At 34.3% G+C, this 72,089-nt stretch overlaps 3 protein-coding genes across 4 annotated transcripts in view; all 3 read right to left on the bottom strand.

Annotated features, from left to right (window-relative positions):
• Positions 1 to 14,399: 14,399 nt before the first annotated feature.
• Positions 14,400 to 28,773, bottom strand: LOC134255312 (hemicentin-1-like). Of its 2 annotated transcripts, XM_062737836.1 has the most exons (11): positions 28,597 to 28,773; positions 27,885 to 28,017; positions 27,456 to 27,667; positions 25,724 to 25,903; positions 25,275 to 25,457; positions 23,417 to 23,573; positions 18,499 to 18,710; positions 16,890 to 17,069; positions 16,541 to 16,711; positions 16,165 to 16,347; positions 14,400 to 14,762 (listed from the first exon to the last, which is right to left on the bottom strand). In XM_062737836.1, exons 1-11 carry the CDS (start codon positions 28,661 to 28,663, stop codon positions 14,500 to 14,502), a joined length of 1,941 nt encoding a protein of 646 aa, XP_062593820.1. In that variant the 5' UTR covers positions 28,664 to 28,773; the 3' UTR covers positions 14,400 to 14,499. The 2 variants fall into 2 exon arrangements, with proteins under 2 accessions (XP_062593820.1, XP_062593821.1); XM_062737837.1 differs by lacking the exon at positions 16,541 to 16,711.
• A 15,463-nt stretch (positions 28,774 to 44,236) lies between these two features.
• Positions 44,237 to 59,452, bottom strand: LOC134255311 (protein inturned-like). The gene is made up of 18 exons (XM_062737835.1): positions 59,011 to 59,452; positions 55,141 to 55,631; positions 54,192 to 54,277; positions 52,099 to 52,302; positions 51,831 to 51,937; positions 51,526 to 51,615; positions 51,014 to 51,266; positions 50,635 to 50,688; positions 50,496 to 50,558; positions 49,978 to 50,202; positions 48,489 to 48,538; positions 48,050 to 48,151; positions 47,208 to 47,308; positions 46,089 to 46,198; positions 45,717 to 45,805; positions 45,448 to 45,616; positions 45,015 to 45,154; positions 44,237 to 44,576 (listed from the first exon to the last, which is right to left on the bottom strand). Exons 1-18 carry the CDS (start codon positions 59,088 to 59,090, stop codon positions 44,474 to 44,476), a joined length of 2,517 nt encoding a protein of 838 aa, XP_062593819.1. The 5' UTR covers positions 59,091 to 59,452; the 3' UTR covers positions 44,237 to 44,473.
• Positions 59,453 to 67,777: 8,325 nt separating this feature from the next.
• Positions 67,778 to 72,089, bottom strand: part of LOC134255310 (uncharacterized) — a gene marked incomplete at its 5' end in the record, with an annotated part of 24,294 nt that continues 19,982 nt past the window's right edge. The window contains 6 exons of the mRNA XM_062737834.1: positions 67,778 to 69,227; positions 70,308 to 70,348; positions 70,775 to 70,946; positions 71,230 to 71,309; positions 71,717 to 71,819; positions 72,043 to 72,074. Coding sequence (XP_062593818.1) covers positions 68,325 to 69,227; positions 70,308 to 70,348; positions 70,775 to 70,946; positions 71,230 to 71,309; positions 71,717 to 71,819; positions 72,043 to 72,074 — 1,331 coding nt within the window. The remainder of the gene's footprint in view (positions 69,228 to 70,307; positions 70,349 to 70,774; positions 70,947 to 71,229; positions 71,310 to 71,716; positions 71,820 to 72,042; positions 72,075 to 72,089) is intronic.

Raw genomic sequence — 72,089 nt, 5'->3', positions numbered from 1 at the left:
AAAAAAAAGCTGAACAAAATAAAAAAAAATAATAACTTAAAAAAAAGATATCTTTGCACGAAACCTAAAATTATCTAAAGAAATATTCAAACAATTTTATACCTTGATCAGCCATATTGTTCTGTAGTGTCATGTTTATGTAATAAAAATCACAACTCTATTTATATACTGACTTAAAATTCAGTCACTTACATACACGGTTTAAAGTGCTTAACCCTCGTGTGATTTTGAATAGGACAACTCTCGTGTGTCAGTCATTTCTTTAGGACAACTCTCGTGTATCAGTCATTTCTTTACCAGTGTCGTCTCTAAATGACTTTTTTCTATTAAGTATTTCTGCCTGGCCTATTTTCTATTTCTGTGTCATTTGTTTGATCAAAACAAAGCATTTTAAATCTTTCTTTTAACATTCTTAAATACAATTCAGCTAATGTGACAGTCGCTTCAACGGAAAGAGTAATTTAATTTTCTGGTTCTGAAAATCAACAGTCAAGTTACTGGTAATGCACAAAAATGTTTTTGGATTCACAAGGTAATGTGTTTTTACCCATGGTATTCTAAAATTCCATTTTGTGTTTAATCAATATTTTGATAGCCATTACTACTACATAAGTAAGGAAAGTGGATGATTGAAAAGCATTTCATTTGTGTATCAATTTAGATGAAAGTTGCCCTTTGTTGTCTATAGTCAGTAAAGTATCCATATATGAAACAGTTGTGGAGTATTTTTTTATTTGAAATTCACTCGAATAAAACGAGTTGACATACTATTGTTTATTGATGAAATATCGTCGATATACTAGTATCTGGATGTCAAGTTGAAGGCCACTAACAAGTTTTTTTTCTTCTAATTGTCAAAAAAAATTCACACGCATATTTTAGGTATTTTGTAATTATTTGTTAATCTTACTGGGAAAAGACTCTGAAAAATTCTGTCAGGAACAGATTATAATAAATGGAAATAAGAAGAGTCCTGCCGAACCTCTCAGTGGAAGTTGGACAGGACAGCGTGACAAACAAGATATTAATGCAAAAAAATCTAGAAAGACGGCCTCATTAACGGAATCTCAATGATAACAAAAGGGCGTCCTGGAAACAGAGGTTTCCACTGCCCATGAATCTTGCATTTAGAGCTTTCTTAAATAACAATTTATTGAAGAAGAATTTTTAAAAAATAATTTTACTAGCATCTAATCGATGACATATCTCACCGTAGATCAAAATCCGGAGAGAAAGTACTAATTTATAATGATAATCCTAACTACGATAGAAACTCACAACTGCCGGTCTGGAAAGATCACAATAGAAGCTACATGTAAGACTTAAGTTTAATGAAATATTTCTAATATCAAACTGAAAATACTGAAAGCATTTTAATGAATTTCTTATGTATATTTTTTCCAAGCCCAGACAATCAAAGATGAACAATCGACAAATATTATTATTCCGAAGAAGCAGCTGATGAATATAACGCCCACATATCCGATGTACATCGATGTGGACCTTGGGTCCTCTGCGCATGCTCTTTTCCGCTTTTGTGATGATAGACTTGTTTTGTTTACTTTCAATAAGTTTGATATTTCCGTTAATTTTTCTTCTAATGCCGATGATGTTATTTCGTTGTCCAGAAACTCTGTGCACATTAAGTCTACAAAAAACATGACAAATTTGAAAAATTTACACTACATTTTTAATCGCACTTTTTCCTTAACACTAACACATTTATGTATATTCTAAACAAAAAATACAAGCAAAGAATAATTGTTTTTAATTTTTTCTAACGTTTTTCTTAAAATTATGAGGAGGGGGCATAAAAGCCATGTGACTTAATTTCTTTGCTTTTCACCTTAGGAGGGAGGGTCAAATATCACGTGACTTACGTTCCCCTGTTGGACAGATTTCATTTTCACAGCTTTCCGATTCCTGTCCTTCCCCCTCACAGTTACGTCCGCCATATTTAGGTGACGGGGAGTCACATGACCTGGAGCGTGTTCGATTTGTCGCACTGCAGAGACTCAGTGTACATATTGACCAATCTCCCCACTGGGACCAAGAACCGTCAACTGACAGAAATAACACATTCAGGACACTGACTGATTATGAAGAAAGGAATTAAAATGATGTAAACATTTTTTTTCTGAATTAATACCTGGACAAAATCCTAAATTACATGAAATCTCCTCATATTCTTCTCCTGTACAATACGCCCCTCCAGTAGAAGGGCGGGGAGAATCACAGGAGCGGGTGCGGATCTGGGTTCCATTACCACAGGTGGCGTTACAAACAGACCACGTGCTCCAAGACGACCATCCTCCTTGGATGTCTGGATCTGAAAATGTTCAGGTGTTATTTATAATTGAAAGACGAATAATTCTAGGAATGTTACACACACACAGAGAGAGAGAGAGAGAGAGAGAGAGAGAGAGAGGAGACAAAAAGGCAGACAGCCACACACACACAGCTAAACCTTCACAAAGAAAATGTCTCTTTTTAGCACACTCTAGGGTCCCAAACTCCAGGTTATATTGAAAAAGTCTGATACACTGGGAAGTATTTTGATAATTCGGTTCACCCCAACCCCATTTAAAGTAAACAGCTTCTTCTCCGTCCATCCATCTATACACAAAGGGGTCCTCTGTAGACAGCGTAATGAGTCCTATCCACACACCCTGATTCAAGCTGCAACATATAAAAACTGAAGTTACTGAATTCTTTAGAAGTGTTCCACTGTAATCACGCTTCTCTATTGTTGTTTTTTTTTTCTTGCTTTGATGGAAGGTCACTGGGTTTTATTTCTCTTTGCTATTTTCTAATTAAATTTAGGATCAAAATGCAAGGTTGTTGAGAATTGCAATAGGCCACTTGAAAAAGCATCAGTTCTTTATATTTTATTATACGACAGTGATGGATACAAACATGGATACAACCGTAGACAAACAATCAAAAATTACTTGTTTTAATTTTTTCAAACCAAAGAAAATTCCTACTCTTCCATTCCATCTGATTCCATCTCTGATATTCCTAGAGGTCTGCGTTCGCTATACTCCGAATGCGGATTGTTATCTCAATATTTATCCAGAAACTTTGAAAAATTTACTTATTTGATAATATTTATGACTTTGAAAAAAAAATCAAAGATGTAGTGTAAGTCACTCTAAGGTGAGCTGATCCTCCAGTAAAAGAGATAAATTCTGAAGAAAAAATGATGTACTTAGGACGCCATAGTTTACTCAATTTAAAACCTATGTAAAACACAAACATTGACGTGTATTTTATTTTGCCGGCAATTTTTGAAATAATGAAATTTGTATTAAAACATTTGCATCTTCTTCTTTTATGGTAGTTAGACCCTCAGGTTCTGAAAATCACAAACTGGGTAACTGAAAATGCTCACGAAAATATCTTTGACTTTTCAATGTGCTATCATTGCAAGACATCTCAGATATCACTTTCAATTTCAATAAATACAGGACCTCTCATAGAGTTTGGTTTGGTATGAATTTTTTTGATCTAGAGAGTTATCTGTTTTTCCCTTGAATAACGAATCAAATAAAAATAAAATCAAATCACAAACCATGACGATTTCTTTTTATCACATGCTCTTCATATGCCGATCAAATGTAGTTCTTTATATATGTAGATTCAGAATCTTTGGCAATCAAATACAATTAAAATATTGTGAAAATGATATCCATTGTGTAATATGCACTGGGTATGTGACATGTGAAACGTGTGATAAACATTCATATCTAAGACTAGATTTAAGAAATTGGATTCTTCTAAAATGATTTATTCTTGTACTGTTTTTGGGGTACGAATGTTGACTTATTACAAGTCAAACGGCGGGTGTGACCGATCGGCAGGGTATGCTCACTCCTCAAAGGCACCTGATCCCACTTCTGATGTTTAAGAGGTCCGTGTTTGCTCTGCTCCTGATTTGTATTGTTTTATGGACTTTTCAGCTTGACTACTGTTCGTTATCTCAATATATTTCAATCTAAGACCTCGGTTAACTCAAAATAATTTTACTTTGATGCAATGAAAATTATTGTACAAAAGATATTAAAAGACTTATTCTAGGATTTTTTAATGAAATATCTATATTTTTAAGTAGTTGTTTCAGGTTGAGTTTTGGACTGCTTAATATGGGTAATTTTGAATATTTCTATCTCTTTCTCAACGAATTAAAAGCTACTACTTGTAGAACAAAAATATTTCAAAAACAGATAACTTGGGCTGATGAATGCATTTTTTGGTACAAACGCAGGTAAAAATTCTGATATTCCAACTTAAAAAGCAGTTTTTCATTATGTTTGCTTAATGAAAGAAAATTTAAAAAAAAAGTGATCAACCTAATAAAAAAACTTCGAACAATGCATATCTATTAACAGGGCTTAAAACATGTATTCCAGGAAATTTCAGAGTTGAGAACAAGTGCCTAGGCGAAGTAAGCATCCCCTGTTGATGGGTCACATCCTCCGTGACCCCCATAGGCGTCAGAAGTTAGAGGGCTTAGCCCCTCCACTTTTTTTTCAAAGACAAACATAATAGAAGTATTGAAAAATGGGGCTTACTTTTTTCGTTGGTTTAGCCCCTCCCCTTTCAATTAGCCACCCCACTTTTAATTTGCCTCCTACGCCCATGACCCCTACGTATTGATCAAATGAACAGAACAATTCGTAGTCAAATTTAGTACTCGGAGCATGCTATTGAGTAGCGAATAAGTTTGGAATAAGTTGGGAGATATAAATTAACGAGCGAATTGTTACTACATAAAGTTAGGGATGGAAAAGCTTAAGTTAGCTGGTTTATCATACAACTTAGTTACTAGTATTAGCTGGTTGTTGTCCTCTATAGTCAGCACATCCACGTATTAAGCGTAGCAGACTCTGTGTTAATTATCTTTTATTTCAAGTTCGCTGGGATAAATTGAGTCGACGTATAAATATTGGAGTTTTATGAAGAGACTTACTTTTACAATAGACGACTCACTTTTACAATTTATACGGAAGACCAACTCCAGTTACTAAAATGTAAAAGTCAGCTGTCGAATGTAAAAGTGAGTCTCTTCATAAAACTCCATTATTAACTATTGTTAATTTGTAATACCTCGTCAATATATCTGAATCTCGAATTGAAGGCCACAGAGAGTGTTTTCTTCTTCTTCTCATGTGGAAGATGTTGAAGAATGAAAACTGCTTGATAGGAATATGAAAACTGGTCGGCTGATGAAGAAGCTCAAAAAGTGACATCGGGGTTCCAACAGTTGTTGGAAGACTTAGTCTCCAATGACTACATAATTTTTCAGGGAAGTGATTTTAATCAAATTAATTTTGTGATTGGTCTCAAGAATTTATGAGCTCCGTTTGAAAAAGCAGTTTTTTGTGATATCAAATGTTTTTAATATATCATGAAATATGAAGTTTCGAAAAATCGTACTTCTTGATCTCAAAAAACGTTTTTAAATGTGATTTAAATTTTTTGAAAAACTTATTTAGAGTTTATGCGGATCCACATTTTCACCATTTCTTGTGCATGCTATAGAGCAGTACGTCTGAAGTTTCTCTTTATCAGAAAAAAAAAATGTTTTGGTAAGCGAATGAATTAAATATATATTATAATAACAGTAACTTGATCCGAAGGGTCGTATCACGTCGAGTTGACAGGCGAGGATCATCAGATCTAACGAGACGCGAAGCGTCGAGTTTGATCTGATGATCCGCGCCTGTCAACGAGACGTGATACGACTCTTCGGATCAAGTTACTGTTATAATGATAAATTTATTATATACCCCCTTATAACTAGCTAAATATAGCAGAATAAAACTTTAGAGATCAATTGTGTAATATTTATCCATAAAACAAAGCATAATAACAAGGGACTTTTTAACGCGCAAGAAAAATAACGTCATGTTTTTGCGTACTACGTCATCAGTTTCAGAGAGTGGCGATATGGATTCAGAAAACCACAGTGTGGTGATCCGGAAAATCGGATCAAACTCTGTAAAATTAACAGTAACAAAAACAAGGAAATTGATGGGTATATAATAAATACGAATATCACCAAGTATCATTTCCATTTGCTATGCTTACTGTCCGCGTACATCTAATCAATATCCCATTATTTCCACATTTCGACTCTTGAATTTTGAGTACATTTTGACTACTATTTAGGGATAGTTCTCATATTATTTTTTGTGATAACACATTAATACTCCTTCTATATACGCTGTCAAAATTTCTCAATTTTATGCTCTGACATCATTTTCTTTAAAGTAAGGCTTGGTTCATACCTCTTAGTCTACAATTGTCCAATTGAATCTAACGTTATTTTTGTTGATGAAAATTAATGTTAATTTTTTAACTTGTGAAATTTAGAACAGGGGGCCATTACAACTTAAAAGATGAAATTATAAACATTATGCCCTCACCCTTTGGTTTCTAAGTAGGCCTTAGCTGCCAAATATTGGGATTCATTCTTCAAAGACACAAGCTGCATTCCTCTCGTCTCACATTTGGTTTTTGCGTCATCCCAGTTTGTTTCAGAAGAACCAAAATAATAACCTAAAATATTTAAATTAATTACTCCGTAGAACCAATGAAATCTACCGAAAACAACGTAAAATTATGACATCATTCAATGATTGATTGTATGTTGTATTGTATCGTTGATTGTATACCCTATTGGAGAATTTTTCACTCATATAGAGACCTCACCATATACCAGAGAAGAGCTTTCGATTTTGACCTTTACTCGGCACTCAGGGCTATTGAGTGGTGAGGAATCTTTATCGTGCCAACGCCTACCGTGACACCGGGTCTAGGTTTTTAAGGTCTCATCCGAAGGGCTCACAACTTTCACTTCAAAGTGCGGTGTGGCAACGCACTTTGAAAAAATTACGCACTTTGAAAAAAATTTTCAAAGTGCGTTAAAATTGGGACAAAATCAATGCACTTTGAAAATTTTTTTCAAAGTACGTTAAATTTGGGACCAATGCAACTCAACGCACTTTGAAAAAAATTTTCAAAGTGCGTTAAGAGTCTACATCAATATATTTTACCATGGAGACACTTGACGCAATTTGAAAAAAAAATCATATTTTAGTCATGGAAAGAGTTTATTTGTTATTTATGTTTCAAAAAAACTAAGCCTAACCCTAACCTCAAAAATGAATTGATTTACTCCCGTCGAAAAGAGGTGAAGACGGGTATAAGATCCCTCAGTCCAAATCTATATCTTTCCAATACATAGGTGTCGGTAACAAACGGGGGAGGGGAGCAATAAACCTAAAAAGGGTACGCTGCATTTTCAATGCTTATACGATGTATATATCTTTCTAAAATAAGTGTGGGGTTTAGCCCCCCATCCCCTCCCCTGGACCTTCGCCCAGTCTTGATGTCTATGCTTTATGCCTACGTCACATTTAAGCCGATGGTCGGGCGACTAAATTTTTCTTGTCTTGTCGGCTGTAAGAACATGATCGGCCGACACAAGTTCGGGCAACACGGAGCAGTCACATTAATTCCCAGGAACACCGATGACTTGGATAAATAACACAAAAAACTTTTTTCCTCAGAAATCAACAACATTTTTTATAGATCTAAATTCAGATATGTGACAAGAGGAATGTTTGCAAGGCAAAGTGTCAGAATTTTGTAAGATTGTGACTCAGTGTTGGAAATGTGTGCAAAATATAAAAAAAAAACGACAAATGGCGCATATCTAGGCAGCAAAGAATGCTTAAGATTTTTTTAATATCTCACGGATTAATTATTTATGTTATTTCTGTTCCAAAAATATTTATCAATCCATGCATCAAAATTTTGTTTGTGTTATGTATCCTAAATAGGTTAAATATTCACGTCGGCCAATCGTCGCCCGATCATCGAGCTTTGAGCTACAGTTTGATTTTAACCGTCGGCCGAAATTTGGGGCACCCTTGTTGTCGAACGAAGGACGACCGACTTAATAAACTGACCGCCGATGGTCGGACGATGATCGAAGGTTGGTCGACGGATAACTTCAATTGATGAATTCGGCCACCGACACAGAAAAAATTATAACTTGGACCGATGGACACAAAAATGGTTGGCCGACAAAAAAAGAGGTCAAAATAAGGCGAGACAACGGAAGATGAACTGCCGACTGTCATCCGAAGAATCCCTTTTTTGCTTCAAAATCCGTCGGCCGTTGGTCGTTTTTGGAAATGTGACTGGGGTTATACTCAAAGCATTCATATAATTATGTATTTACCTAACTGGTATGACGTTGAAAACTTTCAATAATAAATGAGTTAATTAAAACAGATGAAAACAAGAAATTTTTAAGTACAGTAAAACGTATGAGAGAGAAAGAATTTTCATAGTTTTGAACAATCAAATTGACCCCTTTTTATTATGATAAATGCTAAGTTGCTTGAAGATGTCCTCTGTTAGTGCCCACTATATACCTTTACATTTACTTATCAAAGACTAGAATTTAAAAAAGGGGGAAACGAATTAATGGACTTAAACAAACGTCACTCTTTTTTTCAAGACCCTTTAATTTTCCCTTTTATTTTATCAAAACCTTTAATATTTAAAACGTCAATATCTCAGGTCCTACAGTGATATCATAAAAAAAGTTATCAAACCAGAATCTGTTATTTATCATACCGATTATTTGAAGGAATATTGATCAATCTTTACATTTTTTTCAAAGTGCGTGAATATGGTCGATATTAACGCACTTTGAAATAAAATTATTTTTTTTCAAAGTGCGTTAGCTTGGTCCCAATTTTTAACGCACTTTGAAATTTTTTTTCGAAATGCGTAATTTTTCAAAGTGTGTTGTAATAGTGCTGAGCGCATTGCGCAGGAACATTTGCTACCTATTTTGTATGATTTCTACGAAAAACAAGCGTATTCAAAGAGTCTTTGTCCCACGTTTAAGGAAAAATGCGCGAATCTACAGGGGGTCGGGGAGATTGAAGAAAGACGTGCGGGGCCATAGGGATACATGTATTTGGCATAAAATTTCATTTCAAAAGCCTCTTAAAATATCGCCAGAAATGAAAGTTTTACGCACAGAAAGAATCAATGAATTTACGAACTTGACCTTTTGATCTTTTGATTTCTAGATATATAGGACTCTTTCGTGGGCAACAGGTTTGTTTGTATGTTGTTTAACGTCCCTTTCGAGGTCTTTTACTCATATGGAGACACCACCACTTGCAGGTGGAGAGCTACAAATTTTGACCTATACTCGGCACTAACGGCCATTGAACAGGGAAGGATATTTTCCCTGCCAGCACCTACTGCGACACAGGACCTCGGTTTCTACAGTCTCATCCGAAGGACCGGTCTCCACGTCCCACAGTGGGATTCAAACCCACTAAATAAGGATCAACTCGTTACTTCGCGATTCCAGATCAAACACTCTAACCACTGCGCCACGCGTGAGACCTTTGGTTATAGGATTTGTGGTATAAAATTTCTCTGTAAAAGCTCAAAGGCTTCTTAAGATATTACGCGGAGACAAACATGGTTTAACAGACTGAATTTATGACCTTGAACTTGAACTTTTTGATCTTAAAATCTATAGGGGTCTTCTTTATGCAATAGGGGGTTGTAATGTAAAATTTCATTGCAAAAGCTCAAAGGTTAATTGAGATATCGTGCTGAAACAAAAGTGTTACAGACAGATAGAAGTTCAGACGGACGAACAGACGGACAGACAGACCCAAATTGACATCCCCTACTTTCAGTGAAAGCGGGGGACAACAATAACTCACTAAATTCAAAGATATTCCTTGAAGCTAAAACATGTTAACAACTAAGTGGACTAACAACTAACAACTAAGTGCTCCTTGTCTCTATCTCTCATCAAAGGCCCTGGGTGCCGATTTAAGATCTCCATTTTCAGCTCTCCACCGGCAAGTGGTGGTGTCTCAATATTAGCGAAAAATTCTTGAAAAATAAAAATGATAAAACAAAAATAATGTGTCTATGTAATATGTTAATATCTTCTCACTTACCAGAATGAACTGATTCTAGACATCTTATAATGAAGATCAGAATCTGGATGATACTGATGTCCATGCTTAAACACGGCGAGGAAAAGAGAGATACGCTCTACTTCAAACTAATAGAAAAGACAATCAGAGTGTTAATGCTTTAAAACAGTGTGTCAATAAAATTATGTTAAAATATTTAAGCGACATTGTCCCCTCTAATAGAATCAATATACACATCAATTGATGTTCAATCTAACTCTTTGAAAGCGTTCTGGTCAATAATGAAATGTCAAATGAAAAGGTTAATATAGAATGTTAATCTCATTGTACTTTAAGCTAAAGTACGAAACATCCACCTTTTATTTAAGAACCAAGCTCTATGATAAACATGATGACTTTTACTTTTCTATCGTCAGCTTCCCTTACTTATGCAGCAAAATACCTTCTTCACCTGCATGTGGAGTTTATATACTGTAAATACCTTTTTAATTTCATCATTTATCATTTTTTCTTAAACCAGCATGTGAAATGCTTATACGTTTATATATCCATCGCAATTGGTACTTTTTAAGATTTCGTGAAATTTTAACACCGTGGAATTAAAACGATTTACAGTATCTCAGTTGATTCGATACGCAAGATCATGACCTATGTATGCACAATTTCTTAAACGAGGTAAATTATTGACAAAAAAGTTGATGAAATAAGAACATCAGCAATCTCGTTTGTACTCAGTAGTCATCATTTTGAAAGTTTTATGGTAGATACAATGACCTTGTCAGCAAATACAATTCATCACTGAGTCAAATGCTGACATTTTTCATAGTAATTGTTAGTCCATTATTTATACACTGAATTGAGTTCCATTATTTCCCGATCATAATAAGGATCACACAACGGGTGTGACCGGTCGGCAGGGGATGCTCACCCCTCCATGGCGCCTGATCCCACCTCTGATGTTTTAAAGGTCTGTGTTTGCTCTGCTCCTATTTTGTATCGTTTTAATATGAACTTTGATATTGAATATTGTTCGTTATCTCCATATCCTGCATTACTTTTCTTGAGAAGTGGCAAAACATTTCTTTCTTAGAGTCCAATATGGTTTACTTGTTATTATAAGTATATCTGGCACAGATTGAGAAGAAATAGAGAGTTGCTCTTTAAAGCTCTCAAATAAAAATTTTCCTTTCTAATATCAATATTTTGTATTGTTCATATTATTTTAATGGACTTTTGAGATTGAATACTGTTTATTATCTTCATATAAATCAAATCATAGATAACTTTCATCAACATATCCTATGTAGATCCCCTTGATTTTTATTTCGGAATCATTGGAAATATACCCTAACAAAAATACCGTAGTAAACTATAGTTAATTTATAGTTTACTATAGTAAATCAAAGTTCCTAAGTTTTCACCATAGTAAATCAAAGTTTTAACTTTTGTACTATAGTTAACTATAGTAAATTATAGTTAAGTATAATTTACTATAGTATTTTTTTCTTAGGGTATTCTACATGGAACCTCATCCTTAACCGCAACTTAAAAGAATATAACTGCAAAAACACTTTTGAGTGTTAAACTGATTTTATTAATTCTTTTCGTTCGAGAATTTTTCAGTAAAATAGAAATACCATCATATACCGGTAAAAGGCTTTATATCTTGGTCTTTAGTGGGAAAATATAAGGCTGTTCTACTGACTGTAGACAATAATGGCCATACAACAACTTATATGCATGATATGACATTTCATGGTCCCGGTTTTTCCATCCCCAACTTTCCTTATTTACATACATCAAAATTATGGAGATAATGAATATCATTTAAGATCAAAAGTCCCATAAACAATATAAAATAGAAACAGAGCAAACACAGACCTCCAAAATATCGGAGGTTGGATCAGGCAGGTGACATGGTGAAGTAAGCATCCCCTGTCGACCGGTCACACCATCCGTGTGCTCCTTGTCATGATCGGAAAATAACGGGAAAATCCGTCGTTCCTAAGTAAATACTTTAAACAGCCCCTCATCACTTACTCCGATAAACATGTAAATGACAATAATTCAAAAGGGGAATAGAAAAGGAAACTAGCATTGACATACAGAACTTTGGTTGTGCAACATTTCGAAAACCTTTAAATGGATTTTAATTGCAAATTAATATATGCTGGTTACAGATTTCTAACTTAATTCTCTTCTTTAGAGTGTTGGAACGGCGCCAAACACAGTCGTCAGAATAGAACAGTGTAGAAAGTCTTGAATAATGCTGCTTTCAGGGTGTAAACTTTAAATATTGACATCTCATGTATGGCCATTCAGAATTAGAATCTATCATTGAGAATCTGTAACTCATGTAAATAGTTACATTTATTTTTACTTTCAGGGGATGATTTATTTGATTTTCATATTTCAAAAAAAAAAAAAACATTATGGAAAATTTACCCATCAGAAGCTTTCATAATTGTAATGGTAAATCAATGTTTCAGAGATCCAAATTTTTTTTTCAAAGTATACCTATAATGTATCTTTAAAATCGTATTTCAGTTATAAAAACTTTTAATATTTCATATATTTATATTGGAAAATTGATTAACAGTACATATATTGGATTTCAAAAAATTAATAAAATCCCTACAAACACAGATACATAATGCAGGGTCCATTAAGCCTGCAACAATGGTGTACTTAGTATTCATGAAGTGGTGAAAAAACGACGATTTTAATATAAACTTTAAAGAACTTTTAGAAAAGTTAAAATCAAGAATTTTTTACCATCAACAGTATCAAAATATATAATTTTCAACAGTTTAGTTAGTTAATCCTTACTATTGTTAACAAGGAGGCTTTTTGATATTATAGACAACTATCCTCTCTAAAAAAAAAAGTTTAGTTTCATATTACATAAAATAATTCTTAGAAGTAAATATAAAAAAAATTACGTAGTTTCTCTTTTTCAATATCTATATAGTCTTCGGAGACTAGATCTTCACATAATCTGTTGGAATTCTTTAGTTACTGATTATTTCATGTTCATATAAAGCAGAATTTATTTATAAAAACTAGGTAATAAGAAAATATATCCTTGTTGTGGCCTTTAACTTGACATTAAGAATTATTGACGACGTTTTATCTATTAATATTTCCATTTCTAAATTTTTTCTCTATGATAACCCTTTGAAAGTTTTTCCTGATAATTCTGCCGGATGTAAATTAGGCAGGTCGATAGGTCAGGAGCTATGGAGGCCTAATATGAAAATCTCGTGCGCATACTGAGTCTGACGCTAAGGAGGCCAAATTGTTGAAAATTCCGGCTGTTGTGTTCCTTTAATCTTGTAATTTAAATCTATGTCTTTTTTAAAGTCTAAATCAACAATTTTATTTCACAATGAAATGGAAATATAAGGAATCACTGTTTTATCTATTAACAATAGTTATTTCATTTTTAGATTATATTTTAAAAATAGTACATGCCAGTGAAGAAAACTACAGAGACTGCTTCATCTGTTTTATAGTCGAATGTTTTACTAACTATGGACATAAAAGTAATAGCATTCCTGCGTCGTCTGCATGTGGTGTTATCAATTTTTAAACAAGAAAGCCACAGGGTATAATTTAAACCTACAAGGATATCATAACACCGCTTAAAGCCAGTTTTTCGTTGAATCTATTATCATAATAATGTCCTTTTGTTTGTAAGTACAGTTTAATGTTAGGTCGTGTTTTGTCTGACTTGACTGATGTCATTTGTTAGGTCATTGCTTTTATACTAAAATTGACTACGGCATACACTGTACATCAGATCGATTTACATAGGAGTCAAGCTGGGATCAAATGATCAACAGGGAAAGCTCTCTTCTCCTAGGGCACCTGATCCAACCTTCGATGTGTCCAGGATGCATGTTTTATGTCCTGTTGCCGATTCGTTTTTGTTTTCTTGATTTATAAGAACGATCTTTCTTCTTAAACTTCACCCATTACAATGAAACAAGCATTAGTAGTTTTGTAAAGCATTCCAATTTAAGTGTACATGTAAGTGCAAAACGAGAATTAGAGAACAGTATAATAAAATAAACAGAAAATCAAAAGAAAATTGAATGTCAAGAACCGATGAATATGAACATTTCGCCATTTTATGACAAAACAGGAATGTGGAACATATTATAATTTTTACAAACTAAAATAAAAACGTTTTCAATAATAATGATAAGCTTTTTGTCGTGCTGGTATTTTAGGCAAACACAGTGAGTGGGTTCGAAATAATAAAAAAAAAAAACAAGAAATTATAAGTTTCTCCATTTATTTCGAAAGTGGTGACATACTGCTTGCTTACAATGATTATAAGGTAGAATTCTTTTTTATTATTCAACATTAAGGCAGACAAATTGATACGTCCCCTGTCAAGTGGTTCAACCTAAATCTGTGATTCCCCATTTCAAATCTTTTTAATCAGTAAAAGGTATTAAATATGAAAAAAAACGTAGAATATTTGCAACAAAAATCATTAGATATATTTTGAATACATCCATCCGAAAAAGGAAGAGCAGTCAACTATCATCAATAGTCCAAAGTAAACCCCAATGGTTACCGCCCCTCCATAGCCCAGGTATCTCGATATTGTTCTTGGATCCTCTGCGCATGATTTTTTGCGTATCTGGGACGACAAATTTGTTTTGTTTATTTTCAAAGTTCTTGACATTTCCTCGATCTTTTCTTGTAGTGCAAGCGAAGAAATAAAGTTGTCAGGGAATTGCGTGCAGATATATCCTAAAAGGGAATGAACAAAAAAGGCAAGTACTATTTCTATTCTTTTCTTTTTACGTGAAGATTTATTTGTTCAACCTTCCATGGAATCATCATTGTTCTTCGTGGAGGATAAATGTTCTTGAATTTCGTGGGTAACGTCTCCACGATCATTGACATATATACATCTATTTGATTTTTTAATGGTAAAATATGCAAGTTACCCACGAAATTACGTCCCCACAAAACAGTCATAATTTCCTTAGTTGCAAACATTGACCCCAACGAAAAATGATAATTCCACAGTATTTTGAATATATTATTTCATTTCTCCTGTTGCCGTGAATATTGCACTGGTAGGTGTGTAGCAATAATTCGACACAAAATATATATATTGTCTTGCAGAGGGGTCGATATATGGATTCATCAAATGAAGTACCAAAAACATAACATTATTAACCACAATAATTTGACCAAATGGCTGGATTGATGAAAGCATTACTGAGCGTCTGTCTATCATGATGGTAATTAAATGTCTTCTTCTAGATATACATCCACTAGCTACATGACTGTCCAGAAACATTTAAAAGTTTGCTAGATGATTTTATTATTTTTATTAAGCAGTTACTGTGAAGGTTTGCTTGCATTTCCCCTAAGTGTTCCAAATTGTGTACATTGTAAGAATAATCATTTTTTTCAACATAAATTACTCCGTAAATTTGTATTTTAAAATTTTTTCCTGAGTCTTTTTGAACAAAAGACTGAAGAAACTAAAATGTAATGAAAATCAAATATGTTCATTGTCCGGCGCAAAGGATAAGATCTGTCCCCATTTTTGGCCTCTCGTTCCTAGGGATTCTAACAACAATGCAATGGTTTATCATTAAACAATTTGCCAATTTGAACATATTTTATTGTATATACTTTAAAATTGATATTGAGCAAAAGTTCTTAAAATTGAATATGCCCTTTCCCTACATATGCATTATACCGAACATATTTACATGTCTGATTTCCTCCCTCTTTAAAAATGAAGATTGATTTTTTTAAGTTCTGAGGTACATAAATGGAACAGAAGGGTACAAAATATAATTCGAATTTTCTCGTTCTTATTCAATTTTTTTTAATTTTGTTTTGTACAATGTATTTTGTTTTAGAAAACACAGAGTACAAGCTTTTACTTATCAATGCTTTTACTCTAGTATAATATCAAAGAATTATAAAAATAAATTCCAAAATGTAATATTTCATTTCTTCCTTCTTTTGCTAAAAAAATTAAATATTACTTAACGTTTTCTTTCGCATACTTTTTCCAAAATATACAATTAGCTATTCTTAACTCGATTGTATTTTAAGGGAAGGCAACCGAAGATAAATTGTCTTCAACGTGACAATAAAATATTTAAAAATATCACAAATTCCTTACGATCTCCAGATGAGCACATCAATTGTTCACAGCTCTCTTCCTGATCAGCATCACCTTCACAGTCTCTGCCGCCATGCTGTGGGGTTGGAGAGTCACATAATCTGACACGCGTTCGATTACTCAAAGTGCAGTTGACCACAACACAGTCTGACCAAACACTCCAAGAAGACCAGAAACCATCCACTGAAGAATAGTTGTAATGCAAAGTGAATAACAGCCATAGAGTGGATTTCAAGGAAATTGCAATTTTGCCTATCTGTTCTTTTTGCATATCTAAGAATTAACAGTTATCATTAGAAGGATCGTTTTCTAGTTCTCTTTATAATCTTAATACCGCATGTTCATAAAAATTTATATTAAGGTAGACATCAAGTACCTGGACAATTTGGTAAATCACAGAGTTTCGTTTGCTCACTTGCACCCGTGCAATTCAAACCACCATTTGCTGGAGCAGGAGAATCACATGACCGGATACGGGTCTGCGTAAAGTTCCCGCAGGTGGCGCTGCAATAGGACCAGGAGGACCAGACCGACCACAAGCCATCAACTGAGTTAAGGATAAAATGTAACATATAGGGAATAACAGTCATAAAGGAAAACAGCATTCATAAAAGAAAATCCTTTTAAATTGTAACTTTACTTAACTGTTTCTTTCATTTGTCTATAAATTAATCATGGCATCTATATAAAAATGCTGCTATATATCATTGATATTTATTAAGTACCTGGACAACTCGGTAAATCACAGAATTTCGTTTGTTCCCCTTCACCTGAGCATTGTGCACCACCATTTGATGGAGGGGGAGAATCACATGACCGGATACGGGTCTGCGTAAAGCTCCCACAGGTGGCGCTGCAGGACGACCACCAGGACCATTTCGACCAATCACCGTCGATAGCATAACCTAGAAGATAGTTACAGGCCAGACGAATGTTAGATATACGTATATGTTGATGAAAGACATTTTGTAAAAATGAGGTGAATGAATGTGTACGAAAACTGTAAACAACGAAATAACGAATTGAATAATAAAATTGTCTTTTCTCCTATTTAAAATAATTCGTCTAAGGAATTACAAACCCTATATAATATCAATAACATCTTATTTTAATCTTTATTCTAGAATTCTTTAATTTTGAAGAAAAAAATTGATCATGGTAATCAATCAAATTGTATTTATATATTTTTTCATATCCGTGATTTTTGTAACGGATAGAAGGAGTATTTCTTTTTGGATAATTAAATAGCTTTTACGAACTTTGTGGGGGAAAAAGCATACGGTCGTTCAGCTGGTAAAAGATCAAATCATATTAAAAACAATATGTCAAAGTACAATTTATGTGCAGATACCAATAACGGTGTACATCAAGGTGCCATCTTAGGGTCATGACTTTTTAATTTGTTTTTAAATGATATTTTTATTCATCAAGATGTCAGTCTTATGCAACTTAATCTCACTGTCAAAAATAGATCGATAGTCTTATTATCACTCCGAAATAGGAAAGCATAACTATAAACTGATTAACAGAAAAATCTATGCAGGCAAATCCAAGTAAGGTTCAGCGCTTAGTTGTTTGAGGAAAACATTAGAAACCAGTTTTTATGTACGGTGAAGCTGAAATAGATTTAGAAGAGACTATGAAATAATAAATAATTGTTCTCACGGGGTTATCAGGATATTTGTCAAAAATAAAAAGATTACAATCTATCTTCTGAAATGAATGTACTATGAAATTTCAATTTTTGTTAAATTGTAATAAAAGCAATACTAGAAAAAAGTTAAAGGGCGAGCTCTAAGGTTTATCAATGTAGCTGTGATGGTCAATTGTGCATTTCTTACATATCAAGTCTGACTATACGAACAAAACTTTTCAAATTTTACGTAGATTAACGTCAGAAATATAATGGAATTTGTCAGTTTTCAGAAAACTATATAGATGTTTATTTTATACCCCGGTAGTAGTTATTCAACTATATTGGAACGAACTAACTAAAAATATCAGACTGGAAACAATATAAGAATTTTACACATCATTGGAGCGGAAAACAGAGATCTACCACATAGACAGAAATGAAATATATGGATATATTCAAGCTGAAAAGTCCATTTAACAATACAAATTTAAAGCAGAACATGGACCTCCAAAACATCAGAGGTGGAATCAGATGCCATGGAGGACTGAGCATCTCCTGCCGACCGGTCACACCCGCCGTGTATTCCTTGTCAACAGCAGTGTGTCCAGTTGTAAAGAGCAGTCTTAGTATCAATGTTTTCATAGTCTGGAAGAGAGAATATATTTCAGAGAAATAAAAGGGTGAGAAAAAAGGTTTACCTTCACATAAAAAATGTTTATGATCACTGCACTCCTTAGTACCAAACTTGAAGTTTCCCTCATACAGTCTGACACATTTGTCCGTGTCTTCATGGTCTGGTTCTTCATATCGCCAAGGAAGGTAAGTGGACACCTCACCATCAATCCAGTGGTACACATACGGGGACCCGGTGGAGTGTGTTCGAAGACCGATCCAAACTCCGTCTTGAAGGCTAGTGAAAAGAACAAATGATAGTTTAACTTGACAGGCATGAAATTATATTGCTTCTTTTCACATTCTTTTCCCACGTGAATGATGACTAAAGAGTCAATATGGATACATTTTCTTTGTCTGCTATGGAAAAATACTCCCATATTCATGACTGGTTTTCTTAAGCTTATTTTTTTCATTGGAAATGACAGTATAAAATATAATTTAAAGGACACAGCTTGCTTTCATAGGGCAGAACAAACAATTCTTTTAATCATATCCTGTTCCATCACTAAAACAGTCAATCCCTGTAAAGACTAAACTTCTGGCAAGCTAAGTCTTTTGTCGTCTTAAACCGTTTACAAATTACTATGGACTACTGGAAAGGGATATCCAATATATAAATTTAACTTTACTACTTCTAATACTTTACACAATTCAGATACGACTTATAAAACAAGTGATCTCTATATTGCATTTTCACATTGTGATGTAACAAACATGGAACAAAACGTTTCATTACAGATGGTATTTATAGAACATGTGTATAATGTGTGCTTAATTTTATTCTTATCTGAATTGTGATTTTGTAAATATAGAGATATATTGCTTCATTTCACATTCTTTTCCCACGTGAATGATGACTAAAGAGTAATGTAATTATGATTTACGAGGGGTGCATGATCAAAAAGTTTGCAAACTATCTCTATATTTACAAAATCACAATTCAGATAAGAATAAAATTAAGCACACATTATACACATGTTCTATAAATACCATCTGTAATGAAACGTTTTGTTCCATGTTTGTTACATCACAATGTGAAAATCACGACAATATAGAGATCACTTGTGACAAAAAAAAAACGGTTGCGTAAGTCGTACTCGGGAAACGAACGACAGTAAAGTATTAGAAGTAGTAAAGTTAAATTTATATATTGGATATCCCTTTCCAGTAGTCCATAGTAATTTGTAAACGGTTTAAGACGACAAAAGACTTAGCTTGCCAGAAGTTTAGTCTTTACAGGGATTGACTGTTTTGGTGATGGAACGGGATATGATTAAATGAATTGTTTGTTCTGCCCTATGAAAGCAAGCTGTGTCCTTTAAATTATATTTTATACTGTCATTTCCAATGAAAAAAATAAGCTTAAGAAAACCAGTCATGAATATGGGAGTATTTTTCCATAGCAGACAAAGAAAATGTATCCATATTGCCTAAAGTCTTTCAGAAAACGGTAATCTATATGTTCTTGGTCTCTTCTTTAAAATAATGTCAAATTTAATATAGGTATCGGGACTCCTTTTCAGATGATTTTTTAAAATTGAATTCCATGAAAATACTTTATTTCCTACATAATTCTACCAGAGCCGTAAAGTACAGGAAAAAGAAAGTTAAAGTGATTGTTACGTCATAATGGATCTAGCAATAAAAGGTTAGTCTAATGACATTTACTAGATCATGACCTCAAAAAATACAAAACAGAAAAAAAGCAAACACGGACCTCCAAATCATCAGAGGTGAGATCAGGTGCCATGGAGGAGTGAGCATGTCTTGCTGACCGGTCACACCTACCTTGTGCTTCCTGTTTTGATCGGGAAATGACAGAAAAATACATCGATAAGTCAGTGTCTGTTATAATGGCCTAACAATCAGTATAAAAATTGTCGGTCAGTATTTGTATCGATCATAGAACTTACAAAATGATGACTCAAAACAAGACTGTTGAAATTCTTGTTTCATCGACTTGTTTGTCAATGATTTAACTCATATCAAAAGTTGGTGATACGTCGAACATGCTCTTGCATATTGAATCAACTGAAAAAAGGAAATGGAGATAATGAACAGTATTCAATCTCAAAGTCCATAAAACAATACAAAATAGGAGCAGATCAAACACGGACCTCCAAAACATCAAGGGTGGGATCAGGTACCACGGAAGAGTGAGCATCCCCTGCTGACCGGTCAAACCCGCCGTGTACTCTTTCTCATGATCAGGAAATAACGGGCAAATCCATCGTCAATTCAGTGTAAAAATAATGGAGATATAAACTCTGTTTGCAGGTGATAAAGGTATATTGCTGTTTAATATAAATAAGGGAAGTTGACGATTCGATTGAAATCAAATTTATCATTAAAATTGATTATTAAAGTAACATTAAAGTCAAATTTCTTATAAAATCTTTTAATATGAAACAGATGTGACAGTCTCTGGGGTATATTTTATTTCAAGCTCACAGGGATATATAGCGTCGACGTAAGAATGGAAATAACCGGGACCGAAATGATTTTTTTTTTAAAGATAACTGATCGGTCTATATCCAGTAAATCTACATTGTTTAGTTACTTTTTGGTTTGAAGATAGGACTTAGCGGCCTCATACTGGGCGTCATTCTTTATACACACGAGCCTCATTCCCCTCGCCTCACAATCGGACCGTGCAGCATCCCAGCTCGTCTCGGAGGAACCAAAGTAAAAGCCTGGAAACAGCGGTAATACTGACAGATAACTATTGTACGACACACTCATAAAATGTATTGTAAAGCTAGGAAAAAACTAGTGAATAAAGAGTGTACATGATTATCGTACAGCTAAAGCTTCTTATAAAATAAAGCGTTCAGGCGTACATTTTAAAACATCATCAGATCAAAAAACAAAAGACTTCTAACATTTTTTTTTATAATGGCTTCAGCTTTTTACGTGAAACTTTCATTCATGTAACTTCAGAAGCATGGTCGTTTTATCTTCAAAAAGCGAATAACATAATAGTGAGCCAGTTACTAGAAGGTGTTCTCAGGACTCAAACATGAACAGAGTTGGGCTCAACATTATTTTATATTAATGATTTCAAGTATAATTTCAATAATTCTTGTATTAAAATTGTTTACGTTTCATATTCGTTACATTATATATATTATATATATTTCTTTGTACTTACCTGCTTCCACGGAGTAAAAGTAACATAAGATGGCTAGGTTAATTATATTGAAGTCTATCATTACACTGTAAAGTAAACCATCATACCCCAGGCTCCAATACCCCAGCAGCTGGCGACTAAAGATTTGACCTATGTCATCAGATCATTTATATTTGTGGACCAATAAAATAAATCAAATAAACCAAACACATAATATAACAATGTAAACAGAATAATCCTGTTTCATTAATATCCTTATTTCTTGCAATGTTAACACTAAGTGTTTTAATCGATATACCTTATAATTTTGTCCAAAACCTTTTAACATGCTTTTAAGTAAGAATCGAGTTCAAATTAGTTCATTGTTTTAAACAGCTGAGAAGAAAAGGGTATTTCATGTTCTGAGTCCAGAATCATTCTTTTGAAAATCATTAAAATTTTAAACGTTTACAGTTAAATGAACTTCAAGTATTAATGTTTTCATGATTTATATAATACAAATGCATTGTTATATTTCATATCTCCTCTTTTGATAAAACAAAGGTCCAATGAAAAGTTTTGCGTTTGCTGCGATTGTAGTACAATATAAAAAAATATTTATTAAAAAAAATCATAAACTTTGTAACGGAATACTAGTATATCTTGTTTATCAAAAAATCTTAAAGAAAAAGCGGTATGCGTGCACTAGAACCCATCAAAATGGTTTTAATTCAAAAAGTTTTTTGGTTATTACGGGGATTTCATAAATATCGTTTTCTCAACAATTCTTATATTCTTTGCTCGTACTCATGAACTGAGCAAATATAACTTGTTAAAGGATCGTATTTTTGGCTATTTATATAATAATTGTTAGCATCTAGTTTTTTAATTTGACGGCAAAATATTTCGTGTACATTTTTATCAATATTGATCACGGCTTGGGAGTAATGTCAGCATGAAATGCTTAACCCTACATGGCACCGGATCCCACCTCTTATGTTTCAGAGGTCAGTGTTTTTCCCTGCTGCTATTTTTGTATTGTTTCATGGACTTTTGATCTTGAATACATTTTGTTATCTCCATATGTTTCATGCTTACTCTTTGACTGCATAGAAATTCCGGGAATCGTGTTTTACGTCCTGTTAATATATTGATATATTTACATTTCCATGTGTATTAATTTCAAAATGACATGGAATAAAAAGATTAGGGTTTCAATTTGGAAAAATACACTAAGACCTAAATAGATTATACACGTGATACACGTAAACTAGAACATGAAATATAGATCATATTATAACCTCCTCTTTCTTAAAAAAAAGTTGGTTATAAAACATATAACATTTAATTTCTTTTCAAAACATTCAACGTCCAGTCAAAATGCACATCGTTTGTTATATTCAACTCCAATGTTTTTATTGCTCTTATCAAAATTGTGCCAGGGAGTAATTGAATGCCATTTTTGTTTGGCTGTACTGTCCTGACCGACTGGATGAAAATGACCTAACTTAAACTGTTTTACCCTTCAAGAAACAAAACAATTTTCCATACAATCCGTAAAAATGATTTTTTTTTTTTTTGGATACTTAAAATTTAAGAATTTAAAATCAAAAAGTGTTGATTTCATCAGCATTGCATTTAGATCTAGAGATGAGATACATGTATTTTTCTTCTGCAAAATATACTGCAGTGTAGTCCGTGGAATAGTTGCAAAGTAGTTTATTTATCCTCTTAGTTTTGAAAATATCCATCCGAAAAAGGAAGAACAATCGAATATCATCAGGAATCCAAAATAAACTCCAATGCATATCGCTGCTACGTAACCCATATACTTCGATGTTGGTCTTGCGTCCTCTGCGCATGATTTTTTGCGAATCTGCGATGACAAATTTGTTTTGTTGACTGTCAAAGCCTTGGATATGTTCTGGAGTTTTTCTTGCAGTGCCGATGAAGACATAAAGTTATCAGGAAAATGTGTACAGACATAACCTTAAAAAGAAATGAATCGAGAGAAAAAATAATATACATATGTGTAAGCAAGGAAGTATAAACTTGAACATTGTATGTAAGACGCTGGTATAAACAATGTTTTGAGCAGAGTTTCGTTTTATGTTTTCGAATGTACATAATTATTATATTCACTTTTTTATTCGTGTATTATTTTTATCAAAATAACAACCGACAATAAATAATCTGATAAGATGGAGAGATGAATATAAGCGTATTTTCATTTCAATTCTTAAAATGAAATACAATTTCCTTTTTGAATCGAATATTGCTAGTAATCTTAACCTTGTTCATATGAATTTAAGAATACATACAAGAAATATATGGATATAACGAAAAGTATTCCAACTCAAAACTCCAAAACAATACAAAAGAGTAGCAGAGCAAACACGGACCTCCGAAACATTAGAGATGGGATCAGGTGCCATGGAGAAGTGAGCATTCCCTACCGACCAATCACATCCGCCGAGTGCTCCTTGCTGTGATCGGAAAACAACGATTAAAATCCGTCATCATTTCAGTGTGTAAATAATGGACTAACGATTAGTATGTAAAACGTCAGTCAGCATTTTACTCAAAGAAAAATTTTATATGCTGACAGGTCATTGTATCAACCATAGAAATTACAAAATTATTACTTTAAACGAGACTGCTGATATTCTTGTGTTATCAAATTCTTTATCAATAATTTATGTCGTTTAGAAATTAAAAAAAATAATTACTTTGCCAAAAATTGCAGTGAAAGATCCCGAAAAACTGTCTGGATTAATATATCTTGAATTTTGTTTAATCAAGAAATTCTTCGATTAGAGATTGATTGATTAATTTCATTGTATGTTGTTTAATGTCCCTCTCGAGAATTATTCACTCATATGGAGACGCCACAACTTGGCCATGAAAAGCTACAAATTTTATCCTATGCTCAGGACCATATTGAGGAATCTTTTTGGTGCCAGCACCGTCTGGGACACGGCACCTTTGTTTGTACGGTGTCATCTGAAGAAACGGTCTCCACGTCCGGCGTTGTGATTCGAACCCGCGTCGTAAGGATCGACTCCTTTTTTGCGACTCTAGAGCAGACACTCTATTCAATAAGCCACGCGGGCGACTCGATGGAAAGAAATAAAAATTAGTGATCGATCATTAAAAAACTTCAACCAATACAATTCTGTGAGAGCAGGGCCTACAATGTGGACACCTGGAAATTCAAGGGGTGGGTCAGATGTCATAGAGAAAGAAAATCTACTGTCGACCGTCACACCCGCCTTGATCCCTTATATGGATATTGATCCGGAAAAAGGAATGAAATCGTTCGAAATATAATCCACTGATTTTCTTTCCATAAATTGTGAGAAAAAAATATAAGACAAATTTTTTGCTAATAAATTATTTGAGGGTAGCTCGATCTTTTTACGATCATGGATGGATCGACAGGGATGCTTCATCCCTGATGGCACCTGATACCATCTATGGTGCTTTCAGAGGCCTTTCAGAGGCCAACTTTATACGGCTCACAAATTATTTCATATTTGAATTATTACATATCGATGAAAAGATCTATTCCAAAAAATTATTCAATTGTGATAAAAGCATTGATTTTGAGCATAGATTCTGTTCAATATCTTCTCATTTCAAACCAAAATAGAATAAAATGTAACATTTAAGATCACAAAACATCCTTACTATCTCCAGATGAGCACATCAAATGTTCACAGCTCTCTTCTTGATTAGCATCACCTTCACAGTCTCTGCCGCCATGTTGTGGGGTTGGAGAGTCATATGATCTGACACGTGTTCGATTACTCAAAGTGCAGTTGATCATAAAACAGTCTGACCATTCACTCCAAGAAGACCAGAAACCATCTACTGATAAAGCAAGGTTAAAAAGAAAAGTGAAAAACAGTCATAAAGTGATTAACAGTTTAAAAGTCAATCTTTTTGTCCAACTTTTTTTCGATTAACGTTGAATTATGATTGATTGATTGTATATTGTTTAACGTCCCTCTCGAGAATTTGGAGACGCAACGTTGAATTATAGAATTATTTCAGTTTTCATTAACACCATCGTTTTCCATTTTTCTTAATTTTCTTTACTGCAACGTTATATTGAAATTAAGGTAGATTTCAGGTACCTGGACAACTCGGTATATCACAGAATTTCTTTTGTTCCCTTTCACCCGTGCAATCCACACCACCATTTGATGGAGGGGGAGAATCACATGACCGGATACGGGTCTGTGTGTGGTTTCCACAGGTGGCGCTGCAAAACGACCACGATGACCAGATCGACCATTCACCGTCGATGGCGTAATCTAGAAAATATTGTAGGAATGAAAAATTCATGAGTTAGTACCATTGGTGGTTGGATCTGCAGAATATTGTGATTAAAAAAAACCATTTTAGTGAAAGGTAGCAATTGAAACTTGTAGGAAACATGGTTTTTATTAATAATAGCAAGAAAAATGCATAATTTTTGAATCCGCCAATATATCGTCAATATATCTAATCATGAAAATTGTTACGCCTTTGGGTTTACACTGGATTATAGATTTTCCGTTTATTTGATCACGAAAAAGGACAAAAAGATGTAAGAGGTTGGCAGGGATGCTTCCTCCTGCATGACATCAAATCCACCTCTGTTTTCAGGGTTTTCTTTGGTCCCTGCTCATAGGTTGTAATGCTAAAATGAATTTATGAGTATGACCCCTCGTTTTCTACACATTTCATTGGAGCCCCGGCTGGAATTATAGGTTGACGTTTATTACAAAAAAAAAAGAAAACAGCTTTTCAAAAGAGAGTAAGGGTTTTCTGATAATATTGAAATGAAATGTTTCTTACATTGAATTGACAGTATTCTAGATCAAGGCTAATTGAAAATACATTTACCAGAATGCCAGGAAATCTAGTTTTGTAAATGTTCTATTTTAGAAAAATTGAATTATTTTGAGTTAACGAACAGTATTCCAACTCAAAAGTCCATAACGTAATACAAAATAGGAGAAGTGCAAACGCGGACCTCCAAAACATCAGATGTAGGATCAGGTGCCATGGAGGAGTGAGTATCCCCTGTCAACCGATCGCATCCGTAGAGTGCTCCATGTCATGATCGGAAAATAACGGAAAAATTCGTCGTCAACTCAGTGTATAAATAATGGACTAACAATTGGCATGAAATAAGTCAGTCAGCATTTGACTCAATGATAAACTGTATTTGCTGACAAGGTTATTGTATCGACCATTGAACTCATGAAATGAGACTTAAAATGAGACTGCTGATATTCTTGTTTCATCAACTTGTTTGTCAACAATTTGTCTCGTTTAAGAAATTGTACATACGTAGAGAATGTGCAGTTTGCATCAACTGAGAGATATAAACTCCGTATGCAGGTGATAAAGGTATATTGCTTTATAAGTAAGGGAAGTTGACGGATGGGAATTTAAAGTCATCACGTATATTATTGAGCTTGCTTGTCCGATTACTATTTTAAATATAAAGATATTAACAATATTCAAGGTCAACATCCTCGTTATGGATTACGGCTAATTCTATTTTTTCGCTTATTTACCGATCAATACGAGGAGCACACGGCGGGTGTGATCCGTAGGCAGGGGATGTTCACTCCGCCATGGCATTTGATTCAACCTCTCATGTTTAGGAGGTCTGCTTCATTTTTTGTATGTTATGAACTTTTGATCTTGAAAACTCATTGATATGTTCATATGTTTCATTTAAAGAGGTGTTCATCAAAAAAAATCTCTTCCAATTACGATTGATGAAAGGATTAATTCTTAGCATTTAATATCTTATTGCTTATTTGTGCTTGTGTGGTGTGTGTCTACCAGATAGAGACAGAATGATTTTACCTTCACATAAGAAATGCTTTTTAGAGCTGCATTCCATTGTGCCAAACCGTAAGGAATTAGAATACAGTCGGATACATTTGTCCGTCCTCTCGTCATCTGGTTCATCATCAGCCCACAGAAAGTAAGTGGAGACCTCGTGATCTATCCAGTGGTACACATACGGGGAACTGGTGGACCTTGTACGCAGGCCGATCCAGACTCCATCGTTAAGACTAGTTAAAGAAATATTCAATGCTGGAAAGGCTAAATGGAACGTTCAATCACTATAATTCATCGACAACTATAAATCAGTATGAAATAGTCCCTGCACTCAAATTTTCCAACAAATTGACAATGTTCCAAATTTCTTGGGGTGGTATCAAAATTATAGGACTAACAAGGGGTTTCGTACAATTTGTAAAAAACAATCCTTTTGTTCTCTACCCTCACCTTTGGTTCCTTAAGTAATCTTTGGCTGCCTGGTACAGAGATTCATTCTTCAGACACACGAGTCGCTTCCCCCTCTCCTCACACTCAGACTTGGCGTCGTCCCAGTTTTTCTCAGAAGAACCAAACAGAAATCCTTGACAGAAGATCCGTATTGTATAGAAACATACTGTAGAAACATCTTTGTTTGTAGGCGAACAATAGTTGTGAATTTCATGGATCACCCTACCCAGGAATTGTAATATTTTACGAACGTTTATTGTTAAATCTATTGATTCATTAAATTTATCGTATAAAATAGAAATATACGAAATTACATTCCCATAAACATTCCCATAATGCCCCCAAAAATTGAACTTAGGAATCAAAATAATTGTACAGTGGTGCTTTTTGTATAATTTTGAATTTATCCGTCAATTATTTGTGTCATTTAATGATAAATTTGTAAAATTGATCCATATCCAGTGTTTTTAAAAAATCAAATTCAATCATTTTGAAGATGAACTAATCATTTTTTCTTATTTTAAATTCAAGTGATTTTCTGCGTACATTTTTATATAAAATATAGATAAAGGTAATCTTCGGCAATATTGTTTAATGCAAAACAAAATGACACAATAACACAATTAGAATAATTTTAAAAATCAAAAATTATTTGTATATTTAACGATTCACACAATCAGCTTCAGTATTACAGTAAACAATACTCACATACCTGTGTCAACAAAGTTCAAAAAACAAACACCGATATAAACAAATTTAACGACATTTAAATTTATCATTACAGTTTTGTACCAGTTGATAATCCCCTGTATTGTCTTATTCTCCACGGTGAAGCGGTAGACCAAATGATAAAAACTAGGCCTTAATCTGTTTTAATCGGAAATTCATTTTTTTTCTCTCCAATCAAATATTTAAAAAAAAAACTCATAATAAATTACCTATATGTACGAAATCCATCCCGATGAGTCAAAAGGGATATTTGTTGCCAGCACATAATGCATTATCCACTTTATCTAAAAGCCTTTTAGCATGATCTCTAATGCTTTTGTTTTAACCATTGTGTATTTGGCTCTGGTAAAAAATATCTAATTTCTATTTGATATAGAAAACACTACTTTTTATCATTCTTACGAAATCCTATACAATGTAAATATTGCTATATAGTGAAATTGATGTAATAATCAATGCTTTTTGTATCTTATTCTGTTTCACTTTAGTTCTTCTGTATTAACAAAACTTCTTTTTGTGAATTTAAAATTTCAAACATTTACTCACGGGAGACTATATATATATATATATATATATATATATATATATATATATATATATATATATATATATATATATATATATATATATATATATATATATATGAATCTCATATGTAATTAATATTTTGTTTGTTGTTTACTTTACAATAGAACTTTCAATTTCTCAATGGTAGTTTTTCATTATTTACCAAGATCAGTTGAAAGCAGAGACATTCGTAACTCGATCTTCATTTATGCAATTCTTAAACTCATCATACATTTCGATAACGAACAAGCTTCACGAAGTTTATCAACGTGATTTGTTTATGAATTCTGAACCTGTCCTTCAAGTTCTACATAACCAACTACCTTAGCTTAAACTTTATGATGGATGTTTCTTCAATATTTGCATTGGTTTAATTGATAAAGAAGACAAAGAATTGTCAAGTGAGTTTATTTAACAATAACAATGAAAATTATAAATACAAAACAAAACAAAATATGATGAACACGTTAACATGACTTGGAGGATGTCAAATTGTTCCCTCTCCAGGCTCTCCTACATTGTCAACTTATTTATTTCACAAACATTCTCGCTTCACAAACACTAATGTGAATTTTATCTATATTTTCTTTGAGAAAATAACAAAATAAACTAAGATTTATCAGTTTAAATCAATGATCTTGTTTCAGCATATACTGAGGTTAAAATGTTCTATGTTTTTTTTTTTCGGATCAGTATATGGTCTGCTCACTCATATCCATTTTTTCATTAAGTTATGTTCCAACTCGATACCTGTTTTTTCTGATTTTTATCCCTATTATTGTATATGTAATATATCTATGTGAGGCCACCAAAGCAAGAGACACAAGCAAAACAGATATTGACTTCCAGTTTAAGTCTTTCCATCCATTTTACCTCGTAATCCACGACGTCATTGACTCGAATAAAACCAATGCCCTTGCCTCCCATTGAATCAGATCAAATCAATGTCCTTGCCTTTCTTTTTCCACCCACTGCCGTCCACTTTTGGTGCCTTCCCGCGTTTGTCGTACTTGTTGTCGTGCCCATGTACCATATCCCACTTATCAAGGCGCGTCATGTGATAGTACACGCCCATTTTTCTGGCTGCTCTACCCCAAAGCACCCTCCCGTGAGATGGTTCTGATCCGTTCTTTTCTTTGTCCTTACCTGTGGTCGTCTCTTTGTTTGGATCAAATGTTACTCTTTTTACTGGTTTGATTGATTGTTGAAGGTCCGGTCGTTTATCATCAGGGTTTAAATTTTGCCCACTTGAATTTACAGGGTTACTTGAATTTCCATTATTCAAACCATTTCCAGCAAAATTGTTTGGATGACCCAAATTTGAATGGTTTGGGTTGTTAGGGTTTCCTGTTGTTCCAGGTGGAATCCTATTGTAATTAGGAATATTATGCGATCCTGTATTTTTAGAGGGGTCATAAGGATGTGGATTATTCGAATTCCCAGTATTTGGATGTGTTCCAGGATGCATATGATTTGATTGGTTACCTGGATTACCACCTACGTCATTGCCTGGATAATTTTCGTTTGGATTTGCGGGTCCATTTTGTGGATAATTGTGAGGGTAGTTATGCGTTGCATTATTTCGATTTGTACCATTGTCCTGTCTACGAGCGTTAGGGAATGAACCTGTCGGTGCGCCTTGACCTGGACCAGAAGGTCCCTTGTTAGGATACGTTCCAGGAGGATTATTTCCTGTGTTATATCTTTCTGGATTTGAAACACTGTTCAGTTTCCCTTTATCTGGTGCAGTTGTGTACATCGGTACAGCAGGATAACCTTGAGATGGTACAGTATTTTTGGGGTGTTGACCTTGACTTGCTGTAGCAGATTGATTGTCATAAGGATTGCTGGGTCTCTCGTCACTGTAAGGGTCAAACCCGCTTGTGGGGTCATTTGGTCCAGCGTTCAAGACAGGGATATGTTCATTCAAATTTCCACCATTTGGATTTTGGTAACCCTGTAGACCTGGATTTGAACCTTGATTTGAATGAGGCTGGTAAATTCTCGGATTATAAGCGTTTGGGTTTGAAATACTCTGAAGATTTTCTTTTCCCGGATTATTCTGCTCCTCTGGTATTGGGTTATATTGATTTTGTGGTTGATTGTTTAATTTCACTGCGCGTCCTTTAGGAGGTTGTCTACTTGAACTGTAGCTTTTAGGCGGGCCTATTGCGCCACCTTTATTGGGAGCAGATTGTTTCACAGGCAATGGAGTATCCCAGTCACATCTGTCTTCAGGTTTTAACTGTGGGTAATCCTGGTAGTTGCTTGATAAAGAAGAGTTTGGATTTGGAGCCAAATTTGAATCATACGGATCTCTATTATTAATGGCACTGTTCTCAGAAGGAAGGTTAGCATTAGGATTTATATAAGAGTAGGGAGCCACAGTAGGGCAGCCATGTAAGTTTTTACCAAGTTCATCGGGGTTCATAGCAAAATTAGGATCCCTAGCACTTTCTGGATTTCTCATAGAATCATCGGGAGCATTAGAAAAGTAAGGATTTTCATTAGACGGATATCGGTTAGGTTTGTTCATTGAATACAAATTACTTCTGGGAATTGAAGGTTGTTTTCGCCCTCTATTCCCGCTAGGTTTGTTTGTTTCGTGATTGTTGTCATATGGATTATTCTGAGGTTCGCTCTCTTTGTCGCGGTTAGAGAGAGGTGGATTTCCACGTTGATTGTCATTTTGAGGTTTGATATGCTGAAATGGTAATGGATTTTGCGATCCTGGATTAATTGGTTTATATTCTGCAGTGTTTGTTTGATTGGGGTCATACTGTAGATTTGGTTTGTTATCAAAAAATGGATCATGTTTGTTATGTCGAGGAAGATTGCTGCGCTGTATTGGTACTTGACTAATCCCACTAGTCGCAGCTGGATTATTTCTATTGGTTGGATCACTTCCCCTAGCATTGGGAGGATATTCAGTTTTCGGTACACCTTGTGGATGTAATGAAATTGCTGTATTGCCGTAAGAATTTGGCGGATTTTGTAAATACCCGGGCTGTTTTCCCGAAGGTAGTCCTGTTTTTCTGTTGCTTGGTATTGCATTATAGTACATTGGAGGATTATTGTTACTATCATAACCCGGATTTGATATGTTGAGGTTTGGATATTGACTAGATTGCTCTGGATTTGGATAATTATTACGTCTTTCATCATTATTCATCATATATGGATCAAATTGACTTTGATCACCCTTTGTAGTTGGTTCAGTTTTACTTGAAGTAGGATTTTGGCCAGCTGCATTTTTATGGTTTGAATAAGGTAATTGCTGAGGAAATCCACCATGATTCAAATCATTCGAATTATTTAGTGGATTCTTCGAATTTGGATCATATCCCTCAAAATTACTATTGTGTGGATCAAAATATGGACCGCCCTCCCCGTTATATCTAGGATATAAAGAATCCGGATTATAGCCGTTCGTCATTGCTGCTGGGTTTTCTTGAATATTTGAAGAATAAGGATGAGTTCCGTTTTTAATTAATTCATTTGGATCACCTTTATTATTCCGTGGATTTTGACCTCGTCTTGCTGCTTCCATATTCTCGGAGTAGGGAATTGGATTTGAGTTATAATTTGGAAAGTGTTTGATTGGCCTTCTTTTGTTTCTGACCTTTCTTATTGTGACATCGTCTTCTGAATCATCCTCATCAACGTCCTCATCATAATGCTTTGGAAGGATGGGATCACCGGGGCCGAGAATATTACTCAGATCTGGTGAATTGTTTTCATTTTGGTGATTTTCTGAAGAATTTGGTTTATCAAGTGATCTTTGTTTTCCGTTCATGGAATTCTCGGGATGAGCATTTGATATACTAGCATAATTGGGTAGTGATTCCTGACTATATGGGTTGTCCCTGTTGGAGGACTGTGTTGGTTTACTTTCTTCTGGGTTAAAGTTTGTTGTTTTATTTTTTGCCATTTTATCAGGTAGAAATGAACCATTTTTCCTGTCATCCGTTTCATAAGGAATTAAGGGATCACCCGGACCTAGAACCTCTGTGGGATCCTTGTGTTTTACAGAATCATCCTTGTCTGGTCTGTTTGAATCATTTGGAAAAAGGCGTCTCTTTTTATATGGTTCCATCGGGTCTCCTGGTCCAAGTTTATAGGAGACTTTTTCTTCAGGTTCCTTTCCATTCTGTGAATTTTGATCTTGTATCGGCTGATTTGAATCTGCCATACGAGTTGGATCTATATAGTAATGATTGTTATGAACCACGTATGTTATTTGAGAATCCATGTTCTTTCTTAGCATTTCTTCCATAGCATCCTTGTCAATGCCATGATCGATTTCGTTTGGTGGATCTATGTACTGAACTCTATTTCTATCCCCTTCTTTCAAGTCTTTGTTATTAGGCACACTCCTCGTTTGAGCTTTAGAAGCAACCATTGGAGGATGTCCTTCTTTTTGTGACAACTTTGTTTTGGGTATCTTTGGTTTCTTGTTTTTGTTTGTGCTTTCTTCGCCTTCCTCCGTAGATAAGCTGTCATCGGTGTTGTCTGATCTACCTCGTTTTCTGTGGCGCTTTCTGTGTTTTCGAGGTCTTGTAGGATCATCGCTGGAATCCTTCTCATCTCCTTTCTTTCGACGTCGTCTTTTATTATAATCGTCTTCATCAGAGTAGCCCGTGTCTGTGGACGGATGACGCTTTCTACGTTTTCTATATTTCTTTTTTCGTCGTTGGCCGTTTGCATCCAGTTCACCAGTTTCATACTCACTTTCAATCTCAGATTCGTCACTTTCATTAAAATCTTTGTGTTTCGAGGATTTCTTTCTCTTTTTCCGTGCTTTAATATCCTTGTTGTCCGTACCAGGATTTTGATTCTCAGAATCATTTAATTTCACTCGAATTAAAGGTTGAACTTTGTTTTGTTTACGCAGCTTTTCTTCCGATTTATCACCTTCTTTGGGTTCTAAATTGTGATAAATAATGATAGGTTTTGTCTTCTTTTGCTTATTTGGACTATCATCAGACTCGTAGGAATCACTCTCATTGTCTTCCCCTTGTCGGTTATTTTCCTTTTTTCTACGGCGTTTTGATTTTCTTTTGGGATCTTGTCCGTCCGCAGAATATTCGCTACTGCCAGTTTCTTCATCAATCCTATTTCCGGTTTTCTTTTTAGGTCTTCTTTTCTTCTGCTTTGGAATTTCTTTAATCTGTATCATACGAGGTGAGAGCATTGACTCGGGGTCGTTTTTATTCAATTCATTTTCGGGTTCACTGCTGGATTGACTATCATCTGCTGATTCATTGGCGTTTCTTTTCTTTTTACGTCCCTTTGGATCCACTGTCTTACTTTTTGTTGTTTTGGGACTTGGGTTGATTTTGTTTTTTCTTATGTTGGGACGATTTTTAGGTTTAATATCTGTTCCAGATGAATTGCCATCTAAATAAAATTCAGACATGTCATCTTCGTCAACTTCACTATCTTTTGTGTGTTGATGATTAGGTTTCTTAAATACAGTCTTGTCCTTATTTCTAATTGGACGCAAAGGAGATGGCTTAGGATGAGCCATTTCAGGATCGGACTCGTATGGCGGAGGGTCTTTGGAGAGTTTTTCGTCATATTTTTTAGATTTCTTAGGGAGAAACCATGGTTTCTTCTTTTTCTGAGTATCATCATACTCGCTCCATTCGTCAGAAGAATATACCGGTTCGTTAGGATGCCTTCCTTTTTCCAGTTCACCAGGAGGCAAATTCTTTTTATCTGGATTTCTTTTATTTCTTCTGGATACTGCTAAGATTCTATTTTTGGCATTTGGGTCTCGAGCTGCGTTCTTTTCCTTTGCCTTGATGGCCATTCTAAGTCGAAACAGATAGATCCAAGGTCGTAAGACAAACGTTAAAACTATGGGAATTAGACAAATACTGTATGCTCCCCTCCACATGTCTGCTCCAGCACCTCTGATAAACATAATTAGAAAATATGGAAAGAAACAAATGACGGACACAGTACAGATTATTAGATTGGCACTGGCTGTTGCCATGTTGGGGTTTTTATTTGCATCCGGCTTATTTCCGTTACCTTTGTACCAGCCTTCTCCGCCATTGATTCTCTGTGTATCATCAATATTTTTGTCGGCTTTAGATATAATTACAAAGGCTATGACTACAAATACACCGGTGAGACCTACACCAAGAGGAAAAATCAAGGCTAAATACAGAACACTTTCCTCTAATTGCACAACACACCCCGAGTGATAGTAGTCATACTTAAAGGAGACCCATCCAGACAGCGGCAAGACGGACACGATAACTCCCACTAACCAGACGACTAAAGACACCAGCATAAGGCGGCAGTTGGAGCAGAAGACAGCTTTGTGTAGCTCCCTGTTCTTTATCTTTGTGATTCGCTCCACACACCTCACAATCAGAAGTCCAAATATCACCAGATATACCAGTGTTGTTACGACGCCGTGGATGTGACACGCAGCATCAGAGAATTCCCAAGATTCCAAAATGGCTGTCACACACGCTGGGACAAACACGAAAAAACAGGCTATAAAATCAATCAGAACAAACTGTAGAAAAAGTCGGTTGGCCACGATGACGTATAGTCTTCTTTTTCTCATCATGACTAGTACAATGACATTGATGATGAAATTGATGGCAATCGTGGCTACCAAAAACAGTGCCACTAGATAAGAATAAGCGTCCGCCATTATTCTCTTCCGATCAGATCACAACGAAACACTTTCTTTTCACTGCTGTATCTTTCTTCTGTGGTTCCTTCCACTTTATTTTACATTTTCTTGTTAGTATTTTATCAGGCACAGTTGAAGCTTGTCATTATTTTTTCTATAATTTTTTGGATAAATTTGAATTCATCTTTCCAATGCTTCATAATTCCTCCTTTCCACACATTTTAACTTTTTCAACTGCTAATTATGTTACCTGTCAAATAAAGTTTAATCTGCGATCTCTGCACTCCGTCATTTTATAATCCTCTTAATTAATATCGATCTCTTTCTTTCTTTTAATTAGTTCATGAGCACATGTTACATATATTATGTGCACTTTTCCTTTGCGAATGTTGAATTTGGGGTTGTTTTTTTTTCTTTTTTGAGAGATTTTTATGAAAATGAGTTTTATTTCATTTTACTTTTTATAATTTTAAAGAAATAAGGAGAAAAATATATGTCTCACCAATTAACAATGCTCACATTATACATTAACAGTTCAATGTATAGTGCGTTTTTGTGCATAGCACATATTTTTCATTTTTTTTTTTATCTTTCATTTTCAAGTTTTTAAAAATTTTCGTTTTTTACAGATAAAATTAAAATATATCTATTTAAAGTTTCAAAGATTTTATTTTGTCAAGTCTAACAAAGTCTAAGGGTCAATATCGTTATCAAAATTCAGCTGCAATGCAAAGTTATAGACAAATGACGTAATTATATAAAATATTGGACTTGGATTTTGTCGTTTTAGTGTTGCTTAAAGGTGTATCACCCTAAGTATGTCAACAACCCAATTCCATGTTTTACTTTTATAATGCTATCACCAAAGGATTAGTCTAATACAATTCAATTAAGGCATGAATTTAAATCTCTTGCAATAAATGATTAAATGTAACCGAATAAGATAGTAACTGCAAAAAGGAATTACTTTCAACCTACTCGCAGTAGGTTTTACCTCATTAGTTGCTTCAAAATTGATAAGTCTACAGATTTTTATCCTTACGGTACAGTATTCAATCGAAAAATTCTACGATAATTGTGTGAGATTGTTGAAATTAAAGATATTCGCATTTGTACTTAAATATCTCTAATAAAATATGATAAATGATATGATTTGAAATTCTGATCCTTTTTTCTTAACCTTGACTCTGTTGGGGATGCTTCTTTATATTCCAGTGAAACAGGATTTATTCACAAACTTCTATATGAGACAAAGTAAACACTTGCAAAGACCTTCAATTTCACATTTCGAAATATTGATTTATTTTTTTCTCGCCCCAACAATTACTGCGACCATGGACCTCGGTTTTATCTGAAAGATTTTTAATTTTACTTCTGTACTCTACAAATGTTTTCTTTTCATTTCAATGAAATATATGGAGAACAGTATTCAAACTAAAAAATGCATTCAAGCAATACAAAACAGGAGCAGGGCAAATACGGCCCTCAAAAAACATCAGAGGTGGGATCAGGTGCCATGCCATGGAAGAATGTGCCATCCAGGCCCAACTGCCGCCAATAATACAAGTTTTCTTTTAAATATTCATGAACACTTTAGCAAATCGAAATCTTCAATATGTGGAGACCAGTCTTTAAATTAAACCTTAAGTGTTGAAACGAAAAATATCCTGACTTTTCGATGGCTTTGAATGACGAGTTCAGGTTCAAATTAACAGCTCTGTTCACGGGCAAGTGCTGGTGTATCCATATGTAAATGACAGATTCCCGAGATTGACGCTTAAGCAAAACAAACAAACAATTAAAAACAAACCTGTAACCTGAATATTTTATTCATCTGTGATGATAATAGTTAAGCTTTGAATTTGATACTTTAAAGGATTTATACATAAATATGTAAAATTTAGATTTGATCTTCATATGACTAAGTTTATGTTGAGCATTAAAGTACTTTCTGAAGAAGATCAATTTTGTTTTGTAGCAAATTTTTTCTACGATACTCCAAGTAGCTCAAGTACGTCAGTAACTTATATTTGTTTGGCGGGAGGAGAGCAATTCTGGGATATATATGGGATATACATAATGTATTTGTGCAACATTTAACTGTTTATTTTGAAATGTCAGTCATATCTTGTTGAATTTCTAATGATTATTCAGATTAGAAAACTTTGAAATCCACAGTAAAATATCAAGTTTTTTCTTTGATTTTTTTTTTAATTTATTCACATAAGATGTACGTCTGCCAGTTTAGACTTCCATTGTTTATCGTCTTTTATGTGTGATATGGATACCTCCCGCGCCCCTGATCGGTCGTATATGTTGTCTTCTCCATGAATGGTGGAAAATTTGTCTTTCTTTGACATTGCAACGTACGATGAGACCTTGGCTTTGGCCTTGTACCAATTGTGTGAAGGTTTTGAATCCAGTGAACGTGATGAAAGGGGTGCTGCTTCGTCCGCATCGTAAATGTCCAAAGTTTGTCTCGGTGGATTCTTGAGAGAAGCTACGAAATTAAACATTCCTGTTGTTTCCGTTTCTTTTCTTTGCTTTTCGTCTGGCTTACTCTCAGACAACGATGAGGGTTTAGTTTTAACATTTTCTCTGTCTGAAGTTTTCTCATCGGATAAATTCTTTTGTGGCTGGATTTGAACAGGGTAGGGGGACTTCACTGGTACATATTCATTTGGTAATTCATCACTGTTTATGAAGACGTTACTTAAGTCAATATAATCATTGTCTGCGTGCTTTCGATAGACGTTTTTCATCGAGGACTTAGAATCCGGAACATATTGCTGATGGGGTTGTTTGGTATGTTTATTTTCCGCTTTACGTTCATTGTTATCATCGCTATTGTGATAAAATGATTGTGGATTGGTATTTGAATTGAGAGATTGGTAATTCACTGGTTTGCTTGTATTGTCTTTTGTGTTTTTATTTTCAGGCAAATCAGTAATTAAACCCTTTACGATGGGTTGAGTGTCTGTGTTTGCCTTTTTCATGTCTTTGTTGTCATTGTGTGTTGTATTACTCTCTCCATCACTTTTCACAGTATTGAGAGCTGCTTTGTTTTTCCTGACATCTAAATGTTGTTCTGGGTTTTGTTGACCTATATACGGCCCTCCTGTTTCCCCTCTGTTCCGATTCCCTACTTCTTCACGAGGGAAATGTGTCTTTTCTTTATCCCTTGCTCTATACTTTAATGCTGAATTTGGATAACCCAAATTTGGGATTATTATCCTTTGATTCCCTCCCTTTGGTTTAGCTGACTGCATACTCTCTTCATCGTCCTGCTTCATTTTGGCTTCATTTGGATTTCTCTGTTGCACTGAGTCATCTTGAATATTTGTCTTTTTCAGATGGTAATTTTCGCTTTTATTCACATTCAGAGCAGCTTTTTCTAGATTGTGATCATGTGGAGATGAATAGGTGTTTGAGTTGCCTATATTCTCGGGTTGTTCCAGTAGTGTCTTATTTGCTTTGCCGTTATTCCTCACGGAAGATGCATGATCTGTGTCTTTACCAAAAGGCATTTCTTGGTGATCAACAAACACGGGCTGATCATTTTCTAACTTCCCATTATGATTTCTATTAGGAACATTGTAATATTTAGCTTGGTTCATTGTTTTGCTTTTATTATCTTCTTTAGGATTATTTGAATCCTCTTTTATGATCTGTTTTTCACTTTTGGGCTCACTAACTGACTTCTGTTTTTCTCCCATGCTCTTTGGCTCAGTCTTCGTTGATGTGTTGATGATTTGGTTATTTTCCCTCATGCTCTTTGGTTCAGTCTTCGTTGATGTGTTGATGATTTGGTTTTCTGTTAAAAGAACCGTGGTGTGCTTTGTTTTTGTGTTTCTTTCGTCTTGTTCACGACTGTTAATTTCATTTGTTTCATACTGATTATAAAAGCTTTGTTTCTTTGGTGTAGGTTGATACACTTTTTTTGTATCCAAAGTATCATGAGTTTTTCGCCTTTCATGTCTTGGGTATGTCTGCGTATTGTGTGTATCAATTGTCTCTGATACTCTTCGCATATCAGATTTACTCTTTGGTGGTTCCTCTGATAATTCTCTATAATGCACGGTCGATATTACTATTTTTGAGTTTAACTCGTGTGATTTATCAGCCCAGGTAGAGTTAGCTTGGTTCATCGTTTCCTGATGATCATTTTGTATTGTTGGCCTGTGTTCGGTTGTTTCTTCTTCCTCTTCCTTAACACCATTTAATGAATTTTGCTTATATTCATGATCTTTCTGACCTTTTCCTTTGCTTTTATACGACTCACTGTTCGATTTATCATCAATATGATTATTTAAATCATTCTCTTTTCTTTTATTTTGATCAACTTCAGTGTTCTTTCCTTTGGTTTCGTCTTTATGCTCAGACATTATATACTTAGTGGTAGAGCTTGCGATTACCAGATGAACACCACTTGTTCCCACATCAGTTGAACTTTCATCGCGTGATCTTTGGTTAACTTTCTGTTCAGAATGTTCTTTATGAGAGCTTTGATCATATTTAACCTCTTCATTCTTCCCGTTAGACATGGGATGTTTAGATGACTGATCGGAAGGAAGGACTTCTTTTGCTTTCTGGTTTTCGTCAGTCACTTTCCTGGCGACTTCATTGCCATGGATTGGCAAAGAATCATCAATGTAAGACTCTTTGTCATCTTCTGACACAGTATATTCTGACCATTCGCTATAGTCTGACTCGCTTACATAACTTCGAATGTTCCTCTTGTTTAGAACAGGTATGCCCTTCAGTTGTTTTTGTTGTTTTACTTTCTTTCTCTTTCTGATCCTCCTTCTCTTTTTATGATGGTTATTCCCTTTCTTGACCTGGCTCGGGCTTTCATTTCTATTTTGGTTGTTGGGAGTATTTTTGATCACCTGGGTTTTCCCAGGTTTTGCCGATATCTTCCTCTTTGGGTGATTTCCTTTAATATCCTTTCGTTCACTTTCGTCATCATTGAAACCTATTGAACTTTCTTCATCGTAACTTTCATCAGTACTGATATAACTTCCGTCTGATGTTTCCTTTCTGTTGTGTTTGTCTGTATGCTTTACATTCTTCTTTTCCTGTATTATTTCTTGGCGCCATTGCAAAACATTTCTTTGTCTGTTCTTTATGAGTCGCCGAAGTCTGACGTAATGTACCAGGGGTCTCATCGTGAATGTCAACAGAATGAAACAAAGTGAGACACTGTAATACCCCCTGAACACATCTTTGTCAACAGTTCGGCAAACTGCAACAATAAAGTAAGGCATCCAGAAGATGATCATGAACAAACAAACCCCAAAGTGTGTAAAGACCGAGTGGACCATGGCAAATAGAATTTGTTTCCGCGTCATTTTTTCACGAATTTCCATTTTGTTCTTTTCGTTTATTTCATATTGCCTATGATTTGATTTGTCTTCATTGAAATGATTATATTCCTGTTTATTGCGACTTCCAAACGAACTGATTCCAAACTTGTGGCTGTTTCTGTTTGTTAATTTTCCATCATTATCAAAGTTGTCGTTATCACTTGACTCGCTCTCGTGTATCCAGTTCTGGGATGAAGTTCGGGGTGGTGATTCCTCGTTTTCTTTACGTTCCTTTACAGTTACAGGCTGAATTCGTGACATATTTGTTTGTGAGTTAATGGAATTGAATATGACAACGTGGGAAATTATAAAGAAAATCAAAGCAAGTCCAATCCCGAGAACTTTGACGATGATGAGGTGATACAGGTTATCCTCCAAGACTGGGAAGCAGCCGGAGTGGTAGTAATCATAGGAAATGGTGGTCCATCCGGTAAGTGGTATACCGGAAATCAGAAGATCCACGAACCACACAGAGAAAGAAAGAACGGCAAGACGGCGCGGCGAGCTAAAAAGTTTGCCATGGAGCTCCTGATGTTTTATTCGGACAACTCTCTCAAAACATCGTAATGCTAGAATATGAAAAATCACCAAGTACACGAACATGGTGGCGACTCCATAAATCTGACATCCTATATCAGTCATGATCCATGAAAGGGTGGTACTCACAACAGCCCCGGGAATCAACAAAATGACGTCAGCAATTACGTCAATCACTAGAAACTGAATCGTGAAACTTTTTGCAACTTGAGTAAAGGACAATTTTTTATTGATGAAGTTTATTGTAAGAATCCCTAGAATAGTGTTAATTAGAACAGTCAAGGAAATCCATGTCGTCATTAAGTAAGGCAAAACCTCTCTAATGAAAGAGTCCTTCAAAGCCATTGTCACCAAAACTTCGTAGTTTCCTCAATGTATTTATTTTTACTCACACTACATTTATATTTTTTGAATTTTCAAAGTCTTCCTTAGACCAGAATTTTTTTCTTCTTTTTTTTCCACTCCATGAATTTACTTTATTAATTGCTAGATCCTCAAACAGTTCTTCATCGTGGGACAGTGATCAACACATTGTACTTAAATATCGTAATGTCCGATAAGTCAAATTAAATATCATGTTTTACGGACAAATTAGGCCAGCTAAAGAAATAGAATTAAAGTGTTAGACGGTTTAAAAAATTTCTTTTGAAAAACTTAAACACACGCAACTGAAAGTCTTATGGGTCAGAAATGTAATCGGCTTTTTGCATTTTCTGCACCTACATTAAATACCCTAGCTAAGACTTAAAGACCATCAGCTCATTTTTATGTTTATATACAATCAGCATGGTTATATCATATCAGAAAATTAAAATATATTTGAAAAACCATTTATATCTCAAAGTATATATGTGTTAGTTTAGGGAAGAAAACATTTTTTAGAATTCAAAATAAAATTATTATAAATATCTTTTTGGTTTATAATTAAGCTTTACAAGTCAAAGAGCTGTACCCATCGTCTTTCTGTTCCTTTGTCCTTTATTATCCCAGAATCGTAATTTAAATTGTATAGATGAACCCGCTTTGTATTCAAGAGACCAAGTCTATGAGACCTTTCATTTGAGATATATAGAAAAAGGATTCGGGTTCCAACTTCCATAATAGATTTAGGATGTACCTAGAAGTATTACCTTGTACAGGCTTACAACAGTGCATGGTCAAACTCATAATTCGTATCGTCAATACAAACTGAGAGAAGGGGACCCCTGGAAACACCCGTTTGAGATCAGGTGTCTGTGAGGAGTAAAAATCCCCTGCTGACCCTTCATAACTTTGTACCTTAAATACATAGGTTGTGAACCTTATGTACCTATTGATAGCATAAATCCAACATTTTGATTTTTGGTATGGCACTTTCCTTAAATTTTGACCCAAAGCGGGGCTGATATTTGCAAACTACGATATTTTAATGACTAAAGAATCTGCATAGTGCTGCCTTTAAATAAACGAAGATGTTGAAAGCCCACTTCATTTGATTTATCAGTAGCCTGCCTCTGTCAAACTTGTAACATACTTTTGTGCATTGAATCAGCTGGGAGGTATAGCCACCATGACAGGTAATGGAAATATTACATATATGTATAAACATACAATGGATATTAAAGCTAAAAACCTCAAGTCTTTGTTTGCCTTCAACATTCACATTTCGCAAAAAAAATCCAAATATGATAGTTTTGTTAGACTTTGTAGTGATTCACCATTTCAGTGGGATGTATCAAGTTGACATGTAAATGAAAATAAATATTACATATAGACAATATTTATAAAATTCAATTTTAAGCTATATTTTCTTCAAAAGAATAAAGAAGAAAAGGGGCAAAATAAGTACCCATGGGAATTTCAAATGTTGACAGAAACTACATAGATTGTATTTGATCTATTTCCTAATAGAGTCTAGAGATGGTAAATTCCCTGGCTGCACTCACACAATTGCCAAGACATTGTAAAGAAATCAACACAACTGAACGAAAATATATAGTTTATATCAATTTCATAAAGTCAGTAAAGAAGAATAAACCATTATTTTTTGCCTATACCCTGACATTTACCTCAGTTTGATGCTATTCAAATATTTACTTTTTCACATAACATTTTTTAAATCAAACAGAAGCAATGCAAATATTTCAGCTATTTAAAAATTAATGGAAATACGCATATCTCGATTAGTGTTCAATCAAACCCATCAACTGTTATAGCATTTTATTGCAAATTTATAACAAGATTAGTGTTCAATCAAACCCATCAACTGTTATAGCGTTTTATTGCAAATTTATATTAATGTGTAAAATAAAGAGTGTCTAAAAGTTCACTGACCATACCTTTACAAATGTAAAATAAGATTTGTAAATATAACAATTAACAAGTTCCCTGATCAACTAGGTATGATTTTATAAGAATTCATTTTAAAGAGTCTTTTGACATACTCATGATACTGGCACAGACTAGATAGTAGCTAGTGTAAAATAAAGAGTGTCAATTCAACATACCTTTACAAATGTAAAATAAGATTTGTAAATATAACAATTACCAAGTTCCCTGATCAACTAGGTATGATTTTATAAGAATTCATTTGAAAGAGTCTTTTGACATACTCATGATACTGGCACAGACTAGATAGTACAGTGTACAATTAACAATAAATAACAATATATAACAGACTTCTAATCCCCAATCATTGTTCTGAACACATTGAGTCCTTTGTAAGTTAATATCCTGTGGCAGTTTGAGAAATCTCAACATTTGAGTCCAAACTCTGTCTTAAAAGTCAGCTCCACAAGATTCTGTGGAGTTCCATCTTGGAAACAGACGTACAATTCCTCTTTGGATCTCTGGCGTCTGTTAAATAAAAGTAATTTTTGATTTATTGTAAAATAAAAGTAGTTTTTGATTTAATATCTTCCAGAGATAAAAGGTATTTTGTATAAAGAAATGAAATTCAGTTACCTGATATGAATAAAATTTTTTAGTATATCAACATTTCTTTCTTCCGTGAGCTTGTACATTTAACTTTGACATTGGCTCATATATTTCAAAGTGATAAGCTTAATTTATTGAAATTAAATGGCTGCATTTATGTTTGTCCTTTCAAACAGATATTTCTAAAATGATTTAAAACTATAAGATTAAGTTAAAATAATCATTGGAATGTAATTTTGTTTATTTGTCAAAATCTTGGACCATTGAATAGGTGTCTAAGAGAGTAATAACAAATTACAACTACTTTTTACTTTTAGGGAATTCAGGGATTTGGAGGGGTTACGATGTGTTACTTACCCCACAACCCAGTAACTGGCTGCTCCCCCAGGGGTGGGGACTGTAAACATCACCCCCTCCTCCCTCATAAAGTTAAATGTTGTGTCCACCATGTGGGGAACTCTAGTGTCCATCTCTGGAATCAGTGGAGGGGCTGACTTCTGAAACGGGTAAAAATATATACAATTCTGGGTTAAAAATTGTGCTTTTGTAATCATATTATACATCAAGTACTTAATGTTTAGTTTGGTTGGTTTCTTTTAAGTGTTCAAAAAATCATAATTTGATGACATGTAATTCTTATTTTTATTTACACTAAATAACAGCACAATTATATTATAGCATTAATATTTGTTAATTAGCTAGATATACAATAGACTTTATATGATTTATTTTGGTTTAAAAACTATTTTCAATACATGTATAAATGATTTTTTTCACAGCCACTGCTTACCCTTCTATATCGGTACTTGTCAAACATGTGTTTGATCTGGGAGGAGCAGCGGTAGAAGTTCTGGACGATCTCCGTGTGATCAGACACCGGCTCAGGGGAGATAATCACTCCCTCATACTTGTCAAAATGGAGGAAGTGAAGGAGACAGTTGTCTGCCCCTGATGTCAATCTACAATATAAAATTTTTAGCAGCTGATTCGTATTTGATTTCTATATATCAGACACATTTAGTGGAGTTTATCATTGTGTTCTGTAGATTTGGGCCTTACTTGATTTTGTCAGCCATAGTGAAGCTGAAATCTCTGTGTTTATCCTCCTGTATAACATCAGAAAACAACCTTCCCCTTTTATTTCTTGTCTGAAAAAGAAAAGAAAGATTTAATTTTCACTTTTACAGAACTGATGAATCATAGGTTGATTGCTTATTATTAAAGTACTGGCAATAGACTGAAATCATCAAAACTATGTTACTGAAATTTCATTGATAATGGAAAGAGAGAATACAATAAATTAAAAAAAAAAAAAAAGCAACATCTTTTGTTTTTTAATTAAATAATCATTAACTATGTACTGTAATTAGGGACTTGGGAGTGATGAATCATCCGCTGTATGAGTATGCAAAGAAAGACAACTCTGATTACCTTGTCACTCCCAGCGCTAGAGTTACTTTCCATGGATCCATCGGATCTGACCGAGTCCTTACGTCCCAGGACTGGGAGTTGTCGCCCTTTGTTCAGCAAGTTACTCACATCTAGATAAAAATACAGGTGTACATTGTTTTCAAGATGGTATATTTTATTATATTGGTACACAAGTGATCAAAACTGATTACCGGTATGACAACATAATATTAAAGGGTTTTTCAAACATACAAATGGAAAAAATGACTTCATGAAAACAGGATCTTCATATCTTTTTTTAAGATAGCATTAAAAGTATATAATCTATATGTCTTTTAGGAAATATTCTCTACTTGTAAATTCTGTAAGAATTTTTAACCTTATATGACGGTAATGTATAGATTTTATGTTTTGAAGATGTTCATGGCTTTTTAAAAATGACACAATTTTCCAAAACAAGGATGATTTTCTCAATAATTAGAATATTTGTTCCTGATTAATTCCTGTTAAAAAGTTTGATATATCTAAAAAAAAAAAATCTTTTCTTTGCTTTTAGAATATGTAAAAATTATTGCTTTTACTTTTAAACATTTTATAAAAACCAGAGTTATCTTTCCACATTTGTTTTTTCTTGTTTCTGTTCGTAATATTTGAATTAAGCTTCATTGTTTCAACATACATCATCATCATCATTGCAAATTTTAAGCTTGAATATTAAAAAGTCTCAAAAAATGTGATGAAATTTTGCACTTATTTGCCCTTTGACCTTTATTTTCACTGGTAAAGTCAGTCATGAGATATTGGAAAAGTCATTGTCTCTGAGAAATTCGCTACAAAATGGTATTTATTATAATTTTTTTTCTTTGGTTAAAAAAATAAAAAATTTAGTATTTGTCAATGGGTCTCCAAAATTGCTTCAAATGTGCTGGTAGAGAAAGGGTTAATAGAAACTGTCTTACAGATTTAATCATGCGATAAAAATAAAAGTCTTTCAATAAAAAAAATCACACTTTAATTAAAACCTTTCTCATAGATTTAATCATGCAATAAATATAAATGGCTTCTAAAAAATTTATATGTTGATTTTAATGTTTATCGGTTAAGTTCAAAACCTTGAACACAGAAACTTTAAATCTTTACCGAGTTTTGGACTGGAAGTCACAGGGTATACTCCATTACTCTGAGAGCTGGGTCGCGTAGACTCAAGGCTCGAAACCAGTCTCACTCTCTGAGAGAGGCCCCTGTTGGAAAAATAATACATTAACATTTCTGAAAGAACTTAAAAGATTGGACATATCTAATAAAGGAACTCAACTTATGAAAGATTTCTACTGAAATTACATGTTAACAATCCACAACAGGTTTTTGCAGTAAAAACTATTGAAGAGGTATCCCAAGTTTAAAGAGAAATACCTCCACTCCTATCACTGTCATTAATTTTCCCTCTGCTTCACAGAAAGTGGGCAGAGGAAAAATTCCTTTTGTTAAAACATTGGGTGTGATGTCATATGCTTGAGTAGAATTTTAAAATATAGGAGTGAAACGGTTCACCGCGGTATCGGTTCACCGCGGTATTTTTTCTCGGTTCGATACACGGTACAAGATCTCTACTTTCGGTTCGGTTCGTTTTTCGGTCGGGATCGTCATTCAATTTGGCATAAGGTATAAACATGCTTTTCTGTATAATATAGAGAAACGTAAGTTTGTGTGGAGTAAAATAATTTTTAACAGTCAAATCAATAAAATTGATACATTCTATCCATTTTGCACATAAATTATTTTAGTAGATTAAGTAAAAGGTAGCATAAAACAACATTGAATCTGTTTCCTTCTATCAAAATGTATCGTATCGAAAATAACCGAACCGAGACCAAATTTTTCGATACGTATCGAACCGTGAAGGAGGCGTATCGTTTCACCCCTATTAAAATATAATGAATTCTGTATGGATCCTTTATTCCATGGAATAAATTTGTGAGTACCTTTTCTTAGAGAGCTGTGAGAGATCCAGGGAATTGATCTGGAGCAGGACAGCTTTAGCCTGGTCAATATACATGGGGTCCGGACGGGGGGTCTTATTCCTCCTGATAAATATATCATACAGTGTAATATCAACTATACAATTATATATAGGGGGTCCGGACGGGGGGTCTTATTCCTCCTGATAACAATATATCATACAGTTTAATATCAAACTATACAATCATACACAGGTAAAAAGTGCTGAAAAAATTATCTTCCCTTGCCTAGAAGTTATACAAAGTTCGTTCTCAGTAAGTTTCAATTGATGATGTATTTTTGTTTTCAAGATGATCGATTCATTTTATGTGTACAAACTTAGTAATACTTGTATCTTTAAATAGAGAAAAATAACAGCAAAAAATAGAGATTTTTTCATGGCACTACAATGGCTACACTTACTTGATAGCTCCTCCCTTGATTTCCAGTAGTGTACACAAAATACTTCGCTTCTAAAACAGACAACATTGTTAATTTAGTTTTAGAACATGTGAAAATTATTATGAAAGAATATTTTGAATTTCTATAAATTTTCTACCATGTAGGGACAGAGTAAAACAAACATCGTAAAGATTCCTAAAGAAAGATCAGATAGGGAAAACGTTTATAAAAATTAACAATTCCAATTTTTTTTTTAACATTCAGGAAACAAACTCTATTACTTGTGCTCTTGACATGTCAGAGTTATAAAGTTATCTAAATATACTTCATTAACTTTTTTTTTTTAATTGCCCCATTATTTACTGATGTGAGACAACTGATTGAATTGTTCACCATAACCTTTACATGTATGTAATGTGTCACATGACATGAAAACTGGATGAATTACTACACAGGAGTCTGAAGTTTTTATCATCAAAAAAAAAAATTCGGAAAAAAATTTCCCACCCTCAACTTAAAAAGTGGTGGGTTTTTTTTTTTTTACGATAAAAAACTTCAGAATCCTGTGATTACTAAAATGTCAGTAAAATTCTCCTTGCTATTAGGTTACAATAAACAATTATTAGCATATCTATTGCTTCGGTGTTCTTGTTTATCAAATCAATGTCTACTTTTATTTACTTTTTGTGCTAGTCAAACAATGTTCCTCTTGTGTTTTCTTAAATTAAGAGTGTTCATTATACAGCCTTACAACATGCTATAGTTTTCATTAGATGCAGGAAAAAAATACAGTAAATCAACTTGTTGTTGAAAGAATTAATGGCCATTCCAGTCTTCCTGGCAATGTATCCCCGAACTTTATGTCTTATTAATTCATAACCTATAAAACTTTACTCCACAACTGCCATTGTGTTTCCTGATCAATACGGCCATTATCTCGACACCTCAATATGGTCACTGTTAGCCCCAGCCATCTCAGGGAACAACAAAAACCACTCAGGCGTGACACATTATTAACAATCTACTCTTATTCATGACCATAAAGTTAAGTGCAGGTAATATTAATTCTAGAGATGCAAATAGAGAAAATAAAAACAAACTTAAGTGTACAGTCAAGGACAGTGGACTAGAGACATTTGTGGTATCCATGATCAAAATATAATCACTAGGTATCATAATGTTGAAATACAAAATAATGTATAGAATTTGGCGTAGTACTTTGAAAACATTCTGACAACACATTTAAAAGTAAAACATAGTCAATTCTATGGGGTAGCTTTTTTATAGACCTTTTCTATATGACCTTGACTTGATGCAGAACCTTGATCATCAAGGTTACTGTGTCTTACCATTTCACGATCACGAATATTAATTTAGTAAATGGAATTTTTCAGCACTTCTTTCAGTCACTGATATACAAAAATGTTTTTTTTAATGGCTATTTTGTTTTATTTATTTACTCTTCAACTTTGAAATAAACCATTCTCAAAATTTTCACTCATCAACTTACATATCCTACAATGAGCCAGATGAGTTTGGCGTTTACGGGCTCCGTGTATCCAAACACCTGTTCCTCTCCGAGGTCAAACATCTGACGCGTGGAGTTCACTTCCTGCCAGACCACCAGTTGTTGTAGGTTGTCACGGCAACAAAGGGAGAGAAGGCAGTGATACTTTAGGTACAGATAGACATCGGTTAAATCTTCTTTCGGTAGATGATTGCACAACAGTAATGACTGGAAATATACAGATACATGTATGACAGAGTAATGATTAAAACAATCCTAAGATACAAGTTACTTCAGTAGAATGGTTATGAAATAATACAGACAATTTTATCTGCTGAAATATATTTCAGGCAGTAAATGTATAAAAACACCTATTGACCTAACTTGTATTAGCTTTATAATTACATGAACTAATGCAATTTTATCATCATCCTTATTTTCCATTATACTTTATTTTAATTTTATAATTTTGTGTTAAGGTACAGTGATTCAAAGATTCTATATTGAAACACATTCCTTACCTTATAGAACAAACAAGAACCAAGTATTGTAAAGGCACGGCGGCATCCAAAATAGCTCTCAGACTGAAAAATAAAACTCACGTGAAAATCTTGAAAAACAAAAAACACTTCTAAAAGAAAGAAATATAAATGTTCTTACCACATCAGAAAATTCTTGAGCTTCCCAAGATGTTAGGATTTTGTCGATATTTTCCTGAAAAAAAAAAAAAAATTATCATTTCATGTCTACAAAGTACTATTAACATTAATAATTTTCAGTCAAATACAAAACTTTCAGTAAAATCACTACCCAGTAATTTCGCTGGGTGTTTCATCGAAAAATGTAAATATCAGACAACAATATTATCTACAAACCACTAAATCAAATCCTCTAAATTTTTATCTTCAATCTTTAAAAATTTTATCCTAAGAAAAAACAGGATTTCACAGTGTCTATATTCAACATAAAAATATTCTAAAAATATTACAAATTTATTCTAAAAGAAGAAATGTGGCCAAAAAATGAGATCAGTGCTTACAGTGTCTGTGGTCAGAAGAGGTAGATACGGTATATGACAACAAAGGCTGGTATCTAAGGAAGTCTGTAGCTTCCTTGACAACATCTCAGAATGAGGCTTACTCAAACCGAGGCTGTGGAAGAACAGAGCAAACAGACAGTTCAGGTCACCATGTCTAGTGATGTCAAGAAAGGCATCCATTACAGAGTTATACAGAACTCGCAGCAAGCGGAGCAAGTCTCCCATCACCTTGGAAACACTTGTACTAGGTATCCTGAGGAAAAGAGTTATCGAAAGTTTACAACAAGAAATTAATGGCAAACATTAACACAGAATAAAGCTGAATAGACTTTGAAATATCAAAGCGTTTCGTTTACATTCAAATGAAAAGAAACACATTAAAACCATTTTTGGCTGTGTTTTTTTTTTCATTTATACGGTGAATTTGCATAAGGTGTTTGTTTCTTTGAGTTTGAAAAAGAACACAACACACATAGAGAAAAGGGAGATAACTGGATAATCAAATCACTTACTGCCTTTGTTTGAAGGTAAGAAGGAGCAGAGTTGTCTCCTCTTTATAAAATGTCACATTGTACTTCTCCCCATTATGTTTATAACTGGCTCTGAAAAAAAATAAAAAATAAATATATCAACAAATTTCACTAAAATAATATTTTCTACCTCAAGGATATGCTTTTTACTTCACAGGTGTGTTTAACAAGTAACTTTACTTGTAATTTTTTTTGTTTAAAATGGGTCAAAATACTGTAATGCCAACAAAACAATACAGACATCATTCACAATTATGACTTAGTTTAGTCAATGATGTATGACTTACTGTTGTAGTTTGGTGTGTGACCACTCCTGGGCTGTGTGGTATAGGGTAATTAGTGCTCCCCTGAGGTCTGTCAAGGTCATCTGTGGATACTGATAAACTAGGTCATCCTACAGGAAAAAAAATCCAAATAGGTCATCCATGTTCTATATTGTAATTATTTATCAGAATGTCTTCCATTCATCACTATATCTTTATTCAGCAACTTCTACTGTATGAGTAAGATATTGCACCATTATGTAGTCAAGTTCCTGTCCTGTCAGTGACCTACCTGTGAAGCTTCCGTCTCGGACTGTAGTTTTTGGAGGTCTATAAACATGACACCGTGCCCTGGGGTGGGGTCTGAGCTCTCTGACCCCAGGGACTGACCGCTGATCACCTGTACCAGGTCCTGGTCGACTGCGGTCGCTCGTAACGGAGTCAGAACCGGAACCTTAGGCTGCTTACTGATCACTTGTTGTATCACCACGGAAACCTACAAATATATACATTGTATCACCACGGAAACCTACAAATATATACATTCAAATACGAGGTCATTTAGATTACATATACATAGATATGTACTTGAGAGCATACAACCATTCCATGTTTTTCTGCCTAATTTATCAATGAGGCATTGATGATTTTTGTGTGTCTATTTGTAAGGAGAGATGGAGATCAGAGTTTGCTAGGGGTGGGGCGATACACACATCTTGCGATACGATACGTATCTCGATATATTGGCACGATACGATACGTATCTCGATATTATGATAAATTATAAAACTATTCCAAATAATAAGTATTTTATTTTTTTTGTCTAGACATTAAATCAACAAACTATTCTACATCAAATCATGTTAACTATGCTTTGAAATTAATACTTGAAGTTCATCAATTTCATTGACTAAAACTGTACAAAACAATGATAAATGTACATACTATTATTACTATTCAGAATTTGTTTACAAGTAGTTGTGTATTTCATCAGAGAACATGGACTAAAAATTCATTTAAAAACATTGATCATATTTACATTATTATTAAATATTTACATCCACTGAATATTTTCTTCTTTATTTCTTAAGAAAACCCATTGCGTTCATCACTGCACGAACTACATTAGGCATAATCACCTGTACAGATTTCTTGATCAGTGGCCGTTCCATCAATGAAACGTACAAAGATGTTCGCATCATTAACACAATAATTAATATTTTTAATCCTACTTAAAATGATAATTTAAACAGATATAAATATAAACAATAAAATGTCTTTCTTTGTTTGTTATTACTGGAATGAACGATCGCAGCTATTGCAGAAAAAATACATAACCCGCTTACGCGGGTTATGTATTTTTTCAAATTCCAGTAATAACAAACAAAGAAAGCATTTTATTGTTTAAATCATTGCTCAAAGTGTGTCGCCAAGTTTAGATTACAAAAAAAGTACGCGATAGATTAACAATTTATAATATCAAATGTTCTGGAAACGATATTTTCTGTGTATAGAACGCATTTCATACTGAACTTTTCTTGTCCCGGAGCCTGCTTAAAAGTGAAAACGTTTTACCCCTAATCAACGACTTATTAGTTCTAAAGTGTGTCTTCAATATCAAAATAATTATAATCTCTTCACTTCGTACAAGCCGCCATTTTCAAAGGACAGGTACTTTCATTTTCAATTTGATGGGTCGTTCGTGTATGGTTTCGTACAGATATTTGAAAGCTTGTATCGTAAACCGTATCTTGGAGGAAAATATCGGTATGTATCGGTGTATCGGTATATCGTCCCACCCCTAGAGTTTGCTATATAGGGCAAATGACAGGGGGTATTTACTCCTTCTTGGCACCTGATCCCAACTCTGGAATTTTTGAGAGTCAACATTTTATGCCCCATTTATAGACTTTTAATGTTCATAATTTTATTGGACAGATTTTAAATCACTGTTCAATACCTTCACCTTTTTCCATTGTTGCAACTTGCTACATTTATTATACCAATTTTGAGCAGCTAGTCACTATTTTATTAGATTACTTAACTGTTGAACTATATCTCTGTCTTAGTGTAGGAACTGTATTGAGAGACTTCATATTTAATTTAACAAACATATTCCTTCATCTTTACAAGAAGCAAGAAAACCACAGGTGCTCACCACGACTTCTTTGTCTACTTTAATTTTGATCACCCCTTTACTATGAAATATATTTTTTTTAAAGTATAGAGGTTGTCAAACTCAAAGAGGACAAATAAGATATGATGAGCACCTGTGAGCAAATTCAACAGACACAGAGCTACATCTTCTTCAACACAACTCTGGCTGGATAGAATTTACTAAAGAAAATATCTAAGTAAATATAAAATATCTATTAAATGTTGTACCTCCTCCAAATGAGAAATCTTCAGCAGAACATCGTCAATGTTATCCCAGGTAATCTCACGGCCATTAATCAGTCTCAGACAATCACCTGTTTACAGAAAAAAGAGACTTTCTAGTCCAAGAAATTCACAAATCTAAATAAGCCTCAATAGATTTTTACTGTATTTTGTGCAGCTTTTTTTTTTCAAAGTTTCCACTTTGAGAATGATTAAAAGCAGCTAACCAATGACAAATACAATTTTTCTTAGTGACAAATATATGAAAAGATGACAATTCAAGTTACTAATGGATCTAAGGGGTGTTAAGAAAGTTCATTCCAGGATGAAATATTTTCAAAAATTTCAAAGTAGTGCTTAACTAAAGAGATAAATTTTCAAGTCTGACAAAATCACAAGAGTGTGCTTTAGATTTATAGCAATTCATTTCTTGCAGGAAAATATAGGATTTTTCTTTCATATGAAAATAAATATAATATCGTTAAAGCACCCGAATGATAGAAATGATGGTCATTTTGATTGAAAATAAAGGATAATCTATTTTTGTTTCTTCATAGCTTATCTTGCACCAGACAAGCTGATGAGCGTAGGTACATGTATAAGAACGACAGATCACTTTTCAAAAATATAGGTTTGTCATTTTGAAATTTTTCACAGATTTGATAATTTTTGCATAGTATTTAAAAGGATGTTTTGACCTCTGTACCTAATATATGTCACAAATATGTGTCATCCCTAATTTTTCTGATCAGACATCATCTGTTTTAATACCTGCCCTCCCCTAATTGATTCAACAAAAGACATTTAAAACCTTATCAATAGCAAGAATGGACTCCGTAAACATGAAATATCACAAATTGTAAATATCTTCTCATCGTATTTCTTTTTGAAAATAAAAAAAAAATGTGGAACGAACTTTCTTAACACCCTTTATATTCCATTTTTCTATGCTTACCTATCTGTATTTTGGAGTACTTGGATGCGTGACTGTGAGGCACCAGTCCACGGACACACAGCCGCTGTCCACATGCGGTCATCGATTTAGACGGAAAATGACCAGGAATAATCCCGATCAGCTCCTTACACAAGGCTCGCCCTAACTGCCCCGGCTTTCTGTTCCTGTCAATAATGTCAAAATTCTGGTGATTCACTTTCTTCACTTTTAGCTTAACTCTGCGTATGCTGTCCATCCTTGTGAAATCTACACTGGAGTCTGTACACCTGTGGGTCACTATATCTAGTGGCTCGTAGTCAGGATTAGAATCCTGTCCCCCGCCAACATCGTCATTGTCTGTCCCGTACCCTGTGTCGTCGGTGGAGTGACCATTATGTGGACAGTGGAGGTAATCACATTTATGCTTCTTGTTTCCAAACAGTTCTAAGACAAAGAGGCGGTCATTGTTTTTACACCTTGACAAGTCAACTGCTGTAGGGCCATTATATGCACTGAAACACAGAAATTAACATGAAGTCACCTGAGCAGAAAAGTAGATAAAAACGCATGATACTCTGGGTTTACAATTACCACTCACAAAATAATAAAAATGCCTGCAACTTAAAATTGTTTCCTTCAAAGGCATTGTTAACTTATGTTGTGTGTATATCAACAAGAAAAGTAAGTCAAGATGCAAATTTGAATTTGTTTCTTCAAAATTAAATTTAATTCATGCAATAAAAAAGTATAATCAGGATTTTAAAATGATTTATACTTTATACAATTAACATATCATTGCAGAGTTAATAGTGTATCTAGACAGGGTACCCCTTGTGGATTATCTATACACGCAGTGACGGTCTATCTTATCGTCTGTTAGTGTGGCATTATCTTATTGTAAATATAACTAAAGTACTTCTTTACTTTATCTTGTTTGTTTTATGTTACTAAACACACCAAAAAGATGGATATTAATATTAACCTCGGGTCTTTAACTCTTTATATCTTATTCTAAACAACTTGATATTTGCCCAACACACAACATTTTGTTTGTCTCTTTTTGACTAAATTGAAATTACACAAACTTTAGAAGAATGAAGTCATTCGGGGTAAAAATCCAGTAAAACAACCTACAAATTCAATACTCATCATGAATTTTCTATTTCTATTATATATGCATAGAAATAAACCTAACTTTCAGCAGTTTATCACATCACCATCATTTTCAATCGGTCAGTAAAACTAGAACCTTTCCGCAACAAACAGTGTTGTTCCGGTTGGTTTGATTTGTAACGCTAAAATAATGTGACGTAATATTGTTGAATAAAACGATCCAATAAGTTCATGTGTTTTCTTTTTTTAAGTTTAGGGTTAGGGTGATATCTGTAAAGACGAGAAAAGGAAAGACTTGTGGGAAAGGGCTGGAAAAAAAATTAGAGACTTTCCTAAAATTGATTTTAGTAAAAACATATGCAATCAAGAATCCAAAAAGCTCAATAAAAATATCGGCAACCTTTCTAGTTACCCAGTTTGCAGCACACCCGCCCCCTTTCCTGTGTAGAGAAGTTTTTGTTCCACGGAAACCGGTATTTACCTTTGTTAAGGCTTTCTGTAATGTTTACACTACTAAATATAATAGTTTTCTTTATTTGAAATTAACTTATTGAAAGTTTCCTTTTCTGTAAATGTCTGTATAACAGTTTAAACCATGGCCATAAAAATAAAAGAAGAATAAAACGCATTAGGATTCAGTTTAAAGTGTAGCTATTGTTCGATATCCGCGTTTTTCTTTTATAAAAAAGAGAAAAAGGTTTGGATAAGAAAACTAACATTATAATCATTCAATTTGTCAGGACTTAACCCATTGTGGCAGCTCGGGAGGGGGGCCTAAATCATCAAGTCACTCTAGTTCGAAAGTAAACACTAAAGAGCGGCCTTAATGAAGATATAGTTATTTAATGTTTTGTGGAAACCCGTGATTAAAAAATGTAAAGGATGGCAGAGGGTGGCGGGGAGGAGAGAAGGGGAGGGTGTTAAAATCCTATTAATTATGTGTAAATGAAATGTTGACCACCTAAAGTTTCAAGTTTGCCACCTATAGTGTAATAATCTATGAAAAAAAAATAAACGTGCACAGTCCTGTGTCAAAAGTGACAGTGTCATATTTTTACTGCACGATCATATTTTTCGCATGAAAATCCAAATTAACTAAATTTCATATTCATATAAACATAGACCTAAAACGTTTTAGGTCTATGATATAAATCAAAATGAAAGCCATTTGGAAGGGTACAAATTTTCTTGAAATTTTTCGTGTAGAATTCAGAATGCTTTGAACATTTTTTTTTTTCGACAAAAGATTATTTTCTATAGTATGAAATACTTAAATGGATAACTGATTATTAATTATCATTTACAAAATAATTATGAAATTGAGAAATGTAGTTTCTGAAGTATAATTGCGTTTTTTTTTTCATACTTATATAGAAAATTCAATAAAATAAAAATGCAATTCTGCTTTAGCGCAATAATTTTTCAGAGAGTTAACTGAGAAATGACTTCATTTTCTCAAATTGATTCAATGTCATTATTTTTAATATACTAAAGTTTTTCAGGATATTTATAAATATTCCTTTATTCAAGACTTTGCTATGGAAAAAGAGTGGGGGATTTGTAACATAAATTTTTCTTCTTTTTATCAATCGGTAAAGTAAGAAATTTCTAACAAAAGATTTATATTTCTCACTCTTGCAAGAGCATTTAAACAATATTTTAGCACTAAAAATATTTAGACTGAATTTTATCTAGTATAGAAGTGTTACTTATATACACACTGTTAATCTGTTTTGTGGCCTATGAAAGGCAAAAACAGCGTAACCTGTCACATACAACGCTAAAATCTCGGACAGGATCGAGTGGTAGAGATTCTGGAGTATTATCGCCCGTCTTTGAAATCTGTGTTGTAGTCGATATATAGGTATAAAGAGAAATAGACAAAAATCTGGGAGCCCCCTGCATTTCTGTGACAGAGATCTGGCGCGCCGTGTTCCCCCGATACAATAGCTATTTCACCGGTTAGTGGGGGTACGATGTGGCCCATAGCAAATACATTAAGATCGAAGCTGACAAAAATATATCAAGAACAAACGGGCTCTGTATACTTTCAAGTGATATACCATTAACAGTGGAAAAAAATTAAACAAATTTGAATATCAAGAGAAAGGATTCGTCATTTACATTCCGTGGTATTAGTAAATTACATAAAATATCGACAAAAACTCCAAAATATTATGAATAACTTGCCGAGGGCATGTGCTTGTATGAAAATTCATCTATAGATTGATTGATTGATAACAGAAGCTAACCCACACCTAGCATTGTCACGTTAAGTGCCAAGGAATGAAAGGATACATCAAAAGAGAGAGGTGTTTTAAGGCATTACAACCAGCGACAGATTTAGATGTATGCATGACTGGCCGGGCCATGGGTCTCCCCGCTACCTCTTTATATTTCAGAAAAATGTTACTTTTACATAAAAATTCATGGTTTGGGATCTTTTAAATTTTCCCTACTTCAGAAATTAAACCCAATAATAATAGAAACTCTATCAAATCTGCCCCCTGTATTTAGATTCAATGGTATCTAACTTTTCTGGCTATGATTTTGTCTCCTATCAATCGTTAGATAATTAATGAGAATTTCACATTCCCTAAGATCCCCCTTATAATGCGGAATGGACATTAATTTTATATACGGGCCGACTTATCGTTCCCTTTACATACAGACATACAATGCTTTAATGGCCCGTTCCCTAAAAGACGTAGATTACTTATGTTTACCAATAATCTATATATAAGGGTATCTTATCGTACGGATCCCCCCGCTGGATACCTGTTCAGGAGGATCGTGCTGACACTGTCGAATTCCTCCGCCTCCGCGGCCCGGGACAGGGGCACCTGCAGGCCAAACATGGACACTAATCACTTCCTGTCCCCCCGTTCAGTTTCCTGGCCTCTTGGTGTGAAGCTGTGGCCTACTCCGTGCGCTATCTCACACATTTTGGGCACTCCAGGCTGCCCCACGATCAATCATTTGTAGATCAAAAGACTATTGTTTAAAAAGTTAAATTTCCAAAAATTTTCACAACACTTTGAAAAGTTGAAGAACAATTCCTGATTTCGATTTTTCAATAAAAAGAAACGTTCCTCCGTTTACTTAAGAGCAGGCTTTTGTGGCGCTAATCCTCGCGCGCAGTTTCGTCCGCTTTATTGCCGAACATTTCCGCCAAGACCGAGACCTGTTTTCTCCATTGTGTCACATTTACGTTCGATTTATTCCATCTTAATTGATTTCCAATAAAGCCAATACTGAATATTCACCAGGGCGTTCAGTAAAACAATGGGACGATTCGCCTTAATTATTCACCTGGGACTCAACAAAACAAAACTTTTCTCCAAATATTACTTCCTTAATCTTTCAGTAAGAATAGTTATCTCTTCATCATCAACGAATATTTGTTGATAAAAAAAAATTGAAGAGGTAAAATTCTCGTTAACTATTCATGTATAACCTGTTGTATGTTTTTTGTCTTATAACTAGGTACGAGGTAAGCATATAGAAAGTATAAGGTATATCGGCGTGACAAATCCCCTCTTTATTGGGGTCCACATAATCATTTAATAATCCTCACCGCGGGGTACACGCCATTCAATTCTTCCCGCAATCTCCTAATTCTTTTTAACAATGAAAGATAGGATGTGTATTGGCTGATAATCCTAGTCAATGTTTTGACATATGAATTTTATGTGTTTACTTCTGTCACCCAATTCTGCTGTTTTTAAATGGTCTTCCAAATCCCTCACCCCCAGGACTCTGTCTACTTATATAGATATCGTCTTGGACCACGAAAGACCTTGTACGTTGTGAATACTTCGTGACCCTGAGTCCATTAAATCCACGCCAGAAAAATTCAATTTTTAAAGTTCGGTGAAAGTTTACTGTCACAAATCAGTAATAATATCGTCACTCATAAATCATTATTTTCTATCTTGGACGCGTGAATTTGACATTAATTATACAGCTTTCAATAACGGGCACCTTGCTTACAATCCGCCCCTGTCATTTAGCATCCGTCCCACAGTGGCGAGTTTTTCACACTTGTTACTGTTGAAAGATTGTTGAAATTCAACATGTCCATTCAATAAAATAATTAATCCTTAAGCTGCACCCTGCTGGGCGACTCTAGTCTCACTGTTTTCCAACCCCTGGCCACCGTCAAGTCATGGAGGGGGTAGTTATAAACGAATCAGTCCACTAGCTTGCTGTCACCCTCCCGAAACTTCAAGGCGAGATACAAATCATCGCTTCTTATCCCCTCACCCGCCACTGGAATCTTAACATACACACAACACAGAAAGGCGATAATCCAGTAATTACAACTTAACTCAATCTTGATATCTTAGGAAAACTTTGAACCTAAGTTATTTAACATTAACCGTCTTAACTGTTATTTGTGTTTGATTTGCTTTAAAGTGTAGCGCGATAATGCGGGTAGGCTTGTCAATATTTGAGCCCGTTTTGTATTAGTGATATGGGGTCTTTCGGGTCGGGCAAAATGTAACGTTTGTGTAGGCAAACATGAAAGCGTGCACAGACTTCGAGTTCATTAAAATGCCTTAAGAATTTAAGGTTCCTTTTCAAGTTAAAAGTACATTTCCCACCGAATTTGTAGGGAAAATTGAGCGTACAATATACATGTATATAGGACCGTCTTTGGCTTAATGAATCTCATACAGTCTAGCTAAAATTCATACACGTATATGAATGATATTTCATACTGAATGAAAATGGAAGATACAGACATAGAAAACAGAATTTTTATAAATTTTTACCTTGAAAAAAAACGCTTGAGTTAATTAATCAACAAAATATCCTTATAATTACTATATGAACCTGATATTAGAACGTCTTTAATCTATATTCGCTAATCTTAAAGTAAAATTTTTGTGACCAATCAAGTATTTTTAATTTATCCTTTAATTACTAGTAATCCTGCATTAATTCATTAACACCTCCATTGAGAACCTAATTAAACTCCCGTACAAACTTGCATCGACGTGGAACAAATCGGATACAGAGTTAAGATATACCGGGCAGTTTCTATCCAAATATTCTTTGTTAATCATTTCTTATTCAACCCTCCATACTTTTCTCAAGTGCTCTTCACCTGTTAATTTTTCCAGGTATAAATTACTAGTGCATGTAAGCAAAATGCCACAAATAACGTGTCAAAGGTTGAAAAGACGTAATGACGTACTATCATATAACGATTGGATCTTCTCCACGTCTATTAACTAAATGTTTTTGGTGATTTGCATCCCAAGATGCAACATTCCATAAAAGTTTGGGCTGGGTAAGACTTAGAATATCTTGATTATGGGTCTACTGTGAAAACTTTTCAATCATCTAAAAAATCAAGGTCAAATTTAAGCCAGCATCGAAAACAGTTCCTGTAAACTGAATCCCTCTACATGGTCTAATCAAGTTAATTTCAGGGAGGTCATTAGTTACTTGGAAATAGATGAATGCCCAAAAATCTTTAATCTGCTCAATCAATTAGAAGATGTATGAAGGTCAGATCCAGCATTTGAACAAAGTATGGTAAATAATAAACACCCCTACATGCATCTTCCATGTTAAGTACTTAGTTCCTTGAAAATAAGACCTGCTCCTCAAACCTGCCCCCAAAATATTTAACCTGGTCGTCTTTTTGAAATCTATTATGACAAAAACCAGTATCTAAAACCAGCTGGTAAATTGAAACATACTAGATGCATCATCCATACAAATGCCAGAAGGTATACTTAGAAATACTACTGCTAGAAAAAGTTAAATCTTTGACTCCGTCGAAGAGGTACAAACATTTTAAGACCAGAACAGTGAAATGTATAGAGGCTATCTTAAAACTTGCAGGTATCCTTCAAAATATGGAACCCTCCAATAAAAATATATACATTTATTACATACTTAGTAATAAATACAGGATTTTTGCATATGCGATATGGCTGACGTCACAATAGCCGTATCAGCCCTGCAGGGCTGATATGGATTTGCGGGGCTGATATACCGGTAGGTTATCAGCCCTGCAGGGCTGATATTGATCAATACCACACCCCTAGTAAATTAAACCTCAAAAAACAGTACTTGTAATCATACACATATTTTGGGGTTACATAATTCTCTTAATTTTAACTTTTTGAATGTAATGATATTCTAACTGATAAATAATATATTATTTTAAAATTACGGATTGAGGACATCTGAAATAGACGTACATGCAGAAACAAACCGAAACTGTATGAGACAATAGACTGTGTACATTTTAAGAAGTCCGTGCATGATTATTTACTTATTTTCTTTCCAACTTAATGTGTTCTGTATTTTATTACTAAGTATGTAATAAATATAATAAAACATACCCTTTTCCACATCACATCCTATATCAGCCCTCGGGCCTTCGGCCCTCTGGCCGATATTGGTGTCTCGGGCTGATACAGGATGTGATGTGGAAAAAGGTATGTATTATTCTCTATATATGAGACCCAGCCTATAACATGATAAACGCTTAGTACTAGTATGATTTGTAAACTCGAGAAATTTTGAACTTATTAAACCAAAGCTTTTTCATAATTTATCTTTTTTCCTCTTACTCTTTTATCAAATATACAACAACGTGTTCCTTGAATTGAATACGTAACTTTCAAATTAATGATTCCACAAAATTTAATCCAATTCTAATGTTACATATAAAACATTTCTGACCATAACGCCCGAACACGTGTAACTAAATTTAATTATTGGCCTATAACATTCCTATTGGCTTACTCCCTAACCCTGGCTCTGCTATCCCCGAAACTGTCTTAATCCCCGACCCCCATCACCGGCGGATCAGGGGGGGATTTGTCAGCCCCTCTTAAGGAGATAACGGTCTATGTAATGTTAAAGTAGTCCTTATACTCGGCGCATTGTTCAGGAGTTTGATTAAGTGAATAGAAACTGTAAATCAGTATCTTATTATTCTAATACTGGCACCTGAAAAAAAAAATCCTTGTATTTGTAACTGTCTGTCGCTTTTATTTTTCAAGGCTAAAAAAAGATCAAAATGAATCAAATGTGCAGAGAAATTCTGTATGTTTTTGCTTTAAACACTTCTTTTTTGCTTTAAAGGGATGACCACATCCGGCCTTACTTATTTACTTCTTAATGTACCCGATAAATGAATCAAGGACAACATAAAATATTAACTTACGACTTTTCAACTTTACATACAACCATTCTCCACGATAAATTATAGACCAGACTTTATATGCCCCCGTAAACGAAGTTTCGGTTGTCTGATGTTTATGTAGTTTTCTGCCCGTCCGTCTGTCTGTCTACATGTATCTGTCTGTTTGTCTGCAAAAACTTTATCCCTGCCCATAACTTTTGAGTGGGTCGGGTTATGGCTTTCGTATTCACCAAATTTGACCTCTTGACCTTGGAGTTTGACCTCATTTTACAAAAAATAACACACTTTAACCTTGGCCATAACTTTTGATCACTTGGAGCCAAGGGCTTTCATATTTCACATGTGTATTCATTTTGACACAGACAAAACGTTTCAGTATATAGGTATAAATATTTGACCTTTCACCTTGACCTTAAGAGTTTGACCCACTTCTTAAAAACTTTAACCTTTGTCTGACTTTGAACAATTAGAACTCACTTTACAAAACCTCTCTCTGTCCTTTTAACTTTTGATTTGACTTGCATTTGAGAAAAGTCCAACATCGCCACAAGCTACCATACGGGGGCATAGGTATTCCACAGACACATGTGACACCTTCACATGTGTTATTTATTTTTGACTTTTACATTGTTTACACACTGACCTTTCAGTATTGTAAGTATTTAATAAGGTCAAGGTCAAAGATGAAAAAACTGGTCTTGTGGCAAAGAATACACCTGTAAAACATAAAAGGCTTATTTGGCTAGAGTTTTTTTTTTTTTTTTTTTTGGCAAATTTGAAGTGGTTTACACACTTTTTAAATAAATTGAACCTAATTAGTTAAATAAATCACTTATTTTAAAGATCACCAAAGCCCCGATCATTCCTTCAGCGGAAAAAATTTCCTTCATTTTATGAATTTATTAATTATGTCTGTCGAAGGCTAAATGCATGCCAAACAATGGGTAAAATGTGAAAAAGAAAAGAGGAACAAAGCCCCGATCTTACTTTCAGCTAAAAAAAATTTCCTTCATTTTATGAATTTATTAATTATGTCTGTCGAAGGCTTAAATGTATGCCAAACAATGAGTAAAATGTGAAAAAGAAAACTTAAAACTTTATCAGTATAAAAAGTTATAAGATGGATGATAAAATACCGCTCTAAATAGTTGAGAAGCAATGTGAAAACCATATATCTTTCCATCTTCAATAATTCAGAAGAGAAAATAAGATCGATTACACGATCAATATCGATTAATCCCAGCTGACAAGGCAGGTCTACGTTTGAAAGGCTCATTTTTAATTGTATTTTAGAGGAGGGATCACACATTAACCTTGGCCCTAACTTTTGAACAGTTGGTGCTAAGGTTTTCATACTTCACAAGTGTATTTATCGTGACATTGACCTTTCATAAGGTATAATATATATTTGACCTTGACCATAGAGTTTAAACCACCTCTAAGAAACTTTAACCTTGGCCATAACTACTGAACAGGACTAGGGCTTACATATTTTAAAGGTGTATTTATTGTCACAAGACCTTCCTTTGGGCACCAACAATTTTGAACTTTTGACCTTGTCCTTTCGGGTTTGACATGCATTTGAGAAAATTCAACCCTGCCATAACATCACATTTTTATGTTTCAGCGTTTCTTGTACCCCGTTATTTAAGCACAATCCATAACATGTTCAGTGGAAATGAAATAAGTACATATATTAGTCCCTAACGCCTTTCAATTAATGACCCAAGACAGACAACTATACGCAGTATTCAATGTACATATACAAGTCAGAAGTAAGGAACAAGCACTAAATTTTAATAAAAGAATAACAATCAATGAACAGCAATTGTATAAATAATTTTTTACACCTCGTTATTTCTAAATACTAACAACAAACTTTAAACAAATTAAACAATTGAAAGGCACAAATTTCAGGTATTCAGTCAAATATTTTCTTCACAAATTTTAATAAAACTCAGATCAATTAAGACATAATTTATGCATATGATCTGACGATCAAATCCTGAAGGAAAAAAAAAACAATGTAAAGATGTACTCTACAATGAAAACTTTCCAGAATCTGGGATTTCAAAAGTTATTAAATACCTAAATAGCTGTATCCCATAAGGGATTGCTGCAAAATGCATAATTGCATAGAAAACTTGGAATGTAACATGAAATCACATATAAATTTTTCGCAAAAACTCGAGATCACATATTCAATTGGATTTCTATCAAAAGTTAAAACACTAATTAAAATACATACATCAAACATTTTAAAAGATGTTGCGCTCACCTTTCAGTCCTAGCTTGGGTACTAAGCAGTCTGTGCTGAGCTGAACAGTTGCATTATTTCTTTTATCATTATATAAATCAGAATGTACATAAAGAATTGACAAGTAAAAAGATTCCAGATTTATAAAAAGAGGCAGTGTGGTCAACATCTTTCTCTATAAAATTTAGCTTATAGTACTCAAGTTTAAAGGTCTAATGATTATGTATGTACACATAAGAGTTTTATAGATGATTTAGCAAGTTAAAAATAATAAACAAGTGTTAATCTCCGACATATTGCATAATATATCAAGACATCTACACACAAGAGAACCTATAGCATTACAAACTGGGATCATTTGTCATAATGTACTACAAACAACTTTTTTCTACATCAAAACTTCTAAAATATATTGGAACAACAAAAAGAAGAAAAGAAAACAAAACTTAAAGATCAATAAACAATGAAAAATACAATTAAGTCAAATCACCATCAACAAATCACATTTAAGTTTTAAAAAACACAATAAACAACACTTTTATAAGGCTACTAAATTTTCTGTACAAATAGATCAGATCAACTGAGAAGAAAAAACTCAGTAGTAAAAGAAAAAATTTTACTTAAAACTTGAAGATCAAAAAATCAGTCATATACACAAATACTCAGCATCTGTTAAAAAATAAAGTGGACAAAAATACTGACCAAATATAGTTAATTTTACAAGATGGAGCATTTTGAAAAAAATTGACTATAAAAAAAAATGATTAACAAGAATAATAGTACTATTAATATGAATTTTTATCCCATGTTTATCCCTTTATCCCGTGGATGTAGGATATAGCTCACGTGATATCGTTTTCTTATCCCACAGTTGTGACGTCACTGGGTTTTTGTTTGGAATAATGAGGTAAAATAAAGTGAAGTCATATTTATACAAAAACTGTGTAAAACATTGATTGTGAATTAATAAACATGGGATAAAAAGAACCTCTAATGATTTGTAGTTGGATATGATTTTTATCCAACTCACTGTGTGTTTTTAAACCGTCGCAAGGCTAGGGGATAAAAAAACACCCAACTCATTGGATGAAAATGATACCCAACTATAAGTCATGGGAGACCCCATATGTAGAAAAGATGCCAGAAATTGCCCATGAAGGATACCTAACACAAACAATAATTTGATTCCTGGAAATGGTATATATTTCTTGACTTCAGATTTTAAATGGAAACGACGTAATTATCAATCCCTAAAAAAAGGAATTCGTAAGTTTTTTCTGGTGCTTAACGTTTAAAAAACTTTGGATCCCCCTTTATTTGACATTGTGACAATATCATACCAAGTTCTCCCACTTGCAATTGACATGGCAAATAATATTGAGGTTACATGGCAAATGATATTGAGGTTATACATATTTGAATATCCATGTAACATATGAAAAATACTGTTGATTTCTGAAAAAAGTTTGTGTTATTTACCCTGAATCAGAAAGGGTATATACTGGCATAATTACTGAACTTGCATGATTGACATCACGACACTGACTTCTCTATTCAGAAATAGAGTTACTTCTCTATTCAGAAATAGAGATAAAAATTAATCATTAGCTTGTGATTCCAAGGCTGCATTCAAGATCTTGGCTACTACTAAAATTAAGCTAGCATACTTATATCACACTTGAACAAGGTAAATATTGGATAGATAGGAATTATACATGATGAAGTTACTTGAATGTAAGCATCTCTCGTGTTTTCAAATGCAGTAACAGTTGAAGGAAGCTAAAATAAGATATCTAAGATATTTTACAGAGTAGCTGCTAGGCAAGCACATCATTAAAGATTAATATAGCAGCTTAGACTGTAGCTCTACATAGCTATATTTCTTGAACACATCCCCTTGTTCCACAATATATGATTTTTATCCAAATGGTATAGAGCGAGAAAGTGAAATAGCACCAATATATTGTAAGGAAGATATGATTTGCTTAAGAAAATTCTGTAGTACACAAAGTATTAACTTTACCTACACCAGAACAATTGATATAATCCCATCACCATGGTAAACAGAAGCTTTACATCCGTCTGCACTTGTACAATTCATTTTAAAACTAGAGATGGGATATTTTACTGGATATTGGCAAAATATGGTTAATTGTACAAAAAAATCATCATTTTAACTGCTAAAATTCTGATTGTAAAAAGGGATGAAACTCTTGTGCATTTAAAAAATTTTAAATATTTTAAGGTGAACTGCTCGTAGCAAGGTCTTTTCTGATATTAATGATGAAGAATCAAACTAACTCTATAATTTCACTCAAGATTCTTCCTTAAAAAAGACAATTACAAAGCGAGTCTAAAAAGACGTGTGTCTGACTTAGATAAAAACTGACATAATATTCAGATCAAATCATCTTCAGTTTGTAAAATTCCTATGAAACTCTGCAGAAAAATTCTGCAATATAAAATCTTACAACACACTAAATCTCATGATCTAAAAGGTGCAGGTGAAGCAAAGTTATAAGCTTTCGCAAGCATTGTTCATCTTCTTTTGTTGAGCATAAAACAAATGACTAGTCTACCAAGTATCTGTAGTTCCTTAACCACCACCACCAGCGGCAGTAATGCAGCATGCTCTTAAGGACACCACCACCATCAGCGGGACTAATGCGGCATGCTGTTAACGGTCACGAAGCTGGAAGAAGGGGGGTTGTTCATGGGAGGAAGGGGTGGAGGGAAACCTGTGTGAAGAGGATTACGTTGAAAGTGAGGGTGGGTACTAATGACTGAGCTACTATGATATGATACATTAGAGTTAGGCAATGATATAAGCTGTGAGGGGTAATACACATTAGATGATGATGATGACAGGGGAATATTAATATGATTACCATTGACAGGTGCCCTATCACCATGTGAACCAGGAACAAAGCTCGGGGCATTAGGGTTAAATTGACAGTTAGTTGTTCTGTCAGATTTGTATTGTGCGGGAGCGGCCATTATGATTGGCTCTCCCTCTACGCGGGATTTCTCCGCATTCATAGAGGTGAGGAGATCCATGAATCGTTTTGGTACGTCTTTTATGGGTTTGATCAGTTTCAGATTGCCGTACATGTAATACTTTCTGCGCGGTTTGTATTGTTTAGCCCCGCCCTGTTCCTGGTTCTCTATAGTAATGGCCCCATCAGAGGTGTCAGTGAGAGACATGTCTGAACAGCGACTCTCCGTCTCACAGCTCGGGTTCTCCACCTGAGCGGTGCTCGAGTCAGTTGCCTCCCCTACTGGAGAGTTCTCCCCTTCCCTGACAGGAGAGTTAGCTTCACTAGCCCCCACGGACTTCTTGTGAGAGGCTGTGGTTTCGTCTGCGTCACATCCGCTGTCATTAGACATGTTGCTACTCTCATCATCGGAGTTAGAGGCTGGGGGAGGAGAGTGAAGAGAGAAGGTACAATTACCGATCTGAGGAAGCGCCATCGGGGGCTTGGCCTGGCAGTATATGATTGGCTGGATGTTTCCCTGTGATGCTGCTCTATTGGCTAATGCCTGCTGACTTATCAAGCCATAGTGCTGTATTAAAAAACATTTCAAATTAAATTCCTGTAAACATCTGTACATAACCATAGCTTAATCAGTTTTGAAAAATTAACTCTGACTCTTAAGGGTTAATTCATTTCTCTGCCAAGGCATACATCATTTCTGTACTGTGAAATCATTTTTATTCGTGGGGGTCAATGTTCATGGGTAGCCAAAAATTTCCTGTTTCGTGGGGACGTAATTTCGTTCAACTTGGTAACAAGTTTTATTTCGTTTTTTTTCTCCAAAGTTAAAATAAAGAAGGATAACTCCGTCAATTTTGCTTATTTAAGTTATCTCTCTTGTGAAAACAAAAATGTACCAGTGGCTTGCAACGCCAAATTACAGCCCTGATGTCACAGTAAATAAAATTAAAATTAAAAGAACACCAGTGATAAGCGGAACATGTTTTTAAATCTCTAAATCAATGAGAACGACGACAATGCCCAAATTTACTTAATAATTGGCTAATTAGCACTACTCTAAAATCGCACTGATAATTGACCTCATCAAAGGGACATATGAGCGTGTTGGACTGTAACGTAAACACTACTCAAATTTAACATTTGTATTTATTATTCATAGTAATTGATGTCTTGACAATGACAATGACTTTATTCTCTGTCTTTGATACTTAATTTTTTTTATTTTGGTTTTGTGTCAATAACCACATACAGATTGTCTTCTTTATGCACGATCACACGGACACAAGGGTAACGGTTATTTTACGATATAAAATAGTCTGTGTCATCATAACTTTTAATAAATAATAAAATATGTGTTTGTATATACATTCGTGGGGATGTAAATTCGTGGGTCAGGGCTACCCATGAAAGCCACGAACATTGGTCCCCCACGAACAATAATGATTCCACAGTAATTCCATTACAATTATTTCTATTAAAATTTTCTGTTTGTCTCGTGTATAAAAAATGGAAAAGTAAAAGAGAGGCATTGACTTTATAAATCATATTTCATGGCATGTTAAGTTTAATCTGAAATTGTGGGTCAATACACTTGAAATCAATTTTTCAGTTTTCAGGGTTAGGGTTTTTAAACATATTTTGTACTTACAGCGACTCCAACATTGAAGAAAAAGCGTAGAGTATTCATGTCTGGAAGAATAATGTTAACTTATGTCAATACATTTATCTCACATTTCTAAAATTTGCTCGAATTTATTCTACATGAATTTTGAAATTCTGGTTATAACAAGTATTTCACAATATATGCATCCCAAATGCTAGTCAGAGTAAAGAGAACAGTAAAGCCACGAACCCCAATACCAGTTGGAGAAATTAAGTCCATTATATCAATGTGAGAAAGAAAAAAATTTAATTGGAAACTTTTATTCTGCCCGGTAACACTTTAGCCCCCTCTCTCTGAACTTGAAGATTCATCAGCCAGTACTTAACTTTCCTTTCAGCATGCAACACATTGAGAACCTTTGCACTAAATTTGCTTATCTATCCCTATATTTTCTAGCCCCTCTTTTAAGACCTGATAACAAAGATTACAAGCTTCTACTCTATACACTTTACCGTTGATTGGTAGATCCTGCCCCATGGAATCCTGGGAAGGGAGGATGTTGACGTCCACATTAGACAGGGCGATACTGTCCATGTAGGGGACCCAGATCCTGGGGACTTGGACCTGAGACACCGGGATCAGGGACATCTCGGGGGGCGGGCCTGGGGGGTAGGAGCCCAGCGACTGACCAGACAGAAAAACAATGTCATAATTGTATTATATATAGAGAGACATATAAATTTTACATTAAATGTTCTGTAACTTATGATTAGAGAAAAAATATTGATATTTCTTTTTGGCTTGGTTGGAAACATCATAAAATGACTGGAAAAAGTGAACAAGTATAAAACACTACACTGTCATCTAAAAATAAAATCATTTTCAATATAATGGACATTAAATTGCCTCCAAAGGGAGACAACTCTACTTCAGAACACATTACATGAAATGTTCTATCTATTAATACCTCTGGTTTAGTTGCTTGTATGGGCCCAGGACTGGAACTCAGAATTTGCCATTTTGGAAAAATAATGCTGCTGTTAACCTCTGGAAGAACAGAGAAAAATAATGCTGCTGTTAACCTCTGGAAGAACAGAGCAATTTAAAATTAATCCTCACTTCTAAATCTGTAGAACATACATTTCATTTCTTAAAGTATAATTAGTAAAAAAATACTTCATCTATCATAAGCTCTTCTAATCTAAATAGATTCCTTAAATGCATGCTTATACGCTGGACCAGAAAACTGTATAAAAGCTTTCTTCCTTTACATTAACAATACATTACTTTTCTTTATCTACAACTTTGTATGATCTACCCAAATTCACAATATGTACCCAACCCCTCAACATCTACAAATATTTCACCTCCCAATACCTACCCTGGGGGGTGGGGGGAGACTGAGGCATCATAGCCAAGGGGGGGGGATCATGTCTTGTGTTTTGTATACCTACCCTGGGGTAGGGGAGAGGTGGGCACAACTTGGATGGGGGGTGGGGGAAGACTCTGAGGCATCATAGGGGGCATTCTGTCTTGTGTCACTGTCATCTCCTGCAACTAAATAAAATAACACAACAATAATCACCTTATTCCCAGTACAAAGACATCGGTAGATGCCATCACCATGTCACATTTTTTTTAAAAATCCAGCTTTCGAATGCATCTTTATAGCTTTAAAAGGGTGAAGCTGCTTCAATATTGTTCATTAATTCTGTGAAACAATATTCATGAACTGGTTTATTATTTTCCAAATTGATTTTTTTTTAAATAGAATTCTTACCCTCTTCCTCCTCAGCTGCTTAAGGAACCACTCTGTAAAGGAAAAAA

This window comes from Saccostrea cucullata, unplaced genomic scaffold (assembly GCF_032062105.1).
Source record: "Saccostrea cucullata isolate Sc308-1 unplaced genomic scaffold, CSIRO_AGI_Scuc_v1 ctg1010, whole genome shotgun sequence".
Classification (NCBI taxonomy): domain Eukaryota; kingdom Metazoa; phylum Mollusca; class Bivalvia; order Ostreida; family Ostreidae; genus Saccostrea; species Saccostrea cuccullata.
This window is presented reverse-complemented; position numbering and strand designations above follow the sequence as displayed.

What these genes read in the sequence shown, in the direction of transcription:
- LOC134255311 (XM_062737835.1), bottom strand. Translation starts at nt 59,090, where the DNA reads ATGTTTGGCCTGCAGGTGCCCCTGTCCCGGGCCGCGGAGGCGGAGGAA. An exon ending in CTCTTCTGACCACAGACACT is followed by an intron (nt 50,689 to 51,013) that starts GTAAGCACTGAT and finishes TTTTTTTTTCAG; the next exon opens with GAAAATATCGACAAAATCCT. An exon ending in GCCAGTTACTGGGTTGTGGG is followed by an intron (nt 44,577 to 45,014) that starts GTAAGTAACACA and finishes TTTATTTAACAG; the next exon opens with ACGCCAGAGATCCAAAGAGG.
- LOC134255312 (XM_062737836.1), bottom strand. Translation starts at nt 28,663, where the DNA reads ATGATAAATTTAAATGTCGTTAAATTTGTTTATATCGGTGTTTGTTTT. An exon ending in GATTACTTAAGGAACCAAAG is followed by an intron (nt 27,668 to 27,884) that starts GTGAGGGTAGAG and finishes TTCTTTAACTAG; the next exon opens with TCTTAACGATGGAGTCTGGA. An exon ending in TGATATACCGAGTTGTCCAG is followed by an intron (nt 25,458 to 25,723) that starts GTACCTGAAATC and finishes TTGCTTTATCAG; the next exon opens with TAGATGGTTTCTGGTCTTCT.